Source organism: Tyto alba, unplaced genomic scaffold (assembly GCF_018691265.1).
Source record: "Tyto alba isolate M040663 unplaced genomic scaffold, T.alba_DEE_v4.0 Super-Scaffold_22, whole genome shotgun sequence".
NCBI classification, from domain to species: Eukaryota; Metazoa; Chordata; class Aves; order Strigiformes; family Tytonidae; genus Tyto; species Tyto alba.
The window spans coordinates 35,380,551-35,452,639 of NW_024881296.1; the positions used below are offsets into that span (position 1 = coordinate 35,380,551).

The window sequence follows — 72,089 nt, forward strand, 5'->3', positions numbered from 1 at the left end:
TGTATAATATGTGACCTGCATATTATAGATCAAAAATGGTCATCCTGCTTTTGAGTTGCATTTTAAATCTTTCTGATAGTCTTTACTTCTTACGCAGTTTTTCTAATTTTCTGTTAATCTTCTTTCTACGCAACATTTTCTCACTGACAGGTTCATACAGCTCAAGGACAAAGTAAGCACCAATTTTCCAGAGTGTTGAACACTCTGACTAGTTCTAAACTGTACTTAACTGTGAGCAGTTAACTTCACATATGTATATAGCTGTGGAATGCTTTTTATACAGAATTTAGCACATGAACAATTTGCTAAATTCAGCAGGTTCATAATTGGTGATTTAATAGTAAAAAACTTCAAAGCATCTTAGGCTAATAAAATACTTACTTTGTGTATCTATTCCTGTAACCCAAATTTCAGTGTCTGCGTTCTGTAAGAGAAGAATCTAAATATATCCGGTGCTGCAACTGTGAAAGAAGAGGATAATTCAATATAGGCCATGACCCAGAAGAGCACTTCAGCATGTGCTCTACTTAAAGCATATAAGGAATTCTGTTTCAGTAATACTCAGCTACTCGATTTCCATGGGATTTTAAGTTCTTAAAATTGAACAATTTAATGTACTGTGATGCTATAAAGGAGGCTGGTATATGAGAACAGGACTGCAACCCAGAACAACGGTGTGTACCACAAACAGTTAGCTCCAAGTCCCTCTCCACTGTAGTTTTCAACTCTGGTCCTCCAGTGTCAGCTAGTTCAGGCTCTCAGCCCTAAGCCACCTGTTTTGCTCCAGTGGAGTAAAGTATTTTACCCTTCCAAACCTGGAAGTAATTCTGCCATGTTGCACTTGTTAAATGAATACAGGTAAGTGAGGGGAATTAAGCGTCTGTTCAGTTGGATGAAACTGAACCCTTTACTGAATGGTCCCCAAGAGACAGTGCGTGAGTAAGTGCGCAATAGGAATGGTAGGTGTGCAGAGAGGCCTCTTACAAGCTCTCTGCCAGCTATAAAATACCCAAATACTTTATAGATGGAATACTGTTCAAATGTGGAACATAACCATTAGGTGCTTCCTCTGGCTACACCCCAGCAGAACGATTGTGTGAGCAAATAAAAGCATTTGATTGTCAGTGCTGGTTGGGTTTCAAGACGTACATCAATGTCTACTGCCTTAGGCCGCAGTAAAGGTGCATGTCTGTACCTGAATCTTAGGTCTCCTACAATAAGGGAATGAATGCAAAGTATTTTCAGGAGCATGACCTCCATAACAAAACAATTTCTTTCAGCAGAGAAAAACTTTTGCTTAAAAACCTTTGTAAAAATCACAATGATTGAAACGTCATTGTCAGCAAACAATAAAGCTAAACCCATATGAAATAAAAGAAATATGTATTATGGGGATTTAAGTCTTGCCATACAGGAGAAACATCAATGAATCAACAGAAGACAGAAAAGATGATAGCGATTTAATTTCCACAGTGAGATTAAACCAATCTAATCACTTACAAACATGGCTAATTTATTTTAGATACACATGAACAGCTATAATATTCAGCCTGAAAACAGAAATTACAGAAGTGGCAAGACTGCTAAGAGTGTGAGAACTGACATACTCAAACAGTTTAAAGAGAGTTTGAAAACAAACACTGCTGCTTAATTAGTTTACAAAACCTTCTGGAGACATGAGGAGGAGAGAAAAAAAAAATGTTTCTTTTTTTTTATTTCTCACACCCGTCTACATATGTCTAATGAGAAAAAAATCTCAGGAGATAAATTACAGATGTTTGTAATCTAATATATACTTAATATCATCCTAAAGTGGGGAGAGTGAATAGTGAATACACCTCTGTGTCTGCGAGAAAGAATCTATTTGGGGGGAAGTTAAGAAAGAGGGGTTTTATTCTGAAGCAATCATTAGTTGGTGGTACATCTGCTAGGTATAATAATTGAAACTGTCAAGGAAGATTACTTGGGATGAATGCTATAAGCATGAGAAAACCCAAAACAAGAGATACATTCTTTAGTTCTTTTCCTATTTGGATGTGTAGAACATTGGCTTTGAATGACGACGGTAGAAAAAAACAGCAGTTCCACGTTAATGCAATCTAGGTACAAGTGTGTTGCAAATCTTGTCTGTGCTGCTAAAGTTGCTATCACACTTCAGAAGGGGTGACACAGGGAAACTGGAAAGTCTGTCGATGGGTTTCATTAATCCACCAGTCCTTAGGTGTTAAGGATCATTGCTTTTTCCTTCCGCCTCTTGACTTTCCAGTAAGGTTTTGGATGATAGCACTTCTCCACCCTCTGCTCCCTCATCTAAAAAAAAGACAGAATTAAACATTTATACCACACACATTCTCACAGATTTTTTAATGCAGCCAAATATTTGGGTTCACTGATCCTCTCTGTTTGGATTGGCTCTTTACTACCACATTCGTGGGTGCTTTAGAAAGAGAGATTAACTCTGAAGATAAAGAACTTGCAGAGGCATCTTCCAAAAGTGATTGCCTATTGGTGGTGATGTGCCTGCTCCTTGCACATGCTCACCAGTGTGCATTTGGTTGTAAGAAACAGATTGGAGATAACTTTTTATTATTGTTATTCTTTTTTTTTTTTTTTTCCCTGGGTAATTTCCAAAGTCAAGTTAGAATATTGCATCCCTCTGAGCATTGTGTGGTTTCAGGTAGATAGCATTACAGTTTATGGACGTGCCAGTTATCTGGCTGATCTTCTTTGCCAAGAAATACCTAGGAGAAATCACCCTCTCTTCACAAGATGAGAGGATTTTTTGTTACTCTGATTTGGAAGTTCACACTTCCACAGGTTACAGTTGAATGCTTACATGACTAATATAAATAAAAGCTCCCCAGCATGCACGGTCACTAGATGAAGAGTTCCATGCTGTTGCTTTTGATGCTCACATTCTCTCACTGAGAAACAGGGACTCCTCCTGCCTCTATTTCCTTGCAAAGGGTAATAATTTTCACAGTACCTTCAAGTCCCACATGGCATTACCAGTGGTTACAGAACAGTTTGTGTACTCAAATTTAACACAGCCCATAGCTTCAGTGGGTAAGGAGAGGTCTCCTCAGCATATCTGGCCATATTGTCTTCCACTTTAATAGTCATGATCTAAGGGGTACATTTTCAGCTATTTGCCCTGGAGACTTGCTGTAAAATATCACAAACAGCCAAAAGAGTTATATATCTTGGTCTTTACATATCACAGCAAATATATAATACTGTACACAATTAATCAGCTAAAGCTCTTGGCACAAACTGCTTGATGTTCTGAGTCTGCTCAGAGGTTTGGAGGCTTCGGAGTTTCACACTGGTAAATTAGGAACTGAGTTATTTGACATCCTTCAGCATTATGGAGCACAGCACTGTTGAGGAAAGGGTGACAGAGGAATCTCATGCTTTTGGGTGGGGTTGGATGTCTAATATTAGCGGAGTCTTGCAGGCAGGGTAGAGGAAACAGTTTGTTAGAGGCAATCTAATCTCATAGTTGGTAGGACTTAGGTGTGCAACAGGTGCTAAGCTGCCGAGTGTATCAAGATAGTTATACAAAGTCACCTAGAAAAAAATTAGCAAATAATAAAGGCTATTAGCAGAATGGTGCCCTAATGCAGATTAGTGAATATGGGAGACCAGCATAGCCTCTTTGCTCTCAAACTTCTTGCAGACTCCTCTTCAGCCTCTGGATCACCAGTGACACCAATCAACTGTTTAACACGGTTCCAGTGTGGCCTCCCACCACACCACCTGTGGAAAGTCTCAGCCCTCCAAAACTTACCATCAGAGGATGATCAGACAGGATACAGGTGGTCTTTATTTCAGAGTTAGGCTTTGAGATAAACAGCTGGTGCCAAAATCTCTCCTGTCCATCTCATGAGAACATGAATTCAGTGCAGCTTGCAGAGTCCATGGAAATTTATACCACACAGCTATGATCCTTGTATGTTCATAAAGAATAAAGAAAGTCTCTTTTCTCTTCTAAGCCAGACAAAAGGTACTAGCACATCCTGTTCCTGACCTTTCACTATGACAGCAGCTGACAGCATTTCAGAAAGAAAGAAAATGTATGATCCAATGAGCCTTAGCTAAATTTGAAGCAAGATGGAGAGAGTTCTCCTCACCATTTTCCAGTCTTCACTGAATCTTTCAGAGTGGAAAAAAATAGGGCATACTTTATATAGCCACATGTTCCATCTTCTCCATTTCTCTCATTTATCCAACTACTTTGTTCCGAGATGGAAATGGCTTTCATTTTTTTTTTAACAACTTATTATTAGAGCTAGAAACGGGCAAAAAGAGATGCCTGTTAGAACCCAAACATTTCACAAACTGTTTCACTGTCACAGCATTTGAACTTTCAAACTTACTTTCCATTTTGATGAATTCTCCTCTTTTTGCTTGCTGTCTCATCAGAAATTTAACTTACAACACAGTGGGGCTGTAATTCCCCTCAGATACTTGTGGAATTCCCAACCCCAAAAAGCATCCAAGCAGTCAGAGTGGACCTAACTGCACCCTGTATTCATTTCCTATTATCATTACTGCAAACTGCTGATAACAGAATCCGCTCCTTCCAGACAGCTCTGGCATAGCTGCATATCAATGACAAAAACAAAGGATAATCCCATGCTCTTAATTGTTCTTCAAATCCTGGCAGTGCCGGTCCTTGTATTTGTGAGAAAGCACCAGTACATTTTGCTAAAACTAATGCAGCTGTGTTTCATTTCTTCTTCTTAATGTACTGGATGGGCACCAGAAGAAGATTATTCTGTCTGGAGGGCTAAGTACTTATTTTATGCTGTGCTGTAACATTTCTTTTAACAAGACTTTCACTCTTTCATGCTTATTTTTATCCAGGGGGGAAAAAAAAAGAAAATTGAAGAGAGAAATTTTGCATGCTTTATAAAGTATATTCTTTCTAACTACTAAACTTTCCAGAGGCCAAAATGAAAAAAACACAAGGAGCTTATCTACAGCTGTTGCATTCTTTTGTGCTTTGCTTAACATGGTTAACACGGTGCATCTCCCTCAAAGGTCACTGCTCTAAACAATACAAAGGTTAGTTACACATAATGCAGCAATGCATATTCCAGTGGGTTGGACTGGTCACTTCATAATAACAATATAAATTCCCATCTACCTCCCCTTTGATAAGGGAAACAGTTCTCTCCTGCCAGAGCCTGACTGTGCCAGGCAGAAGAGCTATTTGGAATAAAACCCCCCATAATATTTGAAAACCAAAGCATAAAGTCTTAATTGACTGTACTTTGGAATGGATTTCCAGTGCTCGAGTTGCACACACCAGAAGGAGAAAACCTCTAGGGACACACTTTTCGTATTTCTAGGGAAAAATCTCTCCTTGAAACAAAGGAGTTTTAACTGGACTCACAGGGCTCCCAGCTTTACTTTGAATGTACGCTGACACAGTGCCTGCTGTCCTTCCCACCTGCTCTTCCAGACTCTCCCCGTTCCCCTCACTAATGCCCCGCAGCCTGAGGGTATCTGACCTTGTCTTATTCTTTTCTTCTTTATGTCCACCCTCTCTCCTTCATAAATCTTTGCACTTTCCTTTTGCAAAAGTAATGCTTCTTTCCAGCACCCGTTCAGTTTCTCATTTTCCTCTCTTTCGCAGGGTCAAGCCAGGATGTGGTCATTTGGTCCATTCTCACCCCTCCTGGAAATGTTCTTTCTGCCTGCCCAACAGTCCTCCAGTGGGCTGATGCTGAGTTTAGATTTTGGAACCCCAAATACATGAATATAAATTAAATCACCAAAGCGAGAACAACTTGTAATCAAAGGACACCCCCCCTCCCAGCCTTCATGGTGCTTTAGGAGGCTGTAAACTCAACATGCTGTAATTGCTTCAGGCAACATAGAAGCAGGACATGCATCCTCGGAGCCTGGGAATCCTTCCTGTAATCTACTCCAGTTCAGATTCGTGGACTCTCCACTCCCCAGCACAGGTGTGCCTCCCGCTGTGCTGCACCCACACCATCGCTGCTCCAGGATGTGGAACCACCAGTTTCAGTGGCATTTTTTACAGCAGCAACAGTGATTGGCATGAGAAGAAAAGTTACTTCCAAATCAGAACCTAAAAAAGTAGGGCCAACCTACAATTCTCACTTCATAGGCATTAGAAAACAGATTTTCCTGAATCTGAAAATCCCCCTGAAAGTAAAAAGAATTCAAAGGTAAAGCTGGTCTTGATTAGACCTGTGCTAAATCAACATAGCACCTTATCAAATGAAAGGACATGGCAAAATAGGACACTGGTCTCAGATAGCAAAGCTGAAAGCCTACTAGCAGGAGTAAATCACTGTAAACCCTATTCTTAATGTATATGCCCAAATTAGGATAGCTGTAACTGGATTAACAGCACAGCTTGCTGTCTTGTGCTAAATTACCTCACTGCAGGAGTATACCCTAATTCATAGCTGGAGTGATGGTTTTCCAAGCTGCCCAGCAATGCACTAGTGTTTGTTCTCCCTCAGGGAAACTGGAATTCAGTTCCCAGCACCTTTCCTCCGGCTGCTGAACACTGAATCTGTGGGTGGATATGGCAGACTTAGTCTGGGTTAAAATTAACTTGTCTCATCAGGAGGTACAAGAGGTAACTGCTTTGGAAGGTTGAATTTAATCCTAAATGAAGAAAGAAATATTAGCATTGACAGTAAAACTGCACGGTGGCAGAAGTCTTATGGAGAAAGCAAAGGATGACTGCGTAAAAATGTCTGTTTCTTGAATGTGCAGCTATTACCTTCTGAAACGGAGAGCTCAGCCAGTTTGTGTGGCAGGTCTGAAGTCCCAGCACCAGCAGGAGAGCCCAGAATATCTGGTAAAGCGTTCCGGCGGCCTGCTCGTCCTGACGCTGCAAAATCTGTGACCACAGGCTCCACATCAGTCATTGCTGACCCCTTTCCTCATAGCAACATCTGCATATGGAACAAACATAAGAAGAAAACAGCTGTAGCCCAGGATGGATGTTAATCACCTGCTCAGCAATACAATAGCCATAGGCTTTGCCCAGTGGGTCTTTTGTTATTAAAAGCCATAGATTTCAATACCGAGTGCTTAAGCTTTATTTGTGCCCCAGAAGAACAGAATCTCTGTGCATTTCCTTACCTTGTCATTTGCACATCAGACTAGCACAAGGAACAGCTCTGTACCTACATGAAACCTCTGACAGGGCCAGCAACAGCCCTTTCTGCCATCTACGTGTATGTCTTCTTACAACCCGATCCCTTTTGTTAAATGGTTTTGCCATACAACCACTCGGAAGGGAACTGAAACTGTACTTTGTCACACTGTCTCTATGAAGCAAAGCATGTTTTCTTTATTATGAATCTTGTTTAGATTCTTATTTAGATTATTGTTAGAACAAACTCCTTTCACAGAGGATCAAATTGTACTAAAAAGACCTCTCAAAAAACAAACTAAAACTCTTCATAGAAATTGTTTATCCTGCAGATATCAAACCATTTGTTTTCCTCTGCGCCTTGTTACCTTGGTTTAACCTCAGCTTGTGCATGTGACTTTTATCTAATAAATAACTGAACCCTGGAAATAGTAGAACCAACAGTGCTCTGTCCCTATCACAAAGCCCACTGAATTGAATGGGAAAACTCCTGCTGACTACGGTGGGCTTTCAACCAGGCATAGAGGGGTTTGCAGGATCCCGGCCTGGGGCACCAGTTTAAGTGAGAATACCTGGAACAGGGGGAGGTGATACTTAGCTGCGAGTGGCACACACTGGATAATCTGTAAAAACTGCCATTAGCAACTGTATTATTAAGAATCAGAGAAGACTATCATACCAGCATTGTACACAATCATTTCTGATAATTAACAGAGTAATTTCTAATAATTAGACATGAATTGCTAACTTAAAAACACTACTTATTTGCTGTATATGAATGCAGTTCTGTGTGCAATGTGGGAACAGGAATGTTGTCTCTGTGTAAATACTCGGTGCTTTGTGTAGGAAGGGACACAGACGGGGCTGGAGACCAATCATATGGAAGGCTGTCAGGTTTTGATTGACAATTGGCTGTATTTAGAATAAGAATTGGATAAGGAAAGTCTCATCCTTTTAGTGTTGTTCATATAGGAAGCAAAGCACCACAGTCCCTTCTCTAAAATTCTGCTAAGGTTGGGAAATATTGGTACTCTCATTTCATGGATAGAAAAACAGAGGCAGATAAAGATCAAACCTGATTTGCTCTGATGTGCAGGAAGGGAGGGGCAGAAATTTGATTACTGATGCTGACTGCATGTTTCCACCAGAAAGAACATTTTCCTTTTCTCCCTCAAAGTGCCTTTCACCTGTGTCACTCCAGCAAAAAGAATAAATATTCTTAATCTTTATATCTCTAAATACTTTGTAATAAAAGAAATGAATACTTCTGAGCAAGAAATGAAGGCATGAGTAAAATCTGCAAGTCTGAAAGATGACTTGAGCATGCAAATAAACCACTTTCTTTAACCAAAGTCAGTAACTGCAAGTTCTGACCTGGAGATTTAGCAGAAAGTTCCCATCTTGCGTGAAAACAGTCAGGTCAAGTCCAAATGAATCTTTTCCATAAGTAGCAAAAATATAAAAACTATACATGGACATTCAAGGATGCAACTTTGAGAAAATATACAAAGTATGTGTATCAACATTCTCGGTTAGATATAGCATTATAGTATGTATTCACTAAAATGGGTGAGGGCTGCACTTGACAGGAAATATCAAAATAAGGAGAATGAATCCATATTTACAGACACAGTCTCATGGCTTTTTGTGGGTGTTTGTATTTTCTTAACTATAGGTGTCCTAAATATATTTCTCCACATGCTCACCAGAGCAAGTAGAGACAGTAAAATATATTTCAGAACAGAAAATACTCAGGATCTCCTTTTGCATAGTAAAGCTGTTAAAATTTGTTCCCAGTGCCAAAATACCAGTGTTGCTACAGTTCCTGCCCATTTAATTTCAGCCATTTAGTTGGTGAGACAGTACTACTGTTGTGAGCTGACTGCTGTTCACATAAAGATCTATAGAATGACATTAACAACAAAACACACCAAAAACCTTCTCAAACCTGTCTTGCAGACTTGTTTTTTTCTTTCTTCTCTCCTGCATGGATGTTTTGGTCCCTAAATGGTTACTTTTTTAATGGAGAAAATCTGCTCTACAACTCATGCTATATGAAGCTACTCTCTTCTGCACCACAGTTTCATCTTGCCCACCTTGTGCACTTGTTTCAAATCCCTCCTTTTCCTCTCCAGCTCAACTCTCTATCCTCTGATGTAATCTCCCTTCATTGCACTACACTAGACAACCCAGGAAGATGATGAAGAACGCTATCCCACGCACTTTCATGTATGTGAATTTTCATTTATAAATTTGATTTAAAAAGCATGCAGAGACAAATACATAACATCTGTCAGATAGAAAATCAGCTGATCATTATCCATCAGTCCAGTGGCCATAACTCAAATGCTACTATCTAAAAATAAAAAAAGTATACCATCCTTCATATATGTAGCAGTTACCATTATGTTTTCACATTTGTTTTTTTTATACTACACTTAAGGTATTGGAGGATGAGGAGAAGACTGAAGTTAAGGGCTACCCACTGCACTAGCACAGAATGTTCTCCAAGTATATTTGAAAGACAAGGGACTACCCCAGCAGGCATAGAATTGACATTACAAATCAAAACTTAAGTTCACCTCCAAACATATGACAGACTGTATTCAAAATAGCTTGCTTGCTTCTGTACATTATAAATGGCATTTCATTCTTTAACGTTCTAAGGAATTCCTTCAATTTAATTCTGATGCTCTCTTACAATAGTATTTTCTAGGGCCTACATCCAACTAAGAATATAGAGTTTCTCCACTCTGCATCTGTTTCTACCTTTAATTTTTTTAACACATCCATCAGGAAATAACAATCTTTTTGGCATCTTCTTGCATCTGTTATGCGTAGTATTTTTCATGGTGCCTCACAGAGAATATAATAATCCCAATGTGCACAGCACCTATTTTCCCAGTTCCACTCCTCCTCCCACTGGCAGTATCTCCTTCAGCTTCACTGAACTCATTTTGCTGTAGCCTTATCCAAGTTAAAGATACTTACATCTTGCCAATGCCTGCATGCAGTTGCTTCTCTCAGCTTCCAAATTACTGTTGTCATTTTTCTCCCATGTCACTGCTCACCAGACTAATGGTGCACAGCTCTAAAAGAATGGCAACAGATTTCCAGAGCAGAAGGTTCCATACTTCCCTGACTCTCTTTTTTTCCATAGCAAAAAACAGGCCACCCAAAAGCAGAAGGGGACTGGGTGGAAAAAAACAGTTGAGCAGGAATGCAGGCTGTTTGCAGAGGGTCAACAGCAGGAAGGCAGAAAAACCCACCTACTAAAATTAGAGACTGAAGGCTTTGACAGGCATCCCAACTGGTACTCCATCAGTATTCCAGGTACCAGACTAACTTTGCAGCTCATTACTGGGCCATGACATAGTGCTAAGGGGTTTTGGGGAGTACTAGGTTAATTTTCTCATATACATCTCTGAAATCCCTGCAGGACCACTCAGAATGCTCAAAAGACCACTCAGGTGCCCAAGGAGGAAGGAAATACTCTGCTGGTGAAAATGGGCTACAACCAAAAGTAAAACTCACTTACTGTATCTATCAGACATTCAAGTGTCTTCAGACAAAGCAATGGCAGGTAAAGTACCTGCGGGATTTTCTCTGACTGAGATAGCTAGTTTGTTAATCTTTCAATCTTTTGTTGGCAGCATAGCCAGCCCCTTGGGGGGTAAATGAGTCGCAGAAGCTGGTGAGAATTTATTTAAATAAATGACAGAGGAAAAGAACAAATAAGTCTCCTGAAACAACTTGTGTGAAGGATCAAGGGGAAAAAATGCTTTATGGTGCTCAGTTGTAGCAGGTGCCATGGTCCACATTAAATGTCAGTGCTGTCTCCTCCTCACCCTATCTGTTAGGAAGCAGATAAATCACCACCATACGTATTTGTGAAAGCTCTTTTTTTTCTTCTGATCTTTTCACTGTCTTACACAGAGACAAAATACGGGTTTTGTTCTGCTTGTGCGGACAAACTATTCCTCAGGGAATGTCAAAAGGTTCCCGACATTGGTATTGTTGCAACTCCACACAGGAGACTGAAAGAACAAATGCATCACTCCTTGTCACTCAGGCACTTCTCCCAAAAACTTTTCTCTTAAGCCTTACAAATAGTCTCTGTCTGCACTATCAGAGAAAGCTACACTTTCCAAACACTGTTCCTTTTGAATGCCCCTGAGTAAGAACAAACCTCTCACAAACACCTGAAAAGTACAATAGCCAAGCAGGACTTTTAGAACCAGATTGACTGATTTTGTGTCTTGATGGTCTCTTACTATAAGATGCATTTCAGCATCTTACTTCATTCAGAAAGAACTTCTGTTCCTTTTAGTTGTGTATAGGAGGTTTTTATTTACTTGTCAGCAACAAGCATTCTCCAAGCACCTTTATCCCAAAAGGCTGTAGGTTCAAAAGTTTCTAAGGAGAACAGAAAACTTATTAAGTGCTTCCTACTGTGCAACTGAGATGAAAACCACATCTCCTTGCTATGCAGTTGTCATGCTTTCACATCCTCTTCTGCAGCAGCTGCATCCTGACAGCTTTGCCTACTCTTCCCAAAGATCTCGGAATAGGAACTTTCTCATTATGTGTACTCTTGCAATCCTTATGCTTTATCCTGAAGCATTACTGGACCACAGAAAAGCTAAAAAAAAAGCTAGGAACACTCATGCTTTTAACGAAGACAGTCCAGAGATTATGATGATGACTAACAGTGACCTGGGTACTCACATAACAATTTCTAAGAGAAAAATTTCAGTCATGTGTTTTTTCAAATCAATAACATTTGTAACACACTCATAAACCCAGTGCTGGGAAGCACACAGAAAAATAAGCAAGTAGTCTTCACTGTAACTATATCAAACACAGGAACCTCGATTCTGTTTGAGGCTTTGGACAAGAGACCATACATTTCTTAATACACAGAAGCAATGTAGCTAGCCACAGTTAGAAGGGAATCACTCAGGAAAAAAAAAAAAAAAAAAGTAAATTTCTTAGCTTTCTGTTTTTTTAATACATCACTAAAATCGAAACAAGAGTTCCTTTTATTATTTCATGTTAGAAAGATGAATTGGGTCTCCCGTACCAATGAAGATGGCCTCTCTAGTGCATGTTCTCTGAAAAATTAATGAGTTGTTTTCCCATACAGGGAAACTAAATTATATTCCTCCTCAGTAAATCTACAGTGCAGAAGCATGCCTGAGTCCTTCTACATCTTCTGTCTTGGTCTGGATGTTACAGCCCGTATAACACATGCTATTTTGGGGATGATATTTGAAAGTTTGGTATATCATATAACAGGTTTTCACTTTTGTTTTTTCGCAATGTACACAGCTAGACAGACATTTAACACAAATGTCTTATGTGTTTCTATGCTCTGGATATGTGACCTACACTCTTGCATCAGGGCAACATCCTTACTGATAATGTGCAAAAATGGCTTCCATACAAGATTTTCCTAGTCCCAAACTGGTCAGCCAGAGATACCATTACACCATTCCTTCACTTACTGCCTCGGTGCTCTCAGAAGCACCAACTGAAGGTCCAAAATCTTCATCATGTTGTTCAGGTGCTCATCACTTTGGGGCACAGAACCTGAAAACCTTGGCCAAAACTGTAGGATAAAGACAGGAGCTGACAATTTTTGCCTCTTGGTTGGTGAGTCCAATTTCTAGATAAATCTTGTTTGTGCTTTCGTGAGGAATGGTTGAAGATGGGGAATTCATTTTATTAAGGACCATCACAAACCTCACCAATCTTCAGCTCCAAGTGTAACATGTATCTTAACTTTTGCTGTCTCCTGTATACAGTACCCAAAAAGCATATGTGTGCACTTCAGTATAGACACTTCACCTGAAATGACTGCTGTAAGCCAGTATGCCATGCCAGCGTTACAAGGTATCTTATGGCATGAAACCACTTGCTATACAAATGAAATGAGATGGACTTCCTTCTTCCTCAGACTGGTACTTTGAAACTTTCAGCTGAATTTTCTGATCACTTCCATAAAGCAAATATTATACTCATGGAAAAGACGAGAAAAAAAGCCTTGCAACTTATTAGTCATGCTTCTTTTAGGCTGTGTTTGACCCTCAGTACACACAGTGCTCTGATGCAGGGAAGAACACATTACAAAACTAATAGCAGTTCTAAGTAATGGTACGATTTTGCCATTGTGAAAGAAAATAAGGGAGAGAGGAGAAGGGGTCATGATAGTGACAACTGAATCAGAAGTTATCTGCAGCAAATAATAAATGAAGTGACATTAGCTGAAGGCAGTCAATAGCAGGCAAGTGAGCAAGTCACTTTCCAAATGTCTCTGAGTGACCAAAAGCAATGACAGACATAAGCTTTACTCGACTTCACAGGAAACACAATTCAACAGAAAGAATCTAACGCATCAGCTATGCTGGAAAGAAATTAAATGCATCCCCTGCTGTGGAACAAGAAATGAAGCTCAATGGAAACAAACTAACCAGCCTAATCCTTCCTCTTATATTTTAGCCATTCATCCTCACCGAGTTTTCATTTCCTACTGCAAAATGTATAAACTTCACCTGTCCCACATACCCACACACCACTTTCTGATTTCAGCCACAGAACTCCACCATTCCAAATCCATTCTTAAGATTTGCATCTGGCCTGCAATCCAAGAGAAGCTTGCCCATCCACAGGAACATACCTGAGGCGTAATTTAGGACTGACTTAGAAATAATTTTTAAGGCTAATTTTGCAGAGGTCCTGCAACTACAACTCCGCAGTTAACTCATGATTTTTCACATTGCCAAAGGCACACAAGGAAATGAGTATCCTCCAACCTCTCTGATCTCCTTGTTCCTCAGCATTTGAGCTGGGAATTCTTCAGGGAAGAATCAAAGGACTTTTTTCCTACACTTTGATACCTGCTGCCCCAGCATCCCACAAACGCTTCCTGCAATACAGACAAGTCAACAGCTACATAAAGCCAGCATACGTGTGTGTCAGTGCTGTATTCTTTATTAGAAGCAGTGAGGGATTTGGTTCTCTGCTTTCCAGCTCTGTGGAAGAAACATACTCTGACAAAACCACTGGGAAAGGCTGAGGCAGCAAACAGCTCATGGCATGCTGGAGTCCACTGACACAATGCATTCCACTAAAGCAATTAGCATAGTGCAATATAAAATGCAATTGAGAAAATATGAATTTATCATTTTGCAGATACATGAGAATGGGACAATCCTGTGCACATAACTAACATATGTATGTACCCAAACTCTCTTACTGGAGAAGGCGTAAGTCTCCTTGAGACCTTACTGACATGCATGAGGAATGTCTGCACCTACGCGGTCACAAAGGGCTGAAAGTCAGAAGCACAAGGATGACAAAGAAGTAAGAGGCACAGGGAGCCTGTAGCTGTGCTTGTACATAGAGAAAAGGAGAGATTAACTGACTGAGGGTCTGCGTGAGATAAAGAAATGACATGGCAAGCTAAAGGGACAGAGGAAGAAAGGAGAGCTCTGGAACCTTACTGAGGAAGAGGAACAAAATCAGTAACGAGAAGCTTCTTCGGAGGGCACGCGGGATGGAGGCAGGGAGGAAGAGAGGCTTGGTAAAGTTTGGGGAGCATTTCAGGAGACCAGTTGTGCTGGAGGATGTGCACAGAAGACGGGCACGACAGAATCTATGGATTAGCAGCAAACTAGCTAGGTAGCAGTAAAACAGGCATTTATTTTTTTGCTTTAAAGAATTTGTGTGTAATTATACCAGTATGTCCTCAAAAGAACAAGCAGCTGCAGTGTGAGCTTCTGCACAGATGCCTCTTTTTTGTCCTGCCAGCAGCTCCCTTTTGGGGAGAAAAATCCCTGTTTATTTCATATGCAGACCTCTAGAGGGTCCCCTGAAGACAGAAGTGGGTTTGGAGAAAGGGTTATCTTGCCATTATGAAACTCAGAAAGGATCAAAGCCAGAGCTTCTCTCCACAAGGACAAGATCTCAAAAGCACTTTATTGTTTTAATTATGCAAATGAAATCTGACTTTTGATTTTATTAGCTTTGTCATGGCCAGATAACATTCCATAATTATATAAAAAAACAGATTAATCATATTTTACTTGTATAATTCTCCCCCCTTCAAATTTACAAGCTATATTTTTTATGGGCTGGATCAGGTCTGGAGAACATACCAACCTATCCATGGACTTCTTCCCTGGTCAGCTTCAGATGCACCTGACTGATGGGGAAATACTTGTGTTTAGCCAGTTTTGCAGTCACTTCCCTTAGCACTTCTTTGCCTGAAGATAGGAGAGGATACTCTCTGCCTTGTAATGATGTGGTTCAGGTCTGGTGAGCACTTTGGAAAAGCTGAAGTGCAACCAAGTCCATGCACATTTCTTCGCCTTAAGATGAAGTAAAACTTTCCTATTTAAATTTTTCATTTCTGCATTCTGGTTTCATAGTGCCAAACACACACAAGGAGAAGTCACTATTTCCTGACCAAGATTTACAGTCTGTTCTAATAAAAAACAAAAACAAAACAACAACAACAAAAAAACCATAAAAAAACAAACCAACCAACCAAAAAAAACAAACAAAAAACCCCACCCAAACCAACACAAACCAACCCAAAACAACAAAAACTTAAGTGAAACTTAGTAATTAATTGTTACTTATTTATAGAGGTCTTGATATAGCATTTAAAGCAAAGTCAGCTTACCCTCAACTCTTTATTGAACAAAGTACTAATGTACTACTGAAAGCTAATTTTATTTGCTTTAGGACAGCAAGCTGCAGCAAAGCCTGCTTGTCTTTGCCGTAATCTTTGCTGTAACTGAGTTAATAAATCTCACACTCCAAGTTTTTATTATTCGACTAGCTTCCTTAAGCACCAGCCTGAAAGGTAAAGCAACTGACAATTCAGCTATTTCACTAGTGTTTATTGTTGATGCGAGCATCTCTTCCAACATCTTCACAAAAGCAAATACCAGTCTGCGAGCCGCTAAGGTGTCTTGTAGACACCACCCCAACACTTCACTCAGACAGGACTCTTGGGGTCTCAGCATTCTTTGCTTTCAACATGAAGATCTGCATAACTCATTTCCCCCCCATAATTATTTATTCTGTCTATTGCTTCAGTTTCTGCTTCTGCTCCACACATAATCTGGGTTTCCCGAACTATTCTTCTGGCTCATCCATGAATGTTTCTAGAAATCCAATCCAAAATACTTCATTTGGCGTTCTTCACTGGATAGGATGTTGGAAAGAAAATTGTGTTTGCTCAACTCAATAAACGTTTAGTTAGTTAATAAAATATTATTTTATTACCTCAGTTCAAGGGTAGTAAAAGGTCTTTGTTTTTGCAAATATAAGTGAACTATTGCAGGATAATTCTATAAAGCCATCTCAGCTTGAAGGAGAGCTGGTCTACCCCAAAGTTTTTCCAATTACACTTTTGTAACTAATAAAATATATTTTCTCTCCCTAAAAACTTTGTCTTGACCATGTCCTTAGGCCACCACAGGTGCTGGAAAATTCTACAAAATCATTTTGGTTCAGTTTTTCCTAAGCCCCAGCAGAAAACAGCCATGTGGCATGTGAAGTCTAATACAAACAAAATTGAGTTAACTCTCAACTGCAAGTCACCCTGGTGCACTGAAGCACCCTTTAATGAGTTACTGAAGTTCCCGACTGCTGTGCTCAACATGTCAGTGGCTTTAACATTCATGGAGATTAAAAATCCATAGGATGTATGGCTACATTTTAAGAAGTTATGTTATGACTTTTCTGCACTGTCTTCTAAAATTGCATTTTAAATCTGGACCCTCTGTTCCCCGCTCTGGATGTTCCATTTATATTTCATTTATGCTTTAGCATATATTTTTACTTCAGATACAATATTTCTTCAATATTAAATGAGTAATTTTTCATTTTAATTTCATTCTCCAACATACATCATGCTTACTCTAATAGAATTCCACTCAGGTCAAATCCTCTAGACCATACCTGTTCTATCTTGGTAGTAGTCCTGTTTACTGATTTTAATGAAATTACAGGTAGAAAAATCTGCCCCATCCTGTGGTGACTCACCAAGAAAACAGATGGAGATTAGAGAAATGTGTCTTCCTTTAGGTTTATAATTTAAGTTAAATCATGACCTTGATTTAACTTAACAAGACTTCCCAATTATATTTATTACAATAGACTTTTAACTTACAAGTAAAAAAATAAATGCAGTCAATTACAATTCAGTAAAACATATGCAGATAGTATAGGTTTACAGTTTGATCCTCCAGTTATGCATGTACTTAACTTTATCTAATTGCAAGGCTTCTGTTGCTTTCATTTAAATTTGGTGGTATGGACAGACAGCAGTAGGAATGCGCTCTTTAACACTCAGGAGCAGACCACTGGGTCAGATTTGTCCCACTAAGATTTGAAGATAAGAGTTGACTCCAGTGGATCAGACACCTGCCAATACAGTCCCTGGTTATTTGTCTGCACCAGAAAGTCTGTGACTGCAACTTTATGGTCAGAGACAGCAGGGTATTTACATGCATGCACAGACACAAACAATCAAAACAAGGCAAGTCTCAGATTTACTCCTCTGCTAGAAAATTTTGCGACTGGGGGAAAAGCTTGCCAAAATTTTCCACAGAATAGGGAATATGGGGGCACAAGTATTTGAGAGCACCTTGTCCTTAAATTTTCTGGGAATGAGCCAGCTATACTCTGCTCCACTGAATAGCACCGATGAAATAGATTTTCAAATAAATGAAAAAAATAAGCCCAAACCCATAATCTCTTGAAGACTAATGATAGAAACAAATAGGCTATATGATTAGCCACAGTACACACCAAGACCTTTCTCCTTGCAACTTATTTTGGATTAATTTTATGCTTCAGGTCAAGGGTTTATCTTCAGTACTACACTTGCTCCTACCTTCCTATTTTTAGATGACTCCATTTGTTTCCTCCGTGTCTCTGCTGAAAGGATACCACGGTTCACAGCAATTTATAAACCTCCCTGATTTTCATGCTATTTCAGAGTGTCTCTTCTTCCTATGAGGATAAGCCTAATAAGTGAAATTCACACTAGTTATAAGCCTAAACTAGTCAGTAGAATTACACCTGGGATTCATTTGGTTTAATTTCTTTAGCCTTTCAATATACTTCTATTTTATGAAAGTATGAATCATCTCTATTACCCTCCAATGCCCTTAGCCTAGGACATAAAAACAGCCTTCCTGTCTTAGAGTTTCATGGTTACAGACTAGTATGGTAAAATAGACATATTTTGATCAAAATTCTAGTGAAATATACTAAGGAAATTATTTTATGGTCTCCCTGAGCTTACTTAGCAATTGAGGAAAATTATTATCTCTCAAAAAAGTAAGCCCTAGAAGCAAATCCCTACCTCTAAATATTATAGCCTATCTGTTGTTCAAGAACAAACACCAGTCATTTCCCAGGCATGTACTGGGCTGGCAGTCAGATCATTTCCACACAGCTGAATGAATGTATTTAAAATTTGTTCAATTAAAATGATCTCTAATTAAGGCAGATGGCTTTAAAAGAGCCTTTTCCATTTTGGTAAATGATCCTTCAGTAAACATGCTTTGCTATCTAAACACCTGGATAAAGTGCTTCAAGTAAGGACCAAAAAAAGTGTATTTATATCCCAAATGATAACGAGGCTGTGAAATCACAGTATATATAGGACCATTTAAAAGATGATGGAGTAGAAAGTGTGCTTTTTATAAATGACTTGAATGAAGTACAGCTGGAACCTTAAACTATTTTAGCTGGAATGCCACCAGGCATAGAACTTTTATATAACTTTCTTAATCTACATGGTCCATTGATGCTTAAGGAACAGTGGAAGGTTAGAAACCAAAACATAAGAAAGCCATCAAGTCTTGTTCCTATTTGTCATACAAACAACATTAGATGGGAGGTCCACATACTGAATCTTTTGGTTTTAGAAGTTTAACAATCACCCTTCCTTTTCCTTGTCTTTATTTATTTTTTTTTTTTTTAATTTAACATTTAGCCTGCTATATTCTGAGAGGTCAGTTTAATTTTGACATGTCAGACCAGAGCCATTCTTCCACAAGGAACAGCAAAAGCAACAGGCAAGATCTGCCTGAGCAAACATTTTTACTTTGTTTTCCTTTGGAACCGAATTGGGTAGGGTTTTCCTACTGAAAGCTGTTTTCCATTGTAAAGGAATCTGCACTTCCACTGCACAGGGGTCTGTTGGAACCACGCTGTTCCTGAATTAACATCAATTGTAACAAAACATTTTTACTAGGTCCAGGCAAGAGGGAGCACACCGCCTGCTGCCAAAGAGTTGCTCGCCTGTAGTCAGGGGCTGGCACGGGCCTGGAGGACAGTCAGCTCCAGTGACTTTGGATTAGTTGAGTGCTTTAATCCCTAGGTTCTTTGTAACCTCTGAAGTTCTCATTTTCCAGTTTCATCCCCGCAGGCACACAAAGAGGACCTCACCAGGTTTCCTCGCCCTGGAAAGAGCCTGTGTACAGCCCTGATGGTACAGGACATCTCCTAAAATGTGAAGAGGCCAGGAAAGCCTACACTTTGCTCAGCTTTATCAGAGGAAGGTGGTTCCTTTGCACCCTCGTCTGGCACCGAGACCAAGATGGTCAAACCCTGGCAGCCATGCAGGAGATGGGGCATCCCCCACCTCAACTCCTCCCTCCCTTCCCCTGGAAGATGCAGCACCAGCGCTGCCTCCCCTCTCCCTACCCTCCCAGGGCAGCAAACGCCTCCCCTCCTCTTTCTCTGCCCTCCTACAGCAGCAAATTCACACCCCCGACCCTTCCCAGGACACTCATTCCACCCAGAAGGTGCCAGTGCCCCCCTCCCCACCCAGCCTCTCCCACCCTGTCCCACAGGAGGACCACAGCAAGGGCCCACACCGTCCCCACAGAGGCTCCTCCCCAGGCAGCACCACGCGAGAACCTCCCCACGGAAACAGAGAAGAATGAGCAGCCAGGAGAAGGGGAGTTAATCCCATCTGCCATTTCACTCGCTGGCTGAAGGCACCCTGATGCCCAGGGGCAAGGCACCTGAGAGAACCCACTTCCAGCTGGTTGAAGATTACTCTTCGGCGCTGACATTTTATAGCCTTTGGATTTTATGCTTAATTGGAAATACCGCCCTTGCAAGCTCCTCGTAGGATTCTGCAGCCTCCACGGCGTTTGGCCAGTGTGGATACATACCTGTGTAACACGCTGTGCGAGTTCAGTAGCTGCTGAATGCTCAGAAACAAATTTTTCCCATCTGCTAAGCTAATGACCTCTTCTAAAATGTCTATGAGCTCTGAACATTTCCTTTTTTAGCTTTGCCAGCATAATCATATTACAGCCTGACACCCGGCACTGTAAATTAATCTTTTTTCTTTTTTTTTTTTTTTTTTCCATGCAAGTTGATCAGAAGTGGAATTTTTTTTCCCCCCCCATTTTGTCTTCTTAAGCACAGAAGGGGAGAGGAGAAAAACAGATAGGCATTATCACTGAGAGAATCTTTTTGCAAACTGATACTTATGTTTCTAGACAGATTGAAATCAACTCGAATACCATTTTGGATACTCTACAAAGATGCATCTTTCCCAGAAACACACAGACCTAATTGAATTGCTTAATGGAAACTCCACAGGAGTTTTGTTTGTGGAAATACAGAGTTGAGCTTTTCAAAACAAAAACCTGGAAATGATACTGACTGACAAGTACGGATCTTTGCGGGGTTATGCTGATGTTGTAGTACTCAAAACATTTACTCCTTGTTTTATGTACTGGCATTTACTCCTGCATCACGACCTGTATCTTCGAAAGGTCAAAAATAAGACAGATGATTGCCATGCTTTCCTGTTGAGTGCATATCCTCAGAGATGGTGGATTCCCTTTTTCTAAACTCCACGCAACACTGGAGATGAGTAGAACCTACACCTCCTCCCTAGAGTCTTGCATGAATCTTGGTGAAGTGCAGAGGGTGTGATTTCAGGGGACTCTTTTTCTGCAGATGACCTCCTGCTCTCGAAGAGCTACAGAAGACTACAGGGTACCATGGGAAACATTTTTCTCTGGTCTTCTCTGACATATTTTTATGGCTCACTAAAATGAGCAGTTGAAAGGTTTGGTTTATTTATATCTTGCATTTTTCTGAAAAAAAAAATGCAGAAATAATTCTGAATTTTCTTGATTGCAGATGAAGAGACATGACTTTTCACCAAACAGACACGTATGCTACGCTCATCTGGAAACTATGGGTGTCACATTCTGTTCCTTATAACATAAAGCAAACCACTGCAGATTTGTTCAATGGAACAGAGGCTTAGGAGAGAGATGACAGAAAATAAATACCTGCAGATATCCCTCCACAAAAGCCCTGCTCATCTATTCTGACGTGGCGGGGAGGGAGAAAGAGCAAGATTTGTTCCTGCCATAGAAGTTTTAGCACTCCTCCCTAAACTGTAGCCTCCCTCGATTTTATGAGGACTGTGTGACAGCCAGGTCCAAGCACGAGCAGCTCCTGGAGCTCGCTTCAGGGCTGTTCATGTCCAGTGCTCCATCTCAGACTCCTCCTGGTCAGAGAGAGCTCCGGAATCCTGGCTGTGGCCTGGATGTCTCTTCAGGGCTGACTCGACAATCTGCGTTTGAAGGGCCACATGAGCGGTTTTGCCTGATGACTCCCCTCTTCCTCTCTGAAGAGGGAAGAGATGAACCCACAGAGAAACTGAACCCTTTTCTGTACTTCTCAGCAGGGAACTCCCTAGAGAACCACCAGTCACAGCCAAAGAACAAAAACTGAACATACAATCTTTTTATTTTTCAATCTAACTACATTTATTATACCAAACAAGATGCTTACTCTAGTGTGTCAAATGAGAGCCTAGAAAGACAAAGACGACTTCCAATGTATAAAGCCCAGCATGCAGGAGAACATCGGCAAGGCTACAAACATTTAAATAAAGGGGAACTTCTCTGTTTGCTTAGCTTGTTCAAGGCAGTATGGAGACAAGCACAGCTCTTTAAGTTCATCAGGAGTAGTACATGCTTACGAAACTCTGTTGAAATATTTTAAAAACATCCTAAAAGAGGTGGAGAACTCAAATGGTAGAATAGAGCAAATGAGAGTATAAGAAAAAAGCTACTTACAGGACAGCAAAAAGGGGGTGATGAATACCAGAGACACCCAGAAACAACTAGAACGTCATCTCAATGTCTGGCTTTTGGCTGACTACAGCAAAACGCCAAGGGAAAGCTGAACTGGTGCCAAGAGGGAAACAAAGCTTGAATACATTTAAAATAAATAAACAGACTACAAGGTCACATACAGGAGTACATACATTACAGGCAGACTTCTGGACTTCAGCCTTTGCATTCAGGGTATTTCTGGTACAAAAACAAGTCCTTAACAACCACGTCACAAAAGAAATTCTCCCATAAAGGAGGGCGAATCTGTCTGCACCAGCAGCACTGCTATGTTCACCCCAAAGGTGACAACTGCTGCCACTGTGCAAGAAAGCAAGCTGTGTCTGTTCAATGGCATTCTGCTATCTGAAGTGATAACATGGAATAATGGCATAAAAACTGCTGTAAGAGAAATAATACTTTCCCACCTCATTTTCAGCAAATGTCTACAACAGAGTTAATATTTCACCATCTACACACAGAGTTTCACAGTGGACAAGAAAGCTACCTAGAAATAACCACGCTGCTTAATTTTGCATTAGCTGTTTTGCTGTCAGCTGTTTTGCATGGAGAACCAACCAGCCTGCAGAGAAAAGGGTCATCTAGTATGGTTTCTTGGCAATCTGCCCAATTCTGCCCCCCAAAATGCAGAGTACCTTGAAGTTCATGGTTCAGGTATGTCTTCAGCCCCACAGCATGATCCTTCTTGAAGAGGGGCTGTGTGTGAGCTGCAGAAGAAAGCCACCGCTGGAGCTGTGGTCAATCACAGGGAGGAACACCCAGGAAGGAGCCAGAGATCTGGGTTCCACTGTCTCCTCAAAAATAACCTGCAGTCACACAACTACCAGAGACGCAAACTGCCACTGGAAAAGCCTCCCTGCTTTTAAAAATCAGAAAGGCTGAAACAATTTGAAGCTATACAAATAAAAAAGGCTCCTTGTGTGCCAAGTACGTCAGCACAGGGAAAAAAGGAGAGGAACACTGAAGAAAAATTAACTTCTCAGTTGAGGAAATGACTCAACATTTTGTACAAAGTCAAGATAGTCTCCACTTGACATTTTTCAAGGGTCAGTCATCCACAGGTGGGGGACTGAGGGGAAGGTGGAGTTTTATTTACCACTGGACAGGTTTCTTCCAACATAGAGGACCCAGGCTGAATAAAACTCAACTGCTGTAAAAATAGAGCAATCCCACAGGAGTTACATTCCTCTGGATGTACGCTGGGGCAATTGAGATAGGGGTCTTAGCACAAACTGTTCACATGACTGATTTCTTAGCTACTAGCTAAAGTGAAAATGGGACATTTCAGTGGATGTCAGTGGGATCATCAAGTCTAGTAGCATAAATAGAAATTAATTTGCCTATATACATATTCCTTTTTTGTACAGTATCATCTCTATTTTAAATGTTTAACCTAGACATAAAAAGAAGAGAAAAAATGAAACAACTTTTTTAAATGCTTATATTAAGTTAGCCTTCAAATCACTTATGTATTTATTTGGGTACAGTATGAAACCACACTAAAGTCTGCATCGATCTTTTCAACAGTTCAGCGCTTGCCAAGTATAGCCTTTTCTTCCCCATGTTCTCTCTGGGATGAACATTCTTCCCTCTGCACTTTCGTAGTAAGTGATAATACTTCATGAAACTCAGTACAAACTTTGTGAAGGGCTCAGAGAACACCTGCATGTTCCACAGGTACCAGTCATAAGAAATGCCACTCCAGAAAGTTATTAGAATAATAATACAAAGATCAGTGTTTTGAAGTAAATAAGGGCTTGTCATAGAGAGATTACTGAATTTCAGAATACTGCAAAATAAATTGCACCACTTCTCAACCTCCACCTCAACATTCCTGCAACAGTAGCTGATATAATAAAGAGCATAAATTTACAGGAAAAACTGCAATCTTCCCTGAAGCTTTTAGAACTCTGTAAAATTAGTTTTCTTCTCGTGCTTGTCGATTATGCCTATTTTATTGGGTTTGCTTAATTAACACTATCCAGAAGAAATTTCAGTGGCATAACTGTCCTTGGCTGTTGGGTATGAGATATGCTTCATTTATTTTACAAGTATAGTTGACAAGGCAAAGTAAGAATGGGTTTCTAATTAGGAACCGGGATCTGAAGAGACCAGCATGAATAACAAGACGGAAAATTTTAGCAGAGGGTCACACCCACCTGTGCTGCAGTAGTAGAAAGGAAGTATGTGGTTGCCACCACCATGCTGATGCACACACACAACCTGGCTAGAGCAATGCAATGGCTACAGCCCCGTTAGGCCCCTTTCCAACCTATTTTCTTTCCTTCTATTCCCCTTCCCTTCAATGAATTATGCCTGGTATCAGCAAGGAAGGACAAAATTGTGAATGTTATCTCAAGTTTAAATGCTCTCTTGTTCCAAATCTATTGCCCACCTGAAGACCAAAACCCATGATTTTATTTCAGCTTATATATTACTGGACAAACTGTTGGTACAGTCAGTGCTCTGAACCACATCCGTAGCCAGAAATGCTCTCTTTGCACACATGCCCTTTCAAACCTGACATTTTACGTGTTGATTTTAGCTGCTTTATAGTTACCCAAGTGCTGAGGAGAAGAAAATAACATGCACATACAAAAGGTCTGTTGATGGGCTCCCTCTTTTCTATTTTAAAGTTCAAAAGCATATATATTATACATCTTTGCAGCTCTCCAGGGTTTCTACCAGCTAAAGGATAGATTTTTCTGAACTGTTACTGCAGCCTCAAAAACTGTGACTCAGCAACCACACTTTCACACTTAGAAGTTTGGCAAGTAGCTTGGTGCCAGATAAACTAATGATCTAAGAGCTTCCTAATATGCAGCAGGATGCTTTAATGAAAGTTTGCCCATTACATATGTAAGGACAGATTATTTGCTGTAAACGCAGATAAACTTTGTTGGTCCCGCAGCTCTGAGAGCATTCAGAATCTCACAAACAACATAATGTTTGGGTTGTGGTAATATTTTCTGGCATGTCAGCATTTATTAAGAAACCACTTCTGCACTTCTCATTTCAAGAAATTTATTTTCCAAATAATACTGTGGAGACCTTGATGACTTTTTCTACAGTAAGTTCTATTTATTCATATTTTAGCAGATGAAGAAAGTCTTCTCAACTTGAGTTTAGTGCATTTGAGAAGCTCAGTTAAGTCCTTTTATAGACCAAGTCATCTTGTACAAAGTTTTTAAAAAAATTAAAATTAGACCATGAGATATATTATTGATGTCCAGAATGCTCACAGGTTTAGAAGATGCATATAAAGGTATTTCATGTTATTTGTAATTTGCATTTATTTTGTATTAGGTATGGATACCTCCACATCTCCTACACTCATGTCTGAGAACACGTCACCCAAATTCCTTTCTCGCTAAATGTTCTTGCCATATCTATTAAGGTGAGATGACTAGGGATGAAAAGAAACTTTTCTAAATTTCACTGGATAGGGAACTGTTCAGGGTCATACCACAGGTGATAAAACCTCACTTTTCTCTTAAGCGAATAAAGGTGGAATCAAGCCTACTGCAAGCAGCCATACTCAAAATCAAGCTTTTTGTGGACTGCCATGATGAAGGCCCACTACTGTCCCTGCACCCCACCTTGCCTCTTTTCATGTTCCACACACCACAATTCTTCACAGCATCTGGGAGTGGGTTTTTCTTCATTTTTCAGCTAAGACCATGTGTATGCATAGGACAGGTACCATGACACCTTTGTTTGAGGTACCAGACCTGCAAAGGAGAAAGAAGCCGAACTTTCCTCTACCAAGATGGATGCTTCAGGAAACAGCTTCAAACCTACAAATTTCACACTTGAAAGGGGAGACGCCTGCAACTATCCAACACCTAATACCTGGGAGAAGGGCATTCCTAGGGATCCTACCCATCACAGACTTTGTCTTGCCCTGGGTAGACAGGAAGCATCTGCATCTACTCACCGCTCACTTCAGCTGACAAAGAATTCATCACCTCTGCCACAACTCCTTCAAATCACCAGGGAAGGTTCATTCCTCCTTTTGAAAATATGCCCAGAAAAGAATACCCAGTGATTTGAAGAAAAACTGCCTTGAGCTTCTGTCTCCTACGTGAATGCTTTGAACCCTAGGGAAGAGATTAAGCTGAGCAATAGCACTTTCCACTGTGCAGAAGTATTGTAACTGAAATTCTGCTCTTTTTGATGTTTTGCCCTAGTCTTTACACTTCAACCTCTAATACACTTCTTTCTTTGAGGGCGAAAAAAGTATGTCACAGAAGTTGGGGGTCAGGCCTGGCATTAGTCAGGCCACCACTTGAAACACAGAGGAAAATTATGCTTGAAACCTAAAGACTGCTTCTGTAATTTACGCAGTGACTATTTCTTATACAAGAAGGAGGAGGCCTTCGAGTCAGTCCAACATTCACAACTTCCATGTTTCCAGCTGAGTACTGTAATGACTGTGCTCATTTTGTCCTCACAGACCATGAATTCTTACCGGCCCTCTTCTCTAATTAGCTTCCAATTGGCTGGATAAAAAATGCCCGCAGCACTGAGCTGTTAAAAAGGGGTTAAACCGAACACGAGCAAAACCAAAACACAATGGAAGCAAAACGCTGTATGTTCATTTAAGATGACACTAAAAACATTGACCATGCTGCAAAGGAACTGCCGAGTACTTCTCTGAAAGGCGATTTTCCTTGCATTGCCAATGTTACATTAGTGAAATACTGATACAGAAAGCAATACAGAGGACCCCAAGAAGATGCTGTTCTTTTGGAGGCAACAGCTGCAAATCATCTTAGGACATTTACATGCTTCTGGTAACTAAAAGTAAATGGGATCAATCACAGCACAGACCTGCTAATCTAATGATAGGACCGTTGTAATTGCCTCTGTTGCTACATGCTATGTTGACTCACCGCAACTAATAGTTTGACTTCTCTTAATTCCCTAGGGGAATGGTTATTAGAATTTGTCCCTGCCAGTGAGGAGTTACCACATCTACAAAGAAAGGAACAGGATTAAAAGAAAGTTGAAGAGTTAGTTTTCAATTATATGTATTATTTGCATGTACCAAACTCAAACAGTGATTAATTACTCTGGAGAGAGTTTTTAGACAGTTTTAATGCAACTACAGTCAGGAAAAAAAATATGCCTTTTGGTGAAGTTTAAATGCACGACATACATTAGATGTTCAAGACTACTGGAGTTAGAGTCCTGAAAAAAGTAAAGGAGGTCAGCATAAGCTGTTAGACACACAGTACTTCAGAAAAACGGACCACTAATGTCCAAAATAAATAGAAGATAATTACGTAATTATTTTGGAAACTCGAGCATCAGTTTCTGTGTTTATCATTTCTACATCACCTGTGTGTCTCCTACTACCACCTCAATCCCCGAACACTGACGAGCCGCACTGAGTTCAAGAGCTGGATCATCACACAGTGAAGTCTGAACTGAGGCCAACGCATACTTCATCATTCATCAGAAACGGCCCCTTGTTTTGTTCCTCTCACCAAACAGAAAGCCTATTCACTCAGATCCTGTGAAGGCTTTTTCGCATCGCTTTTTTGAAGAGAAGTTCTCAGGCACATCCCAAGTTAATCACTGAATCTGATGTTGGTGAACCCTTAGCAACTGCTATGAAAACAGTGATGGCCAGTTGTCAGGGCAGCATAACTGGATGAAATTAAGTGACTTTTGACAGACAAACTGATGATCCTACCTCACTGTCAACCTGAGGCTCTGTGTGTTCTTGGAAAGACTCTTTGCTCTCTTTATGGTCAGCCAATCTAGCAAATTTCAGCTCCAAAAGTAACAATTTTGGGGAAAAGATGCAATACCAAACATTCAGCAATGGCCTGAAAAGCAAGTGTCCTTGCTATATACTTTACTTTATCACAACTTTAGAAGCTCTACATGTCACTAATACACATTAGAAATCTGACCTTTGAGTTCCTTTAATTTTAGGAAAGAAAATAAACTCTGAAATTTTCCTAAATTTATTTCATATTTATTACTGAGTCATTATTTCAGACTAATCATGGGCACATTTTAGATGATGTCTTTGTATCTGCTCATTCTGTATGGATTCTGATGCTGAAGAAAAGCATGAGTTTTCAAAGTTTTTCTCAAAGTCAGCTGAGGAGGGAAGGAAACAAGTAACATAATTAGAAAGAGTACAAACTAGTTCAACTTTATTCTGTTTAGTCTTTTTAAAAAGAGTTCTGTGTGTGAAAATGAATTAGGGATGCTGCTTCTGAGACAACTACAAAACCTAATTAAAAAAAAAGCAAGGAATCCTACTTGACTTTGCTGAATACTTTACAAACAGATGGGGTGCATGAGACGTGAAGAAAGGTCTTGGGGGGAAGCAGACTGGTGGCTTCTCAGAGGCCACAGTCCGCTGATGTTTGCTTCAGAATATCAAAATTAGGGATAGTCTAAAATGTTTATCTGCTGAAAAAAGGAGCAATCACCTCTTTCACAGTGAAAACAAGTTAACAAAACAAAGTTCTTCTGTTCTGATGGGAGTAAATGGATGAGGCAGTGAGGTGGAAATCAGTAACTTACACTGCCAGCATTGGTCAGAACCGTCTTGCTCACCAAGCAGATTTACAAGGCCACGGGGATAGACTGGCATAGGTTTGAACTCTGGTATAGAGTCAGTCAAGGTGTCGACTGGGTGCGAAACATGTTTTACACTTCCCTGACACAGGAAATCACTCAGTCTCTTGCCAATGACTACTGTCATGCTGTATGGAGCTTATTTTTTTTTTTTTCCATCTGTCTTTTTGCCTGAATGAACATGTATCCACTGTCTTTAGCTCATTTCCTGCTCCTGCTCCCAGAAATTACTTTACTTTATTTTGGATCCTGAATACAAGTTCTTTGAACTTATTTGAGGCTAGAACACTGGACAGTATTATTTCTTCATTTGCTGAAGCAGAAATAAAACTTCATTTTTTGTTATATGGAACTACCTCAGATAAGTGTTTGTTGGAATGTAGTTCTGCCTTCCTGCTAATTATTGCTACGGCTTCCTGCCAGCCATCATTTTGAGAAGTTAAATACTGGCTTCCAGATCAGCAGCAATGCTAAAGACAACAGAACATCATTCTAAATAAAATAGATGGCAGCATGAAAGGAAAGCAAACATTTTCCTGCTGGGACAGTTGCCCAGAAGTCCTGGCTATGCAACTCCCTTATGAAGACAGTGTAGGGTTTTGTTAACATAGGAGTTCGTCAACATCTCAAAACCAGCACGCTTTTCATCATGTCAAGGCTCGCTTGGTGGAGGACAGCAGTGATATCTTGCAGTAGTTCTAGGCCTCTGAGAGTGGGACAGGCTACGCAGCCAGGAGGAGGTGTCTGGAACAGAGCCCAAAGTAGAGGATAAAGCAAGGCTGAAAACTTGGTGATACAAAATCATAGAATAAAATTCAGGTTGAAAGTGACCTCAGGAGGTCATCTACTCCAACCTCCTGCTCAAAATAGGGTCAATAATTAATTCAGACCACACTACTCAGAGATTTGTCTAGTCAGCTTCTGTATATCTTCATCTAGACTCCACAACCTCTCTCAGCTATCTGTGCCAAGACTTGACTGTCCTCATGAAGAAAAGGTTTTTCCTTACCTCAGGTCCAAATCTGCCCTGTTCTAGTTCATGATCACAGTCTCTTGTTCTCCTGCTGTACAACTCTGTAAAGAGCCATAATCCATCTTCTCAGTAACACCTTATAGGTATGAGAAGGCTGCTCTTAGGTTCCCCCCAAAGTCTTCTCCAAGCTGAACAAGCCCCAAGTCCCTCAGCCTCTCCTCACAGGGCAAGCGTTCCTACCCTGTCCAACTTGGTGGTCTCCTGCTCTAGATTATGAACATCCTTTTGGTAAGGCAGGAACAAAACTGAAGTCTCCCACACATGGTCTAACGAGTGCAGCCCAGTATGTCGTTACACTGGTGAGTAATGTTTAGCTTGTTGCAGGTAATGCACAAAGCAGGGTAAGATGGTCATAGTTACCAAGAGTTTTCAGGTTGACTGGCTCACCCCAACAAGCGTGCAAAAGATAGGGAACTATCAACTGATGCAGCAGGACTTTGTATTCCGAGAGCCTCCATCTTTTGGAAACCGGGCATGGTGACAGATTTCCAGTTCGGCTGTGAGACATGGAGAGCAAAGCATGTGGTACTCCAAATCAGGCATCAAAAATCAGCTTTTTTATTCTGAATAAGGCTGGCACTGAGTCTGTTTTCCAGATGGTTTTCTGTTGTGTGTTTCTGTTGCTTAGAGGAACACAGCAAAACCAGAAGGGAAAGCCCTTCCCCACAGAGAAGCAAGGAATCAGGAAAACAGAAGTAAAAATGCAACGAATAAGGCAATAATTAGTAAGTTAAGTCACTTCCGTGTCACAGTTTTCTCAAGTAAGGAACCAGCTGTGGAATCTCTCACTTTTATGCCAAACAATTCAGTGTTTGACTCTCCTGTCTGTAGTAGCTTTGGCTGGCATTTTCCAGTCTTATTTATACAGTTAGATGCAAAACAGCCAATTAACATGCTTGTTATTTCTTTATTAACAAACATGGTCTTTGAAAGGACAGATGCTCTTGTTTACCATTCCCTCAGATTTCAGTCAGTCTCCACACCAGTGCTTGTGCTCTATGCTATACAAAGTCTGACTTCTTTCACTCTTTATCTGCTTTTGATACTTATTTTTTCAAACTGCTCAATGTCTGTAATAGGGTCTGTTTTAGTTGCTTCCATATTTGGAAATGTTCTTTACAGCTCATTGATCTCACATTCATTCATGACTATCATTACAAGTCAATGGGAAAATTCAGTTTAAGAATTTGACCCCTGGAGTCACTCTGACTTCTAAAAGACTCCCTACACAGCTGAAGGGCACATACTCAGTATAGTGGGGACATGACAAAGCTGACTTAAAGAACTACTAACGACACTCACCTTCTACTATTTGACTGTGTTCCATTTATTTATTGTATTAGAGCCCACTTATTACCTAGTAAAACACAACTCCAATACAATAGGGGATAATGACAAATCAATAAACTGAAGTGCAATATACAATCAAATGCCACTTTAACTCCAAGCTGTGGCACTATACACCCTTGTACTGCATAGCTCCGGTACACAGGTGCACTCAATCAAGGGTTTAATTTTTGTAGCTACATGCTTAAAAACACATACTGAAGCACTGTCCTACAGGGGCCATAATTGCTGATTTTACCTTATTTTCTAATTTTGTCTTTCAATATAGCAGGCTTAAGAGAGACCACCAGGACACAGCAGGTCCAAATATTCAACTTTCTACTCTGAAGAGTTCTCAGTATTGTTGACTTCTACAGATATTGGGGACAGCTGAAGTTATTTAGCAATTTAAAGGATCGAGCCCTATTAAAATTGCAGGAACGTGCAAGACTTCATCAGAAAGGTTTCTTACATCAGGAAAATTTTCTTTTCTAACAGTAGACCTCTCTCTGCCATCTGATCTCCTGTAACATCCTGACTGACACACATTCCTGTTGTGCTGCTGTGGCCTTGAGCCCAGGCCCTCTGAGGAGACCAACAGAGCAAAGATACAGCAAGTCATCAAAACCAGGACTCTCTTTCCTGCTCATACCATCCTGTCTAAGGGCAACCACAGAAGGCTGAGCCTGGAGCTCCTTGCTCATGCTGAGAAGCGGTAGCTGGGATAGAGGAATTGGGGCAGGAAGGCACGTTATCCTCTAACTCTACTGCTCCTTCACGTCTCACCTCTTGACCTTAAACCCATGTTATAGTTCGCCCACTCTTTGCCAACTTTTCTCTTTTTCTTCCATCTTACTGATGCAGAATTCAAGCTAACAAACTTTGTGAGCTTATTACTCTTCATGTCAACTACAACTTAACTTGGCTTGAAACAGAAAGCCAGGAATCTACAGGCTGTGGTACCCAAAAGGTCCAACTACTTCTGCACGGGCATAAGCAGCCTATGGACAGAGGGGCCAATTAACCTGTGCCCCTAACTCTGCAGAAGTTAATGAACAAGTGTAACACTGCCAGCTTCACTGTAGAGAGGCAAGTGTGTGGTTGCAGTGTTAGGACCCAGGAAAATACAAAGGGTGATCAAGCAGCATTCTGAAAGGTAATTTAATTTTAATCACTGGTCAGAGATTTGCCAAACTCAGCGAAGGCGTTTTTGGGGTTGCGACTGTCCACAGTACAACCAAGCAGATACCAGTACGGCAGTAAAACACCTATTTTCACATGTCCTAGCACAAGATGGACACAAATAGAGATACATGGACATCAGCAGAGAACTGACTGGGCCTATCTGCTAGGCTGAGACACAGAAAGATCCTTAAACTCAGAAGGGGGTGGGGAGGGATGGTGGTCAAAAGGATTTAGTCTTTCCTCTTATAAAGCCAATCCTCCTGTTTGGCACACAGAAAGGGAGAGGGGAGAGAAATCTCCCTCAAACCTCAGTATGCAATTTTCGGTGGCTTGCAGTCACAAATCAGCAAATTCACACAGATAGACCTAGGTCTGAGTGAGGCTACAGCTTATTTCCTTGAAGGTTATCATACTGTGCATGGGATTTTTTAAGCGCAATTATAGTCTCTGACATCCTATCTAAAAGAGTGGTCACCATAGCAACGCCTGAATCACATGGCACTGTACACCTGATACCAATCAATCTTGAAAACATCATTTTAAAGAAACAGGCTTCCAGAAAACTGCAGATGAATGTTTCTTGTGGAGACTAAGATCCTCCCTTATAACAAAAATGGAAATTTTACCTTATAATCTTCTCATTTGACTCTCCCTCCATAAAATCCCATTCTCCATCAGTTTATAAAAGTGATAGAAAATAAAAAAGGGCAATGGTTCTGTGCTGAAAAGTGACAAGCAACAAAGTACAGCTGGCACGTAAATGATACGTTGAATTTCTCCCCCAGAACATTAACTGTGACTTCTGAGAATACAGCCATGCTCTGGCTGCTGAAACAAAACATAAACATGCCCACCATAGTGTCTCTCCACCTTCCAAGAACACCAGATTTCTCCTCAAGTGTTAAAAAAGGCAAAAATTTCATCAGCTTCTTTCTCCCTTTTTGCTTTCTCAGTCTGCAATTTAATTTAGTTGATTAGAGTCATGTTCCTCTGTGTGAGTAGAAGAGGAGCATGTTTAAGGAAATGATGTTTGCGTTTACCCTGGCACCACGGCTTTCTGAAGTGCATTCTGCCACCAGCCCTCCAGACACATCCAGCAGCCAAAGAGCTGATGAAGTTGCTGATAGTTCTGGGGGTTTTGGTGGTTTGTTTTTGTTTTTTTGTTTTTTTTACAGCTCAGATCCACCCTAGCAGCCTTTGGGCTCTCTGTGCTGTGCCTGCTCCTCTACCTGTTTCAACAGCTTTGGGACACTGCTATGGGTTGATGAAAATAATCCCAGCAAGTAACTCATGCACAAAGTTCAACCAGCCTCAGCAGTATTGCCAAGATAGTCTGGATATTTCCTAGTTGATTCTATCCCAAATTATCACTACTTTCATTATCTGAAATTCTACCACTTCTTAATTTTCCTTTGAAAAAGACTGCTTCTGTTCAGATGGCTCCCATCCCTGCCATATTCCATTCCACCTATATTTTATTTTTCAAAAAAGTCACAGCTATAATAATTTATTCTGACAGTGACTCTCCTTTACTTGATGTGATTTCAGAACAGGAGGGCCACTGAATTTGTAAATGCCATTGACTGACAGAAGTTGGATATCCAACTGCCATAATGCCAGTAACAAATTTGCTTAGAAATTCTTTCAGCATTCTGGAGATAGGTGTAAAAACAACAGGAGTAGAAATTGTATGAGTCTACGGAGGTAATGAGACATTCTTTACTAAGCTTATTGAAGTCACTAGAACCTGCTCCCCCTTTGCCATGCCCTCATTGCTGACCCACCAGAACAGATTACATGCATGTGAACTGCTACCACAGGTTGTTTGAGCTCCTCTGCGTGACTATATGATAAAACTGATGAGAAAAATGCTCCCACAACTCATTCCCAGAGAGACGGTCATATCCAGGACTGACTAACTGCTTAAATCAAAAGATACTCACTTAGAAAAAATGCTATAACTATTGCTGTTCAAGGAGAGTGCTATCAAGATTTCTGTAGCAAAGAAAGTGCAGCAATTGGGTGGTGATGATATATATGCATCACTTTGCATGTATCACAACTGAAATGTCAAATTGTACTTGTTTTGCTTAGGTAGGAAAAAAAAATGCTGCCTCTAATTTTAGTATAACATTGGCCCCTATCCTACAGGTGTGTTCCATAAGCAAAGTGAGGAGCAAAGACAGAACTAAGATGCATGTTGTTTTGAAGCTAGAAAAATAAAGGGAACTGATGATACGTAAACATTTGTGGCAGTTGTTTTCTGCTCTCAGTATGTTGTCATGCAATACAGATACCTCCTACCAGCTGTACGAGGTATTTGTACTGTCTAATGCTTTAGAAGACAGTGCCAGTGGTCGTGGAGTCCTACTAGCTTTAAGCCTGCTTTCGTAGTGTGGAACTGTCTTGCAGTAAATGGCATTATTGTTCAACAGGGCAACAGACCCAAACGGTAGAAATGTAATATTTTGAAATCAAAATGAAGTCAGTTTATTGAGCTTTAAGTTATGTCAGGGCCCAGTTACGGTTTTCAAACTGCACAGGAATCAGTAGCAGAAGAGATCCATTGATTTTGGTAGGGATCAGAGACTATGTCCAGTATCTTCAGCAATGGTAAGTGTCACCAGAAGATCAGGAAAGCACAAGTGAGTTGTTACAGCAATTGAGAAAGCTGCCTGTGGCTTCCTGTGGGGAAGAACTCAAAACCTGACTTTCCCAAATCCTTCGTTTAAAGACAACAATGTAACACATGCAGTGAGACACACAAACCCAGCCTACCCTCACCCTGAAAGAGCTTTGTTGTAAATAACTAATTGACCACACAGTTCAACGTGGAAGGCATTTGGACACAGGTACCCAGGAAAAACTCAGTTAAGGAAGAGAGTATCACATTATGCTTGCCACCAGAAAATTATGATTCATTTGTCTTCCACATCCATTTATAAGTTAAGGGTCATTATTTAAAAAAAAAGCAGTGAGGGTCAAAAACTTCATGAATATTTTCATTACCTTCTCTAACAGGTCTTCATATGCTTTTGCTGACAGGAAGATCACAAATCTCTCACCCTGATGCAGCTAACTCAGCAATGCTGTAGAAGCTGTCAGCACTGCAAGTTTTGAAATGTATGCTAAACTGATACTTTCTGCTAAGGTGCCTTCTTTTACTACTGTCCTTATGTGTAGCTGTCATGGTTTGAACCTGGTTGGCAGCCAAACACCACGCAGCCGCTCACTCACCTCCCCCCACCTGGGAATGGGGGGAGGGAATCAGAGGGGCAAAGGGAGACTTGTAGGTTGAGTTAAAAACAGTTTAATCCAAAAGCACAGCACTATTCTAGCTACTAAGGAGAAATATTAACTCTATTCCAACCCAAACCAGGACAGTAGTAAAATACCAAGTACTGGACTGCAGACATGGCATGTGCCTTTTAGGCTGTTTTTTTTTTTTTTAGTGCTCCCTTAGGTATAGTTTTTATGTAAGCACAAGTTCACTGTGACTCTTTTATATCCGCTGAAGCTGTACAGTAAAAATAATTAATAAATAGCTTGCTAACGTTATTTATACAAGTGCAAACACAAATCCACCAGATTTGATAATATATTTTCCTTTTGTACTAGTGTAAAATGGTGAAATAAAACCAGCATGATAAAAAATTGGTCCATAAAAAGCAAACATCAGAATAGCAGAACTAGCAAGCACAACAAGTCAGAAAATCTGCCTTCTGAGTTCCCCTCGCAGATTCAGAATTCCATCCCTGGCACCTATGGTAAAGATTTTTTTGCCCTAGTCCAGTTTTAATTTCTGAGCCTCAGTACTATCACCTAGAAGCATTAACAGGTTTTTTCCCCTCCTCTTTCTGTGTCTTAGAGAAGAGCAAAAAGCGAAGATAAAGCCTGGATTCTCTGATAGGATTTGTCTTCATACTGTGATTAATGAGGCTGATGCTGTACTGGATTTAAACTTGAAAATGCCAAAAACAACAGCATCCCTCTGAAGCAGTGAGGGGCACCAATTCAGCCCATTGCTGTAGGTAGCACAGCCTGAAGTAGCTTGAACACCCTCAAAAACATCTGAAGACAGAGGCCTGTCCCCTAACTGAACGACCACTAGTTTTCAGTTGTGAAATGTAAAAGGAGCTGCTACCTGCTGCAGATCAATGCTCCTCTCCTCCAGCTGCATCAGGGAAGGATTTCAGCCACACGTCCCCGGCGAGAGCCGCCTCCCTCGGTGAACAGGAGAGGGGCAAGTCACGGGAGAGGACGCTCCCTGCCAACCTGCACACAAAGCTCTCTTTGTTGCCCGAGACAGCTACGAGGCCCTTCCCTCACCCGTGGTTGCTTCCCACCTGTGAAACACACACAGGAGCGTTGTGCAGGAGCCTCTAGCTAGCTGGCCGGTGAACCAAGGGGGATGTCGGGCGCACCCTGGGGTGGGGGCATCTCTTCTTAGAGGGCCCGAGACTTTCTTTAGGTCTTTGGTGTACACAGTTTAGGAGTTCACCTCCCCACCCCACCCTCACTTCTGTTTGTGCTCAAATAATTTGACCTATCCTAAGTAAAATGAAACTTCTTGGGGATCTGAACGTGATTTTTACTGAGAGCTGTTAAATGACAAACACTTTTGAGCACAGCCTTAAGGTCCGCAGTGTCTGATTTATGCATCATAGAAAGTCATGGCAAAAACCAGTGCACTCTCCAGATGCTCACCTGCCACCGTTTGCCTTTCCCAGTCATTCTCAAGATAAAAATGTAAAAGGCAACTAGCATATCAACAGAGAAGAAATGGCATCTTACAGCTGCCCTTTTGATTTTTTGTTCACATCCTGTTTCCAGTGAAGGCATAAGCACTCCTAATTCCTCCCTTGTTTTGGAATGAAAGGTTGAAGGCACCTCCAAACACTTATCACCAAAGTGCATCTGCTCCTTGCCCGTACCATGGACTGGAGAAAGGTAACGCAGAGGAGGCAGCTTGTCCCATCACACAAAGAGGTAGCCAATAGACACTGCTAAATAAATGCTTTTTATAAGTGGAGGCCCTCACAATTAGGCTCTTGATGTACTCACCAGTTGCCACATTCTGTCTTCAGGTGAGTTTACACCTTTGTTAGGAGCAGCCTCCAAAGTGTTGACCTCTCCTGAAAGGCATTTTATGCCAACTATTGAAATGCACAGGCTTACTGGCTGAGCACAGCTCTACTGCAGGGGAGGGGCCAGAACTTTGGCCTATGGACAAACCATTCCCCTCAGGGTTCCCATCTGTTCCCATGACTGCAATTACAGCACCACTTTGGCCATCAGAGGCCAACTTGCTTTCTTCAGAAATATAGAAATATGGCACCAGTTTAGACCGTGCAGTGCTTTTGTAAGACACCTCTAACGTGCAAGCAGAGCAGCCTGAGAGATTCCCACATCCTTTGTTGTGAGAGATTTACACATGGTCTCTCCATTGAAAAAATCCTTTATCACAATTCCTCCCAGGTCCAGTATAATTATATTGAGCTTGGTCACTATTCCCCACTTTCAGTGTAGTGTCTATACAGTCCTTGGAGGCTTTGAGGCAAAAAAATGCGTCTATATTAAAGAAATAAAGATGTGAAGTTAACACGGATTGAATACTTGATCTGATTCATGCTGAAGTCAGGGGAAGAAGTTCCAGGTTTTTAGATGCAGGACAGGGCTCAAAGAAGGGCGGATTGTATAGGTTTGGACTAGCAGCACGGAATTCTGCCTTCTGGAAGCATCTTTGAACCCTGAGAGGATGCACAATGACTTAATCCTCCTCATACAGCCTATGCTGAACATGAAGGATATTGGCAGGCATAATTTCTACATTGTAAATTCATATTTGAGGAGTTTATCTTTCAAAAACGGATGGAGCTTATCAATTTGCACAATTTTACCATTCGAGGCACAGAGATACATGGACTTCACATCTGAGCAGATAAAGGAGGTCACTTTAATTTCTGATCCCATGATGTAAACTATTAAGCTACACAACTTGTGCTGCGAGCAGTATCTGCAGTGAAATATGTAGAAAAATGACACTTCATGAGTTCTCTTATCAAGTTTTAAAAATGTGTATAGCTGATCAGTAAATTAATCTTATGCTTAAATCACATCTACTTATAGCTGTAGCTCTTTCCTTTACCAAGAACTTGCATAAGCAAGGGCATTCTACTACTTTCAAAAGAAATGTCACAGATGCAGAGAGAGAAAAAAATTTCCATACCCAGTGTTATTAATACTTATTGGTAAGTATTTCAAACTCAAAGTCTGTTCTAAACATTCATAAATGAGCACCCCAAAGAAGCTTGTTTTCAGCAACAGAAAAAGTTTTTCAAAAACAACTCTGTCTATATTAATGAGACCTAATTAAGCATCCTCTCCCTTAAGAGTCCTGGCTGTAAGTACCTACTGAATTACTGATTTGCAGAACGGCTGAATGCACTTCTCACGTAGGATCTCTAAGAACTTAAGTTAAATGATGCAGTATAAAAATCATTTACTGTAATTAGGCTTTAGTTTTAATTACACAAGTTCAGATGTTTTGTTAACATATATTTTCTTCAGATCTTCAAATACAATATTAAGGAGCTCTTCTCTCCTCAGTAAGATCTTAAAAATCACCAGGACTGTTTCTGTTTCTTCCACAGCTGTGACTAGTTCCTGTTTCGTTCTCTTCTTCTGGGACATCTCGGTGTATACCTTCTGAAAGTGAAAGAGCAGGTAAATGATCTGCAGGGTGTTCACTGCACGTAACACCCTTTCTCACCCCAGTATTACTTTGTGTGCTGAGAGGCACATGAGCAATGCTTCTGCCTTCAAAACTGCTCACCCTGCAGAGCACTGGCAACATCCCCATATACCTGAAAGGGACAAGAAAGCAATGGCTACAGCTGGGGTGGGACAAGGAGACAATTAACACCCACTGGCAGAGGGTGATGAGGAGGTAGCAGTGACATCCAAAAGATGAACTATGGCAGCAGTGAGGCTTGGCTTTCAGAATACTGTGGCTGTCATTCTAGATGTCCTGTCGCTTGGCCAGGACCTCTGTCAGAAACCAACATTCTGCAAATGCCCACACCTCCACAGATTTATGGTTTGCTTTCCATTACATATGATCTTAGCATTTCAAGTGTCCACAGAACCAACAGGCAACAAATCTCAATTGTTTCCAAGACAGAACTTGCTTTATGTCATGCAGGTAGCTTCAGGGAGCAATTTCTGGATGTCTGTGGCAAACCTATCCTGGATCTGAAAACCAGGTTCAATCTAAAGAGATGATTGAGAGGTCCACAAGGTAATTAGTAATGTTGAGAAGGTGATTAAAAAAACTGAAGAAAGCAAAATCTATCAACAGCTGTTAAACACAAAGATACTGTGCCTGGCTCAAGTAACCTGAGAGCTGCTGAGCACTGGACATATGGAAAATAGGCAGGGAACTCCTTTCATGTGTTCATAGTTCATTTTTCCTAGGCACTTGTTTTTGACCTCTTTCCGCAGCAAGACACTATGCACTAGACAGCCTTTTGATCTGAACCAGTTCAACTGTTCTTATGCTCTGGAGGAAAATATAAAAATAAAAATATAAACCCCCACAAATGAAATCTCCATTATGTCAGTTCAAAGAAAATGGAAAACTTCCCTTCCATGCCAAAGCAGTCTAAATCATTTAGTCAACACTGATTTGAGAAAACCCATTCCTTTCTGGACACCCAAGTAGTGGAACAGCACAGCACACCAAGGTTCTAGTCCAGTGTTTGCTGCCCGGTGCTGTGTCAAGGCAGAACTTCCAAGTTTCTAGTGAAGAAAAGACCACAAAAAACATTTTCAGTTTTGATTTCTGTCCCCAGAAGCTGGTGTGTGAGACAACCACCTCCAGCTATGCTCACAGCAATCCCCTCTAGAGGGGGAGGACTAGCCCCTCCTATGGCCCAGAGAAGTCAAAAGTGGCTGCTGATTTTGGAGAGGTAGAAAGCAGAATCTGAAAGTGGAAAATTACAGGGGTATTTTGGGCTAATAAGACATTACAGCTTTCCGCTGAAAATGGGAAAGGATCCTATTAACTGCTCATTGTTTGTTTTGGGTTTGGTTTTTTTTTTTTTTTTTTTTTTATTTCAAAGAAGCATTAGACAATGGAAAAGCGCTCTAAAGACTGAAAGAGCTCAATCAGAAAAGAACATAAGATTATCAATTTTGTCTTCCCATTGAAACTGCGTGACCCCTCCACTTGCGTTGAACTCTGCCTGAATGGTAAAACACGAAGTTTCACAGTGCACAGAGATGAACACACAGGTTTTTCCATACCAATCATCCCTGAAGCCTGGCAACTCCCCACTGGTAGCTGCAGAGGTAGTGCTGCCAGTTGCCCTTCTGAAAGGGCAGCAACAGGAGCAATGCAATCAATCCCTGAAGCGCTGATCTTTAAAGCAAGGTGGTACAGAGGAAATTTAAAAGTCAAATGCCCCAAAGAATCAACACCTGCTCTCCTGTCTACAGAGACATCCCTGACATTGGGCAGTCAGGAGATGACAATCTATGTGCTGCATCTGCCGTAAATAAAGCCATCAGCATAGATGTGAGAGCTGAAGTCAGCAGTTCCAAAGCCAAATCCCTCTTTAAAACCTGTGATTAGAAGGAAATGGATGTCAGAAGCCCAGACACACCCCAGCTGCAGCTTGTGGTCACCTGCCAATGTTCAGCTGAAGCAATCTGCTGGCACAACAGGGCCTGCCGAAGGTTGAATGGTATTTGGAGGTGAGGAGAAGGCAGTCCCAGGGAAGACAGTAAATCATATCTGATCCCTAAAGAGGTGGAGAGGGACAGCAGAAGTGGAAGAGGGTTTTCTTCAGTCTTTGCTCTTGCACTGTGCAGACCAGACACAGCTACAGCCCAAGGGGTTCCCTGAGGGCTATGATTGCACCCCTTAGCCCTTCCTGGGACAACAGCACCTCTGCAAAGAGCAGGAGAGGGAAAGCAGGAATCATTAAACCCCAGCCCTAACCTCTCCATTATAGCTTCATCCATTAAATGGGATTTTTACAAGTGCTTTAAAATCCCCCCCTGCAAGACTCCATGGTACCATCAGTAGGGGAACGCACTTTTACACATCATGAAAACACAGTATTTATATCTGCATATGGCAAATAACACACACACAAAAAAGATGCATAACTGATGTCAATGGCAGAAGGATAATAAGCTTGAAGCCTTGATGATAAGCCCGAAGGGAAGCATGTGTGTTTGAAAACTACTCTCCTATGTCCAGATTCACTGCTGAATACACCACTCATTTTCCCCTCCTCAATTTCATGCCACTGTTACGGGAGAAACTGCTGCTCGAGCATTCACACACTCATCGAGGAGTCACACACACACACCACACAAGACTTAAACTGTGAGGACCAGGGTCCCTTCGCAGCGGGCGACTCCAGGGAGCTGACGGGTGTCCCTTTCGACCCCTCACACACACACTTACCCTCGGGTGCATCTTCCTCCCACAAGCTCAACCCTAGGCTCCCCAAAGCAGAATCTCCAATCAAGGCCTTCAAAATAAAAAGTGTAATTTATTCTATCTATGGTGCACAAATTTAGACAGCTTGAGCTGGATGCCTCTGGAAAGGGACCCCACACACTAAAATCCCTGGGCAATTACATCCTTTACAATCTAAGTTTCTGCCTCTCACTATAGTATGGTCCAATAGTAATACTCAGGTCCAAGGTCTTTTCTCTCAGTCTTTTGTCTTGTCTCTAGGCACCTTCTCTTTCCTGTTTTGTAGGCTAGTGATTACCATGTCTCCTTTCCGTGGCTCAAACTGGTTCTGGGGCCTTCCAAATCTTCTTTTTCCTCCAATCAGAGAATAGGTCAACATTAAGCAAAAGCATTAAGCAGGCTATGAGTTCTGCTTTATCATTAACAACTTTTAAGCAGCTAAACAAAGTCCTTAAGGCCCTCCAAAACATATTAACAGCCTCTATAATTTATATACATGCCTGTGCTCTTATAGCCTCACAGTCTTACCCCATTATTGCCACACGCTGTTGACATCTGGTTCGGATGTGAGCTGCACACTCACGTAGCGCCACTTTGCCACCTTCCACAACACACTTTGTCATTGTGCTTTGTCCTTCCTTCCCCCCACCCAAATCATTCTGCATAACAACTACTGCCTTTGCTGGCACAAGGGTCTCCATCATGCAGGCTCCTTAATCCCATTTGCCACCATTTCTTTTAACCTAGCAGGCTGAGACTAACCATACGTTATTCCACGCCTGGTATCACTGAGATCAAACCTGAAATAAAACGACGGAAGGAAGCCTTGGCACGCTGTGTACCCAAGGGTATCACATTGATGATAACTGAAGGTCACCTCCCAATTCAGTGGTGCTGTGAAACCAAACCTCAGGCAATCTGGTGCTGTTCTTGCTCTTCTCTCTGCTATGTATACCACTTAAATGATGGGAGACTACTTACACAGCTTGTCGCAGCCTGTGAGCAAACATAATTCTGATGATAATTCACTGGGTTTTACTCCTGGTCCATCTCTCTCTCAGGTATGCACAGTAACAGCATTCCCTCTGTTCATTCCAGGAATTAAATCTTCCTTTTACCCATACCGAGGAAAAGGATGAATGTGCTTGCTTATTCTGACCACAGTTCACATGTCAATGCTCTACCCAAGGATATGTTCAGGCCACACATCAATCAACCATGCAGCTTTACTTACAGCGACAAGAAGGCAGATCTACAGATTTTTTAATTGCCCTTGGTATGGAGGACACCACCAAAGAAAAAGCAGAGCCAGTGTAGCACTGTGCTGCAGAGAGCCATCTGAGAGGCTAATGTAGCCGGGCACAATTTATAACAGATATTCTGAATTATGTCAGAAGCCAAATTCGCCCTCATTTACCCTCAAGCTCAACAAGGCAGACAGGCACCAATACAAGACTCTACCCTTCGAGTTCTGGATGGTCCATTCCTTAGGCATTGGTGATCTCTGGGTCTAAGCTGGCTAAAAGTACCTCTTGAGGCAGGAAACTGTTCTTGAATGAGCTGCTAAAAAGTTCTTCTAAGGATGCACTGCTTCCAAATAAATGCATAAAGCCCCAACAGAAATAGAAATAGGGTAGGATATATCTCACAGAAATAAAGAGACACATGGCATAGGCCTCAAGATTTTGTGTATTCAGCCAAATTCCTTTCAGGTTTTTATTCAACATCAGAAAAATATTCATGCATAGCAATTCAAGCATGCCCATTCACACTAAAGGACGTCCAAGCTCTACAGTCAACTCACACAACGCTCTGAGTTTTCTCTCACTATGTGTCCTTAGCAATTTTTTGCTTCTCCAGGGAATCCTCAGGGCAGCATGAAGGAGAGGAGACAGCAGGTATTTAGCAGTAGTGTCATATCTGTTAAAAGCACAAAAGCTACCCTGCCACAAATACCATTAGTCAGGGATTTCTGCCTAATGCCCAGGCTCTTCCTAACACATGTTCTTCTTAGGATGCATTGGTCAGCCAGTCCTACACTGTCCTCTCAAGTCTTCATGCTCACCAAATTTCATGAGCTAATATTTGATTCTTCAGAGATGTGCATTTTGAATGTATCTGGGAGCTGACCATCAAAATACTCAATATATATATGAAAATTACATCTGGATGAAGAAAAAGGGAGGAACATCTACAAACAAACTACTCTCCTGGAACTGTGGTCTTTTAACTACAGAATTGGAGGTTGAAAAATAGGTACCAGATAGCAAAAATTGGCACAGACAAAATAACTTAGAATGAGCTGCAAGTTCACACTAAGTCCTTTATCAACGCAAGTGGAAATTTTATTTGAAACTCTGTATTACTATAGAAAAAAAAAAAAAAAACAAGTCAGGATATACCAATAGCCCCTCTAAGATTTCATGCAGCAAGAAAATATGCTGAATGTACATAGCCAGGAAAACTGTAGAGTGTTGTTTCAGGTTGCTTACTAAGTGACCCGAAACAGTACAATGGAACTGGAGTAGTTCAGTGGCTGTAGAGAAAAACAAATCAAGTTAAACAACGGTCCCCAGTCGGTGTGAAAGCAGAACACTTGTGTTGTGCAGCACGTTTTAAATACGTGCCTGTAAATGTTTGTGGGAACATAAACTTTTTCACAGTTAATTTTCACTATCGCCCGCTTGGCACAACTGAATCGGGGGTACGTCACTCATTTGCCTCATTAGAAGAACAGAAACTCCTCAGTCTTTCAGGAAACTTCCTTGATGACACCACTGTCTGTTCCGCATTCTGAAGGCTTCATCTCACACCTCGGAAGGTAACGTTTTCCCATTTTAATGAGGACAAGCTGGAGAGCCATGAGAAAACCCACCCCCATGCCATAGATCCTCAGCTGAAGGACGGCCCCCCAGCCACAGGATGCCCCATAACCAACGGGGGGGGAGACTCGCCACCAAACCACGGCACGGAGGGATCTGTGGGGTGTCACAACCTAGACCCTGGCACAGATCAGCTCTGACAGCCCGATCAGCACGCTGGGGAAAACGCTGCAGCCGCTGGGGCCACGAATGGGGCCACAAAACCACCAAGCTGAGGTGAGGGCGTGAGGCTGAAGCCAACGGTGTGAAATGCTCGATAGATACGGTACGACAAGCAGCAAATAGCTGCAGAGATTTCTCCCCCTCCCCGCGTCCCGCACTCTTGAATGTGGAGAAGGAGGTGCTTGCTACGCTGCTGGGAAGTACTGCCGTGCTGCACATCAGCATCTGGGATTTGCTGAAGCCCATTCTGGGTTAACCGAATAGCTGTCCTCACTGCTCTATCCCAGAGAAACAAACACAAATAAAGTATCGGGGTTACATGATAAAAATGCCTTTCCAAAAATCAAGTTGTGAAAGGCAAGAAAGGTTTAACGAAATTTCTGAATTAGAAGTAATCAATTTGGTGGTGTAATAGAAAAACTTGTTTGATCTGTTTGGTTTGCTGTTTTTTGGTTTTGCCTTTTTTTTGTTTTGTTTTGGGTTTTGTTTGTTTGTTTGTTTGGTTTTTTTCCTTATCTGAACCATCCATCAATCTAAAGTTCTGTACATTTCCTACATTTTCTGAGTAGGCAGCTGTCCTGGGTTGGGTGAGTGGTGGAGTTTTTGGTGGCAGGGGAGGGGGGTATAAGGGTGGCCCCCTGATTCAAAGCAAGGATTAGTAACAAATCTGTGCCACCCTAGAGCTGTTAAAACAGCAAGTTAGTGGATGGGAAATGGGCAGATGCATTTGATAAGTAAAATGACCCGTCCTGCAGATTTCCGTGTTTGATTACCAGTATCTTTCCTGGTTATACAGATCTACTGGTACACTGTAACATCAGAGCTCTTCCTGAGTCGTGGAGATGAGAATAAGATAGTCTTTACCACCAAAACATAAGAAGCCTCACACAGTGCAACTTAGCACTGCATATATAGTGCAAAACTGCAAAACCACTGGCAAAACTTTATTCTTCTGAATAGTGAAGATACTTTAACAAACACTGTTAAACCCAAGCATCAGTACCAGTCCCAGTATTAAATTGCTGAATACAGAGCACTCTTTCTGTGGGAAATTTATGACCAGAGGAAATGTTCTAGCCTTGGTATTTTTATACCATCCATTTGTTTTTTAACGAATGGAGGGGGAGGATCCAAGATTTCAAAGGCTCACATTCAAAGCTTCCTCCACCTTGAAGAAGGACAGTAACCTGCACCGGGACACCTGCCGCTGCTCCCCAAATGTGCGATGGCAAATGGGTACAACTGCTGTCACGAAGGCACGTTCATTTAGCCAGCCACCCTTCTCCTCGACAGGCGGGCAGGTAGCCGCAAGGTCTCGCTGGAGCCATCCCGCCCATTTTGGTTATACAACCGAAACCGTTCTGACCTTTTATCTCGCTCCTCTGCCCGGTATCAACGACACGGGTTGGCACAGCGCCGGGGCACAGCCCCGAGGCCTCCTTGCCCCCCGAGCCGCTCGCCGGCCCCTCACCCCTGCCCTGCCCACCGCGCTCCGGCAAACATCCCGCAAACTCCACATCCCCCGTGAGAAGTACAGACAGCTCATGAGCTGTTTGCTGGCAAGTTATTACCAAATGCAGCATGATCCGAGAAAAAAAAAAAAAAAATTAAAAAAAAAAAAAATATATATAAATAATTAACTGTTATTTTTGCTCCTCTAATTTAGAAAATGAGGGTGTAATTTCCTCCAGAAAGCAGATGCCACAGAATTAGCGGTGGGTTTTTCCTGGTATTTTGTTCACAGTTTAAACATTCAAATTGGAGTCTCAATAAGTGTTTGTCGAATGTTTAGCACAGTTAAACTCTATTTTTATCTAGAGAAGTATCATTTCAGATGTCACAGTTCACCAGCAAACGCTGAGCACCACATTCATGCAGGGTGGCATTTCTCCTAGGGTCTACAACTCCGGAGCTGTTACTGGAAATGCCTTTTTCTCCTGAGCGGCAGCTTTTCCACAGAAACATAATTAACAGTATAACACATCACTGCAGCTCCTCTGCAGCTTCCACTTGCAAACAAACTGGTGCTAAGCTCTGTCAGATCCCAGCATCGCTCTCTCCTCAAGATGCCTTCCTCCTCACCCTCCCTCCCTAAATTCAGAGACACAAATCTACATGAAAACGTGTGAAGACACTTTCTGAAGGGATGTAAAATGGAGAACAGAGTGTCTGCTATGTTCCTCACTCAAAATAAGCCTATGTGCCTTTTATACAGTCCATATGCTTATTTTCTTAACAATTTTTTAAACTCCCATGCTGATACCAGACACGACCATGTCGTAATATTCCTCCCTCAGCTTCAGGTTTTTTCCCCCACCGAGGACTCGCTCCTCAGAACAAACCCAGAGCAGCTCCAGCCGCTCCCCAAGTTAGGTACTGGCTGTGCTGGCGCCGTGCAAGCGCAGCTCCAATACCACTGAGCTGTTTTTAGCTCCCACGCTGCCTGAGGCTGAGCATCTTCCCCCTCATCGCATCCCATTTAGTGATGAGCCACCTATCCCCATCCTTCTGAACCCTACACTCCCTCTTACGAGATCCAGCCTGAAAGAGGTCTCCACCAAAAGAATACGCCCCTACGTACGCTCCTATCGAGGCCTTTGCCTCAAAACAAAGGAGAGGTCAACACAGACACTAGAAAATCAGAACTCGGTGTTACCCCGCACATACTTTGTTCAGCTGTCTAGACTGGCTCGTTGTCTGCTGGAGCAGTTCAGACTGGCACGGGAGGAGTGGAGCCAGATCTCCCCGCCAGCTCCTGGTAAAATATCTGAACAAACATCCCCGTTTTGGGAAAAAGCTTAATTTCAAATGGTAATTATGTCTCGCCTTCAGTGGGCTCCTGCTTTTCTAAGCCTAAACCGCCTCACTTGTCACAGACATAACTAAATGATCTGCTAACCATCTATACATCAAATGTGACTCCGGTCAGGTGGCAGCTCAGGCTGTCAGCCTCGCTTTTCTTCCTCTATGAAACACTGACGTTGGAAAGTCTTAACAAGGAAACTGAGATTACAGGAACGTCCTTCGCTCCCGAGATGGCAGTGCCGGCTGTTATCTCTGTTCTCCAGTTCTCAACCAGGGGTAGAGCAGGAACAAATGCATGCATTCCTACCCTGAATGGTAGCTCTACAGAAAGGTCTGGACTGGAAATCCCAGCTTTTTGGTGGCTTTAATCAAATGGAACAGCATCGGGAGGAGGGGCAGAGTGGTGGTGGGGAGGGGCTGTGCCATCCAAAATTTAAATTGACCTTTGTTTAATCTGCTTTGATTCACCTCTAATCTCACACACTTTTTCCTAAATTCTTAAAAACTACAGAAATGAGGTCAAGATACAGATTCAAATAAATAAATTACCCCTTTCTTTCAAAATACATGCTTTGAAAACTTACGTAGTTAAAATATTTATAGTAAGAGCTGATCAAGCAATTAAGTATACTTAAAAAGTTCCCTTTTTCTGAAACAAGTACATCTCAATCTCATCTTTCAGTTCTTCTGGAGTATAAATCTTTATTTAACTTTAAGCAATAGCACTTCACTTTCTAGGTTTTACAGAAAACTAAAAAACAAGCAACTTTTAAGATGATTATAGTGTGAATTTTTAATTGATTTTTTTGGTAGTCTGAATCAAGAGGCAGATATCACTCCACGTGGACTTGCAAAATAGGTCAGCTGGCTGAATTTGTTCAGCTTTCTCCTACGCTCTTTAGATGCTTCACCAGCTACTACTTCTTTCTAAAGCGGCTTCCAAATGTGTTTGTTCTCTCTTTATATGACATAATTTAAGTCTCTACAAAGGGTGGCTTGTTAGCCAGACACTTAATTAACACAGTGAATATATAGCTGAATGTCTGATTATATCCATTCAAGATAGCCAAGTTTCTGTGTCATGGTTTAACCCCAGCCAGCAACTAAGCACCAGGCAGACCCTCGCTCACTCCTCCTCCCGCCTCGCCCCAGTGGGATGGGGAGGAGAACTGAAAACCAGTAAAACTCATGGGTTGAGATAACAGTTTTATAATTGAAATAAATAATAACAGTAGTAATAATAATAGTAATGAAAAAGAAGAAAACAAAGACAATGAAATAAAACCCAGGAAAGACAAGTGATGCACAATGCAGCTGCTCACCACCCGCTGACCGATGCTCAGCCAGTCCCCGAGCAGCGATCTGCCCCTCCCAGCCAACTCCCCCCAGTTTATATACTGGAGATGATGTCATATGCTATGGAATATCCCTTTGGCTGGTTTGGGTCAGCTGTCCTGGCTGTGTCCCCTCCCAGCTTCTTGTGCCCCTCCAGCCTTCTTGCTGGCAGAGCATGAGAAGCTGAAAAACCCTTGACTTAGTCTAAACACTACTTAGCAACAACTAAAATCATCAGTGTGTTATCAACATTATTCTGATACTAAATCCAAAACACAGCACTATACAGGCTACCAGAAATAATATTAACTCTATCCCAGCTGAAACCAGGGCATTCTGTAAGAACATTCAATTTCCATGGTAAGATGCATGAGTTGTTATCGTTCACTCAAAAGACGAAATTGTCTCTACATAAATGTGATCACAGCAAGTAGGTTTCCATTTGGAATTATTTTACTAATCACTACAGGTAAATGAATTCGTATCATGAATTAATATTTATTTCTTTTACTTTCCGAACTTGCTAGAACACAAACAATATACGGACTCTATTGGGAAATCTGTTTGAGAAACACATCGTCCCATTTATTCTGTTTTACCTTAAAGCGTTACTTTCAACTACCTGCAAGTAATGAGAATTTGGAAGGAGAGAAGGAACATAAAGTGTGTTAGCCCATTAATAAAAGGAGCTGTGTGGACAGTGTGTACACTCCCTTCAAGCTGTAAGCAATAAAACTACAAATTCAGAACAGAAAAAGCTAGCATTGCCTTTTCAGTAAACCTTCCTCCTAAAGGCATGGTGCTCTGGCTCTGTGCTATATGCCTTCCACGTCCAAGCGGAGAGCTTCCAACCACATCAATAACAGGATGCATCCATTAGTAATCGCCTGAGATTGATTTTTATTCAGTTTAGGTCCTTCCTCAATTCTAGTTTTTCCAGCAAACAAATGCAAGTTCAAGAGAAAAGAAAACAAATATTTCTCCAACCCTCACATGCTCATCTTAAGCTTTTTTTTAATCTCTCCGAGGTAAACAGCAAGCCCTTTTAGAGACAGTTTCTGACTAATGATGGGGAAGTGAGGAGATGGTTGGAAGCACCACTGGCTTCTTAATACAAACTCTTTTAGACTACTCAGGGAACACGTGTTCAATCACTGCTTATGAAACAGCTTCAACAACATGGAGAGGAGCTTTTTGCTTGATGTTTGTTTAAGTGAGACTATATCTATTTTAGAAGCGATTGCTTTTATTTTACTACTTTTTTAAAAAAAAAAAACCAACATTTTTTTGTTAAACAGAAGCAACCCACAGTCTTAATAACAGATTACTGAGTGCCTGTCTTCTCTGGAGACTTCATTATCATGATGTTTCACTGCACTCGAGCTCTTCTGAGAAGACATTTAGAGGAAACATAAGAAGGGTAGTACAGATTTTCTAATATCTGAGCTTCCCAAGAAGAAAATCAAGAGAGACATATTAGAACGACCCCATCCCCACTGAGGGACCTTTCTTTAAGACATCAAAATCACACCATGATTGCACATGATTCCTACTTCCAAGAAAGCAATAGGATCGTTGTTTCGTTTCTGAACACTGAACATAAATACCACATTAACACTTCAGCAAAATGTGTTTACAGAAATCCCTGCGCATTTATGATACTGTATTGTGCCTTGGAGAAAGCTTTACTTAGATGAACAAAAGCAGCAGCAAACTGAATTAGTCTTGGAGCCTGAAACAGAGCACGTGCAGCACACTTAGAAATTATTTTACAACACTGAATTTAACCATATTTAAGACAGATTATATTGGCAAGATATTGAAGGCAGGGACTGCAAACCACCATGCTGTTTTAAGCATCTATTTCTTAATTCTTATTAAAGGTACTGTCATTGGCCTTCTTTCAGTCTGGGAGTAAGTGTCCCTCTTCCCTGTTACATTTTTCATGCATAGGTGGTAACAAGGACTTCGCAGCGACCTTCCGGAGGCTCAGCTTTGAACATGAGTGACAGGATTGCAGGACAGCCCGGGCTGGACGGGAGCTCGGGGGGTCCCTGGCCCGGCCCTGCCGCAGTCAGGGGGGGCTCAGCGCCGCGGTCAGGGGGGGCTGCTCAGGGCTGTGCCCCCTCGGGGCTGGAGACCCCCCCGGACGGAGCCTCCCTGGGCAGCCTGCGCCTCTGCCCCCCCGGGCCCAGGGGGGAAAGCCTTTTCCTTTCCTACCACCTAAACCTTTCTCGCCTGGTCCGGCCGATGCCCCTTGTCCCTGGCTCCTTCTTCCCCACCACCTCCTCGCGGGTACAGGGGACCGCTGTCAGACACCCCCCCCCGGAGCCATCTCCCCCCAGGCTGAGGCACTCAGCCTCTCCTCACAGGGCAACTGCTCCAGACATGACCATCGCCCTCTTGATACTCTAGAAAACAGCTCCTTCCCCGGAGCAAAGTGCATCCTAATTTACAGGGAAACAGGTAAGGTGAATCGCGCTGAGAGCCCTTGTCAACCCCACATCACCCTCTGACTCCTCACATCAGGGCTGGAGCCACGTTCCTGTGTCCCAGCGTCCCAGCCCAGCTCTGCTACAGGCAGGATTACAGCTAAACCAGTGTCTCGACCTCCAGTTACAAGTTGTCTCCATAAGAGCATCCCTTTCATGCTCTGGAAGAAGTGGCAACAGAAACGTAGAGCTCTGCTCCGTTCCTCACTCCCAGGGTGGCTTCCCTTCTCTGCAGAACAGTTTATAAAGCCAAACCTCAAAATTTTTCTTCATACAGCAACAGAAAAGCCCCAGCACTCCCACTATATCATGGCTTTAAATTAAGATGAAGTGCCGTCTTCTGCTTGGTACCACGGGAGAAATTCTGGTTACATTTCAAGTACTGTTTTCAGAACTGCTTGTCCACTCAGAGACAGAATTTCTAGACATTGTCTTCCTGTCTTCTGCTTCCTTTAGCTCTCCTATCTAACCAAATCCCATCCACGACAGACAGAAGAGGCCTTCCAAGGTGTCCGTATAAATACTTACAGGACAAATCTTACCAACACTATTTAATGGAAACTCTCTTAATTAAGGACTGTAAAATCCACCATTGTAAATACGAATTGCTAATGAACAAGCATACCACATATTTCCCAAGAATTAAAGCTATTTCTGATGAGGCAGAGGGAGGGTATAGACTCCCCTTAATGATAATCTTTTTGGCATCGCAGAGTGATATGTCACAGAACACTTTCATTTGTTAGTATGAAATATGTAACAGCTGCCAACGCTTCTGCTTCTGTCTGAGCAAAAGCAAGATACCTTGTAATGAAGAAATTATAAATATCAATGGGTGAAGCGCTCAGCTAGAGGATACAAACGACACAAGATTCAAAACTAGGCAAAACAAAACTTAAAGGAGGTGTCAAGCCTGAACTAGAGGGAATACTTTATCCAGACCGAACACATAGTTGCATGGATTTTATTAATGCCTGTCTGGTGTCTCAGCCTCAGTCACTAGATATCATACAAAGATCATGAAATACCACACTTCAGGTGTCTTCTGTAGCGTACATGAATACACAAAGAGCCACAGAGCTTTCTCTCCCTAGGATATAGGGTAACTCCAAGATGTTTCTTAGTCAGAATATGGTATGTCATGGGGAAAATGTACACGCTTTAATGCAATACTGTCCTGCAAGTATGAAGAAGTAGCACTATTAAAAGTTCTGGGGACGTAAACTGAAACTTCCTCCCTGGTTCTCGTTTTCATTTCTGTTTGTTCCTTTTCTTTTAAGGCCTATCACACAGGTACTGCTAACCATTCCGGATTTGCAGCTAACTCAAAAAACTGTGAGGACTATCCTAGTGACATTACATTGTTGAAACAAGTAGGCCTGCTCCATCAGGAATAATAATCACAAAGACCAAACCCAGAGATCTGAAGGCATTTGGGTTTGTCTTGTAAAAATGGCTTGCATACTCGAGTGATGCTCGCTTTAATACTTGTTTTTATTGACCTGTTGGCTTCTCCTTACACTAACTGAGTTGCGGGATGTGGATCTGATCCAAGGCTGTCTCTGAAAGAGTGATTTTGATTGCAGAGGAGTAAGCTGTACCTACCCAAGAGGTATTGAACGCAGCACATCTTCCAAGGGCATTTCAACAACTCTGCAGCTGCATTACTAAACAGTTACAGGTTACTCAGGCGCCTATGGACAAACATTTGAGTTTCCCACAGAATTTTGTAAACTGGTTTCAGAGGTATTTGAAAAAGGCTAAAATAAAAGGCTGCTCGTTTGCCCATGAAGGCTGAAAAGCAGCATAAATTATTCCCGTTCTGCATCTGCAGGTGTTTAGATCTGCAAACATAAACAGTACTGTGTACTACAAACCCACTTCACCTTCCTCTGTCAGATGGAATACGTGGACAGGATGGGGAAAGCCAACAGAGAGGAAAATAATGCGCTACCATCATTACCTATGCAGCAAATACTGCTTAATCGGGACTAAAGAAGCAAAAAGCAAGACGTACTCCCTGATCTGCCATCGCTTCTCTGGGACCTTCCTAGGGACGCCCCAGGAAATGGGAAGTTTTTAACGAGGAGCTGCGTCCTTTCAGCAGAACCTCGCACGGACCTGCCCCCACCTCTGGGGGCACAGAGAGCTGCGTGCCACCTACCAAAGCAAGCACAGGCAGAAAGGCTTCTGCCACCTTTATCCAGCGTTTACCGCGCTCTGGCCAGCCAGGCAAACACCTCCTCCCCCAGAGCCTCAGCCAGGGTGCGCCGGGCACAGCTCGAAAGCCGCTCCAGGTACCCGTCCTCCCACGGGCGGCACAAACCTGACCCAGCTGGCAACGGCGTCATCCCCCTTCGCCCACCCCACTGTTCCGGGCTGTGGTCAGACATGCTGCCTCGGCCGCAGCTGAACCACGCAAAGGGCTCCTGCCCTCGGCCCCGCTGCCGGCTTGCCCACCCCAGCCCACCCCGCAGGATGCCCCTGCCCTTCTCCCACCCGCCAGGGTGAGGGCACACGGGCTTTGCACACCCCACCCGACCCCTCACAGCGGTTTGCGTTGAACACGCTAGAACCACTGGCAGGGTTCTGAGATCCCTTGGATGCACCTTAACCGAAACGGACTGGGCAGCACCTCCGCACGCTGCTACATCCCACATTTGTGGGGGCGACTGCCGGGGAGGGGAGGGTGGGTGAGAAAACCCCTGTGGGAGTTGCCTCTTAAACCAACTGGGAGGCACCCAGCCCAGCGGGGTGCCTGGTGGTGTCCCCCCGGGGTGGGGGCGCGGGGGGGAGCCCGTAGGGGCTGCCCTGAGGGACCAGGTCCTCGCCGAGGGGGAAGGAAGGATGCTCAGCTCCGTCGAAGTGCGAGGAGATGAGGCAAGGCGAGGTGTTAGAGGAGCATACGGGCTTGTTCCCAGAGAAAAAGATGTTGCTGTGCGTCTCGATCCTCCTCTTGATAATATAAACCAGGAGGAGAAAGTAAAATGTAATTGCTATACAAGCACCGTGCTCTGTCTTTAGCGCGGCAAGTAGGCATTAACAATATCTAAACGATTTCCGAAAGATGTAAAGGGGAGCTTAGTGCAACCTGAATGAAGATGAGTACTTTAAAAGAAATTAACATTATTCAGTAAGCACTTCACTAAATTGGTTTCATTTATATATGTACGTTCATGCCCAGACAGCAAGTCCAGTTGGTATGATTTCTACAGTAGGAAAAAAAATAGCAAATCAATGTACTATACTATTAAAGCTTTCTTAAAAAAAAAAAAAAAAAAAAAAAAAAAAACAAAACAAACAAAAAAAAAAAAAAAAACAACCTACCTAAAGCAAATTTTTAGGGAGGCAATGAAAGAGGGAAGACAGACAAGTATTGTGACGGTATTAATACTGGTAAGACAAGGAAGGAGAAAATGGGTAATTGCCCATAAACACTGCTCTTAACTTCAGCTATGTAACAGAACAAATAATTAGAACAGTAACCACCACTTAAAACTCAATAAAAGCATAATGTTTTTATAAAAGTCTTGTGAGATAATCTCACTTTCCACATTTCTCCTCCATTATCTTTCTCCTGTCATGACACGGGGAGAGTGCTACAGCACCCTGCTGTGCAGAAAAAGCAAAAGAGGACGTTTGGATGCAGCCGTAAGCAGAAGAAACAGCATCAGCAGTAAGATGCAAATTAAAATCTAATCAAAAACCTGTTAGCAATACAGAGAAACTGACTGTGGGAGAAAGAAGGTTTTATTGTGACCACAGTAACTGAGTGAGTGAACTGAGTCACGGTAACAAAAGAAAATTGCTGCACTGTCAGCTATCAACCCTGTATCTAGATGTATTAAATCACGGACTAGGAAAGCAACAGGTCAGTTCATGAAGTTGAGGAACAACAGCATTTCTATCTCACTACCAGAAACATCTCAGACAAATGGAGCTTATTTTGAGGGGACTATGGAGGAGAAAAGACATGATCAAAAGTTCCAAGACTCTGCACTCCCAAGGAGCAGAGAAATTGAAAAATGTATCATCAACCCTGTAAGCAGCAGCAACTATGAAGCTCAGCATCCTATGGAGCACCCACACAAATCTTCTCATGTCTGATAAGCTGAATGCTTGCTACAGCTCTCCTCTCAGCGGGGGCATCAACCTCATCTCTCTAGCCACCAGCAGTCTTGAGGTTTCTAAGAATTTTATCACATTGAAATCTCTACTCTTCTACTTATATTGGTTGAAACTGATCTCCAGGGGTAAAGAATTACTCTGGGGCAATGAGGGGGGCTATCAGTCAAGATGGTGTTATTATTTTAGTTTTCTCTTGTTAGGAAACTGGGTTGGAAAGAATATAGTCAGGACAGAGGGGAGGAAATAACAAACAGAAATCTCAAATAGGAAAAACTTTTAAAACCAGAATTATTAAGTCAAATACAGAAGACATTATTTCCCAGGAGGAAAGACAGATTTTGGAGCTTTTCACAAACTGATCACCATTCCTAACTTTCTAGGATTTCTGCTAAGCCATACTCTTAGGCTGCAGTGAAAATCTGGATGATCCCCTTGTAAAAATGTAAACACCAGAACCTTAATCCATTCTAACACAGATGTTTGACTGTCCAAATACTTCTACCAGACAAGATCACTTGGACTTACTTTTGTAATTCTTCCCTCTCAGTGCTGGTGGCGACCCCATGGGTCTGAGTGGCCAGTCTGGATGTCACAGAGCAGAACAAATCAAGCCATCAATCCGAAATCCTGCATTGTTTCACTGCTTGCAAAACTCTTTGAGAAAACAAGGAGCATGCTAGGGAGGCACTGCAGTGAACAGAGGCTCTCTGGCCATCGAGATATGGAGAGCACACAGAAATTTCCCTTGCTTTGCCCCCAGTGACAGTCAAGAGGGACCCATGCCCAGAGAAGTGAGCAAGGTCCTGGAGCATCTTCACCCGAAAGAGAAATCAGTGAAGTCCAGCAGAAGGCCTGGGAGGAGTTCGGGGAACATACAATCTCCCACAAGAGTGATCTTTAGTTGATGGAGAAAACTACACATACAATTCCTCACAGATTTTCATCCCAGGTTTTAGAAATCAAAGGAAGTAGGTACATTCTGAATGATTCATTAAAAATGCTCATCGTTATACTAAACAGAAAATATTATTTGGACAGGATAAATAGATAGATAAAGAGACACAAGGGAACAATTTTGCACTTCCAGACAGATTAACAACATGACCTGACTGAGTTTATCTCTCTCTGCATCTTATTATTTGCATTAACATTTTTTAAATTTGTCATGATTTTGAAGTTTTATAGCATACTGATGTGAGCTATTCTGTTTTGATTAAGTTTGTTACTGTCATGACACATCTAAGGCAAAATAGACTGTACTCTATTCCAACAGGGTGTATTTCAAAACTAAACTACAGAACTAGACCTTCACTTCAATGGTACAGTGAAGTGATTGATTTTAGAAGTTATTTGGGTGTTCCTAGTGAATTTTCAATTTATCTTACTTCCATGTAAGTATTTTTCATCAACCGCAATGTAACATTTCATAAACGTCATAGCACAAGCATTCAAGTTCATAATTTCAAAGCAAATATTAGCAGCTGAAGGAAAAAAAAAAAAAAACAAAAACAAAACCAGAAACAAACGATTCTCATCCCCATGACTTCTTCAGTGAGGAAAGGTAAAAAAAGTGTCATGGTCTTTCCTTCAGCTGTTTTCAAGGTCTCTGTTCTGATCAAATATTTCATCCGAACTGTTTTTTCTAGCTATAAAAAGGTCATGAAGTTATACTGGGTAAGTCAACGTGCCCTATATATTTTTACATTCATCAATCCTATCTGCAATGCCCCCCAAAGCTGGCAAAGATTTTCTCAGAATGACCAAAGCCTCATTACTTTTCAAAATTCAAATCTAAGAATTGGGTGTATCTGTGTCAATCAGACAAACAGCATGCTGTAGATCGTTTTATCTTTCATTTCAGGAATATTTTTAATATTCTCTTTCTTCTTCGCTAAAAGCACTTGCTTGTTCTTCAAAGTCCACAAATAACTTTTAACAAATGCAGAGGAGCATCATTCATAACTGAATTAAGAAAAAATTCTCTTATTGCCAACATTGCAATCAGAAAGAAAAATTCCTGCCTTGCGAGTGATCAAAGTACAAGGACACTCCCTGCCATCACGGAAAGATGAAAGTCAATGATGTATTTTACCCGATTTTCTAGGAACATCTTTTGCATCAACAAACTGCATGTTAGTTGTGCACTATGTTCTCCGTGCAACTTCAACTATGGACTTTGTGCACAGCGGTTGTTTTTCAGAAATGTATTTTAATAGAACTAAGCGGTGTCATTATGTAAATAAAGCTGGTATTTTTACTCTCTACTCTTCACGTTCTTTCCACTGATTAATCTGACCCTACAAACATAATTACAGAAAGGAGCCGCAGGTGAAATTCGCACCTGAAGCACTTTGATTGCTTTTCTGCTGGAGAAAAAAAAAAAAAGTCATTTTAGTTTTCTTCCTGGTGAGAGGCGGTCTGTTTATAACACCTAACGCTAATAAACGTTAAACCCGCTCGGTCAGCCGTACGGAAGCATCCAGGACGGGGAGGCGCGGGCAGATTATCCGCGACTTACCCACGGTCACGCCGAACACCACGTCCCGCGGGGGCACCCTCAGCCGCCGCTTCACCCCGCTCCTCTCCCACCGCGCCCGGGCTGCCGTGACCCCCCACCACACGCACACACCCCACACACCCCCCCCCCAAGCGCCGGGGGTGCCGCTCAAGGGGTGCCCCCAAACCAGACGGCGGCCGCAGGGGCCCGGCTCGCCGAGGGGCCGCGACGCACACGGTACCTGCCCCCCCCCCCCCCCCCCGCCTTCCCTCAGGGGCTGCCCCCCCCGCCCGACATCCAACTCGCCCCTTCGCTCCCCCCCCCCCCCCCCCACGCCGCAACTCACGCGGGGCCGGAGGTGCCGCTCCCGCGGGTCTCTGCCCTCGGCCCGCGCTGCGCCGGGAGGCGGCGGGGCTGCCGCGCCCGCCCTGCGGCCGCACCGCCCCCCCCCCCGCCCTCCGCTGCCGCCCGTCCCGGCGGGGGGGGGGGGGCCGGTGCCTCCCCCGGAGCGCACGGGAGTGGCCGCCGGGCCCGGGGGGAGCGCACCCTCGGCGCTGGGACGCGGCACCGCTCCCCAAAATACCGAGCGTCAAGCGGTCCAGCTTTGCATGCCCCCCCCCCCCCCCCCCCCCATTCTTGCCTCCGGAGCCGAGAGAGGGGGGACCCGGCCGGGACACCCCCCTCTGCAACCTCCAACACGCGTGGAGAGCCGTGTCCCTCCCGAGGGTCCCTGGGCCCCCGTGGCCCTCCCAGAGGCACGGAGCTGTCCCTCGGCAAACCGGTGGCGGGGAGGGGCGCAGCTCCCGGTGCCCAGTCACCCCAAAACGGCCGGGAGGGAGAATACAGCTCTTACCTGGAGCCTTGCTCATTTCAGCCTCCGTTCTTCACGTTACACATTTTTTTTTTTTTTTTTTTTTTGGCTGCGGTCCCTCGAACCGCATCAGCAAAACGACACAGGACATCCCCCCGCAGCTGCCCGACGCAAGGCTAGTGTCCGGCAAATTCTGGTGTGAAAACAACGCAGAAAGTTGGCACCTGGTTGTAGCCCTATGTGACCCCCTTTTGGCTACAAGCTTTATCCTCCGGCGCAGGAGAGGTCGAGGAGCAGCTGCAAAGAATCTGCCCTGAGGCTTCTGGCCTCTGGGACCGGCACAGGAGCTTGAAAAAAAATCCAACCTGGGCCTGAAATCAGCAGTCTTTGCATTTTTCCTCTTAAAGTGTTGCCTTGTGAAGAATACGGCAAGTTCTCTGTCTTAATTAGCGCGTTTCAGTGGAAACACAAAAGTTAACCTCTGGCATCTTAGAGTATATACCGGGGCACCAGCCCATTCCCTACAGCTGGGTGCGTAAAACCACATTATACCAAACTGTCTTTGAAAGCTTTTTAAAAGATCTAGAAACTCTAAGCATTGATTTTTAACATAGGTTTGTTTGTTTGTTTGTTTTTTAACATTGTACCAAAAGGACTCTGGATTATTTATTTTGAAATCCCTTTAAACGGCCATGAAAATCTCACTACAGTCAATCTATATATATATGAGCCTTTATCCAGCTACTTCCCTAGATCCATACATAGCCACATGACAAGGGAACCTGCACAGAATTTTTCCATTTATACCTGGTATTCAGAAAAACTGGACAGATTCAGCTAAAGTGGGTAACATGTCCAGGTTTTTCAGTGCTTACACGACAAACTGTGTCAAGCTTTTCATCGTCTTTATTTAAGATAACAAATAAAGGGAGTCTGAGGATCAGAATCTTATTTCATTTTGAAACTGAAGTTGGCGTCCCTGAACCTAAAATCCCTTGGGTTTCCTTTTTACATTTTTTTTTTTTGTGTGTGACCTAGAATACTTAGGATCTATTTTTAAGACTGTTTAAGCCTTGTCATTACAGTAATCCAATTTACAATGGGAACTTTAAGCACCTAATAACTCAGGTGATGGCTTAGAATTGGTTGATTATCTTGCCTTTTTATTAGATCTTTCCAAATGTCCTCTTAAAGTATAAGAGCTGTAGTTTGGAGTCATGCCAATACTTCCTCTAAAATATTTTTCCTAGAATGTAATTTATTATATCTCCTTTAATGATTAGTCTCTCTGTCATTTATTTTATTATTTGGACAGATGGTTTGATTTCTCAAATAACCTTTATGACTACCATTTTTAGCTTAATAACGAAAATAATTGGCAGATGTCTTTCGTTTTCTGGGTTATAAGAAAGGTTTATTCAGAAGAATGAACCTGCAGTTACTCTCCTATGAGGCTAGTCTTTATACTATAAATTTACATTCAGCATCTCATTTTTCCAGCAGAAACTGGAATTCAGTGGGCTGATCACTTACGGTGCTTTGCTTGTGTGAGGACACGCGAGGAAAGAAGAATATACCCAACCACCATATAGGTCACCATTACAGAAGTTAGTGCCAAGATACAGTCCTGGACTTAGCTTGGTGAAGGCCCTGACATCTTTCTAGCACATCTGGATGTCTTCTGAAGGAAAAGCCAACGTGCGTCTCCCTCCAGACTTATGTGGTATTATTTCTTCTGAGGTAGTACCAGATGCTCCTTGACTTTCCTCATGCAGCCCGTGTCTGCCGTGTACAGGTGGGATTTCACGTGTGGGCATGGAGCACTTCAGACACCGGTTCTGAACTAGACCCAGCAGGAATGTCTGGAAGAACTGCAGATGCCAATAAGTGAGACGGTTACTATAGGGCAAAAAGTTCTTCAGGGATGTGCATGTTCCCACCGCGGCGCTGAGAGAAAAGCCCTGTCTGCCAAGAAGCAGGTCACTTACCTTACTGATATTCAGAAGTGGAAAGTGGTTTCGAAGCAGCCAGGACCAACTTATTTTCTGCTGTGGACATGCCTTGACAGAAACACGGAGCATCCCACTTAGAGCCACAACAGGGTTTCTCTTCCCTTTCTTTATCATAAACTGCCGTTTCTTTGATTTATTTTAATTTTTCCCTCCTTATAGCAATATCAATGTCACTCGAAAAACAGATTTTATATCTGTAAGGCGTGCTGAGAAACTTTTCATGTTGTAGCTCTATGCAGTTTCTATATTTTTAGACTTCTGGAGGATTAGGAAAAAATCCTAGTGTACCTCAGTAATATTCATGCCAAAAATTTTCTTTCTTTCTTTATGTTATATTGTACACATAGTTGGATGTTTCAGATAGAAAACAATATAAGATTAAATCCCAAAGAAGCTTCTAATTAAATCGATTGCTATCACAAGAAACAAGCCACTGAGGAAAATACTGTAGCTGAGTATTTTTGAATTCCAGTTGAAAAATCTACAAAGATTATGTTTTACTGTGGTGCCTAGAAGATGGGGAATGAATTCAGTAGCTCAAATCATTGCTAGTCCTGTGACCATGTTCCTTCCACCCGTCATCTAAAATTTTTAAGATAAACAGGATATAAATAAAGTAAAAATGAAGCAAAAGCAGAATGCAGACTTCTACTATTACTTTGCTCCCTGTGCGGCGCCCCCGCTGCAGTGGGCACTGGCGATGCCACCCAGGAGAGGAAGGGGACCGCACCTGGGGAGGGGCGGGGATGCTGCAGGACCACCGTCCTTCTTCGCTGGCCACCTCAGTGGATGGGTCACATAGCAAACCTCCTGCCAACGCCCTTCCCTGAGCTGGGGATAGAGCTGGCCTGAGCTGGGTTTTCATACGATCTGAGCAGCCACCACGGTGGACGTAGCAATGTACCAGAGGCCCCGGCTGCCTTTTAAGCTGTAGGTAGAGTCTTGCCTCAGTAAAGGCTTCTGAACTCTCTCCTTTCTTCTAGAGAGCTGGCTTCAGAAAGCTGACATTTTGCCCTCCTTAAAAGCATCGTCTTAAGAGACGTAGAATAAATGAATATTCCTTGTTTAAAAAAAAAAAAAAAAATTCTTAGAGTGTTATAAATAAGATGACAGAGCTAAACAGAACAAGCAGTGTTATCTGAAGGTAAAAGGCATTTTTCAAGAAGTGGAAGTTGTGCGCAAACAAGGGAGTTTACAGGGATCATAAACCCAAACAATTTAGGCTTAAAACTACAAAGATTTCAAAGAACACCTTGATAAAGGCAAATATAAAAGTTACTAATAAAATCTTACACCAAAAGAACTAGGAAGCTTTGCAGAGCTGAGAGAGGACCAAGAAGTAGAAGGATCACAAAGAAGGCCACTGAAGGGGTGCTAACTCAACTCTTTGTTGCAGTGTTCACTACCAAAGAGCTTGGAGACATTTATATCCGTACTCTTTCTTTACAAAAATCAGGTCTGAAGAGTTATCTCACATTGAATGGTTGGAAGAAAAAAAATAGCTCAGATAAGTAAACTGGATAATAAAATCAGATGGCCTAAGTCCTGTTCACCCAGAAGTTCCTAGAGAGGTCAGACACTGAATAGCCATTCCACTAACTGAAGTGTAAACATATCTTTCAAATAGTTTTTGAAGTCAAATGAATAGAAAGTACCTAATCTTGAACACGGCTCCAGAGGGTATTTGTATTTGAGGCAATCCACTTAAAAATTTCCTAAAGAGTAGTATCAGTTGACACATGAATAACTCTGAAGCATCAACCTCCCTTTTGTGGAATGAAGCCATGCCTCCCTGCTATCTGCTGAAGGCTTCATCAAGTTCCTTTGTCTATAAATGATCCAGTCTATACAGGACTTTTAAATACCATTAATGCTTCTGTCAAGGTCTTGAAGGCCTTTATAAAGAAACTCGACTATTTTGAGATTAAAAGGATTAATAACTATTTAAAGGCCCATCACAGGATATTAAAGAAAATGGTCCAGGCGCAATTTCTGTCTCACAACACAAGAAAATAGACACAGAATGAAATCCTCAGACAGTGGGTCTGAGACAAATAAAAGAAAGTACTTGTTCCACATTGCCCACATAATCAGAGAACTATATATATAAAAAAAAAAAAATCATAAATGGGTAAAAAACTGCAAATTATGGAAGAAATATCCATCAGGTGCAATTAAACACAAAAATTCAGATTTCCAGTTCTTTATGTGTGTGAGGCCTCTAATAAATGACCCAAAAGCAATGAGGCTTATAATAGGCTACAGAAACAGAAAAGCCAGTGCATCATCTGTGTCTCAGCTCCCTGCAGCTTTAACACCTGCAGTCGTTGTGCTTACTTGGGGAAAGCTCAGACTCTTGAGACATTCAGAAATCTTCTTGGGGAGAATGTTAGTTGGAAAAGTGTTTTAGTAAGGATGCTAGATTTTTTTTTACTTACTTATTTACCAGTATTTTCATTACAAAACTGAAGCATGAGCACTGCATAGAGCCCTTCCTAGTTTGCAAAGCACAATTACTCTAAGTGGCAACATCTTTTTCTTGTTACCATCTTCCCCTCATGTTGGATCAAAACCAGGAGTGGACCTCCAACATACTGGCCTCTAAATTAGTACGAAGCAAGAGTTAACTCCACAGAAGTTGAAAGCAAGTATGATGCAAAAATCAAGCTTCCGATTCAAGAGATTACATGTGTGAATCCAAAATACTTCCACATGCAACCTTCCTGTCGTCTGTGATAGAGCATCAGGCTTCAAGCCTTGCTGTGACCTAGAGCAAAACTGACAGCCATATATGCGCTTTGAATTAAAGCGGTCTGAGGAGAAGGGAGGAGATTACATTGCCTAGATTCAGCAATGTCTACCCAGAGGATCTGCAGCTGAAATGTGTTCTTATCAGAATGACAAAGCCAGGGTTTGAACAGAGATGCTGATTTTTCAGCCCGGAATTGGCCTTGACAGGTTGCATGTGAGATGTGCCCTGCAGATATCCAGCTCTTGCCTCCTACCCTTCTTCATTTCCAGGCTCCCACACACATTCATAAAAGGATTAGAGCATTTAAATAACCCGGTTACAAAATTGTATTGAAACTTAGATACTGATGCAAATTGTACAGCCCGTTGGCGCTGTATGAATCATGCCAGGCCTAGAATGAGTCTACATTAATTCCAAGTGTGCTGTATTTCCATTTCCAAACTAGTTCTCTTTTGATATTCATATTGCAACTTGCCTTCATTTAGATTATTTTCTTTCTTTTTGTGATTTTCCTTTGCATCTATTAATGCTCTTGCCAAGTCTCTGTATACATAACTGATTTCCGAAGCTTCCCTCAGCCTGTTCTGTGTTTGATCTCCATTTCTTCCAAAGGAACGTAAACAATGGAAATCAGAAATTGAGATAAAGGAAGAGGCATCTTTTGAGCTAGCCATTACAGACAAATCTTTAACAGAACCAAAAGAATCAGGAAAGGGGCCATTCCCACTGTAAAGTTCATTTTTACGTCCCAGATATACATACAGTTGACTCGTGTCCTATCATTTTGGTCATCCTCACTTCTTTCATGTGAAGAGCATGCACTACCCTTTGAAGCCTGCTCCTGCAGGCTCTTCCTAAGGGAAAGGGAGCTGTTCCCATGTCACCTTGATGGAGAGCACAGGCACACGTGTACCCTCACCAACAGCACATACACCATGCCATCAACAGCAGTCTTGTCTCCCAAGAAAGGAGAAGGAGGACAAGTCAAGCTGGTGGTGCTGCCACTGGGGAGGCTGCTGGCTGTGATGGCTGGTGTGATGAATGGCCATATTCAGGTGATACATCCGAGAGTGGCTGTAAAGCACCTGTCATTTGGAGTTTGCATTGATCAAGTCAGATGTAACTTTGGTGAATCTGATACCTGTAGGGATTAGCAGGCAAAATACGTGCAATCCTGCCCGCTGCAGCAGCTATCGCAAAGTCTCCACATTCTTGTTTCCTTGCTACCAAAAATTACAAAACCACTTGTAACAAATGGGGTTGTTCATAAATCCCTGGCATAGCCTGCTGGGTGAAAAGTTCGTTAAAAGTCACATTCAATTAACAAATGACTGTCATTGCCAGATGTGTATATCCCGAGGTACGGTTTAATATATGTCAGACACAGCCAACATGACAGGATAAATGATGATTAATGCTTAGCTCAGTATTTCACAAAGCATCACACTAAGTAATACCTCTGAAATAAACTCCCTCACTCTCACAACTTAAGCTAGCCGAGGTGAAAATATGGAATAAGGCAAAAAAGGTGAGGTCCAGAAAATACAGAGAATTGGAATGCGTTCACAGTCATTCCCCAGGCTATGTTTCCATGTTTCACCCAGCTGGGGAGAAAACATCTCCTTTTCAGATCAATGAATAGACAAACTTTTTGTTCAGAAGTGATAAACCTCAGCAACAGAGCTCCAAACCCATTCCCAAAAAGACAACGAAGGCAAGGTAGAGTCTTGAACACGACTTGCTGGGCTTCTGAAGAGAAGCAGCACCATATAAATGCTCAGAAAACCCTCTGTGGTGGTGCCCACGAGCCTTTCCAGAGCTTTGTGGAATGTCTTCCAGGACTAACACATATTACTGCCACGTTACAACAGAAATACAGTCAGCTGAGACTGTGTTTTCATTATATGAGTGTGCTGGCAGCAACATCGAGCTAAGAAGTTCTTCTGCCCCCCAACACCTACTTCACAGATGGTCAATTTTAGCTCTGTGAAACGGTGCAGCATCTCCTCAGCTGTTCTGTACAACTGGCTGTGGGGTCATGCTGTAAACTGGAGCAGCACATGGTGGGGCAGGGTGGGCCAGAGGCACTACTGAACACTGCCAGAGTGGCACCATGAAAGCACGGTCTCCACTCAAGCTCTGCTACACTGCGACCATCTACATGTGCTTAACTTCATTGTCAAGTGGGTCCTTGAGAACTGGGGTTGACCATGTAGAGCTATGCATTAGCCGATGGACCGCGCTCAAACATTGCCTTCTGCTGGGGTGAAATATCCAGTTTATGCATTAGCACGTATAGGGAAGACACTGATTCCTTTCATCATACAGCTCTAAGTTCCTAGTGCAACAGAATCAGGGCAGAAAAGTTGCCAGGCCGTTACCTGTCTCCTAATAGTTGAGCTTTGCAGCATGAGGCACAGGAGAGGTACAATGCAGGCACTGGAAAATTGCCACCTGCTTGCTTTAGAACCACGAGAAAAACAGTGCAAATTGCTTTTGTGTTGTGAAATAGTTTCTTAACACTCTTCGGTGTGCTTGATTTCATCCTGTCTACTTGGTGCCCCCAGGCCCTCTGTTGATAGAAATTATTTAGTAAGCTAGCTCAGTTGGAAGATTTACACTGCTCCTGATTTCTGGGGAATCAGATCTTGGTCCTAATACACCTTCAATGCACCAGCTCATTTTAAATTTATCTTTTTATTAATTTTTCCTCATTCTGTTGAAAAGATACAAGGAGGTTGGATGATATTTACTTGTATGGCTGGCTGCAAGGTGTTTACGGCTGAAGTCAGTTCAACCTTCCGGAGTTGCTAACACTGGCTGCTACAGTAATGTCACGTCCTGCATGAATTCCTGGGCTGAACATTTTGACTTTTTCTGAGCTAGCTGTCCTCTGCACACCATAGCAATTAGACAAAACGATCATATGGGATGAGGATACCAACCAGTCCCAGCTGGAAATGTTGGGAAATTCTCCTAACAGGAGCAATCTTGTCAGATGTCCAGAATAAGCTGCAATTACTGAGGAAAGGTGCTAAAAAGGCAGAGAACTGAGGGGGAAAAAAAAAAAAAAAAAAAAAAAAGTTGAATACAAAGAATAATCTCCAGTTTTCTCACTCCAAAAGGGACAGGCTCACAGCCTCCCTCCTGTCCCCTTCCATGTTTTGCTCTTCCAGGGGTGTTTGACCCATCCCTCAAACCTGGCCACGTAAAGCACGTGCCTGTCACACACATTGCTCAAACCACGGAAAGGCAAGTAGCAGCGGGACATCCCTTCTGCCCGCACGGGAAGCACAAACGTGGCACAGCACAAGACACAGCATCTGCAGTCTAACAGCAACCACAGCCAGCCAGCACTCCTGGCATCAGATTAACTCCACCAGCAGCAAGGACCACTTGAATAGCATCACGGGGAGAGTCAGTTGCAAGAAGTAAGGCTAGAAGAGTTACGGCGCCTGATTCTCTCCTATAATCACACAATAACACATTTCTTCATTTCCTCACCAAATGACTGGACACTGTGTGTTGCTGTTTGTTTATGTTATGAGTACACAGGCTACAGCAACATCTCTGTCAGGTCTTACTTCTCATGCAATTTATAATGTATCTGATACTTCTGCAACTACTTTACAACATTCTTTTTTCCTTTTATTATTAGGTTGTTTGTTTGTTTTTTTTTTTTTAAAGCAAAGCAAGTAAAATTTTCTCTTTCATCTGTAAATTCCCAGGGCTTTGGAGCACTGCTCTTTTCAGACTGCCAGTTCCAGCTAAATCAATGCCACATTAAGGTATCCAGCTTACCTTAGTTATAGCCAAAAAAATAGGTTCTTCCTCCAACTTTTGTTAACTAGAGAGCACTCTTCAGTAAGTGCTGCATAAAGAAGCTGGAGCTTATAAAAGAATATAAAACACCTGCAACAGCTAGAAGAGCAAACAAGCCCTGAGACACGTTAATGGAGAATGAAGCACAAATCAGTAGAGAGACAAAAGACAAGAGAAACATCATTGTGGAGAATTATCTACATGTCATCACAAGGTGATCAGAGAACTAAAATTATTACAGACATCCAAGCATTTGCCTATCTATTAATTTAGCATTAGTTGTCATTTTAATTTAATATCTGAGTAATCTGGACTAAAAAATTCCAAATAAAGAAGACACTTAATGCATGTAATTTGGAATAAAAACAAAAACAAAACCAAACAGAGAATAGAATGGACTTGAATCTGAGTTCCCACTTCAGATGTAGAGATGGTTAAGTCAGGAATGATGTAAGCAGTAATAAACTTGCACTGTGACTTTCTGGGGGGTATTCATTTCATGGCCAGCTCAGAGAAGTCTCCAGGGAGAGTGCACATGGATACTGAAAAGCAGCAAAAACCAGTTCTGAAGAGGGGTGAAAGGACATTTTGTCTTAAAAAAAAAAAAAAAAAAAAAAAAAGCCGAGAGAAGATGTTTCATGAAAGAACCTCTCAGAATGAATCAGCTCTTTGGAGTGCATCAAGTTAGCTTTACAAAACAGACTGTTTCTATGTATTCATCATTCAGAAACCTTCAGTGAATCAGTCAATTAATTTCTTTCAAGAAGTTTCTCAAAAGTGTCTTGCCAACATTACTAAAGAATTAATCTTTATAATTCTACTGTCAAGCAGTGTGACTGATCACCGATAGTCTTGTTCTTGCTCCCTCATTAAATGGTTTCTGCTTTAAAAATACTTTTTCCCCTAAAAAAAAAATCCTCACCTAGTCATAAAATTAATCTCAAATTTATGCAGCCTTGAAGATCAAAGTTCTTAATTTTATTCTATTTATTAGTCTCAGCCAGAATTATAATTATCTGAAAATACTTGGAAAGCAAAAGTTTTGTTCCTTAAAAAGCTTTGGGGGGAGAACATAAATAGGGCATAGATGATGGATTTGAAGATACAGGCTGACCCTCTTAAATAACCTTGTACAAGATTCTCCAGACTCCTGTAAAATAGGAATATTAATAAATCATAAAATCATTAAGAGAACGATCACTGTGGATTTGGAGGTCCTAAACATTATACAAGGTAATGAGACCATGGGGGAAGAGACTACGGATGGACATATCTGAGACTGGATCAATTCTGAGGCAGGCACTTTGAGCAAGAATCTCTCTGACAGAAAGACTGTCAGTGAAGGGTTGGGAAGAGAGATGGGCTTTTAGGAAGCAGAACTGAAATATTTCTCCCTCAATGGTAATTAAAATGTGGAATGTCCAGCTGAAACTACCAAAACAGTTGCAACAAAAATCATATTCAGGTATGTATGTAGATCATAAGTGTAGTCAGATGGTACCAATTAGAAATCGTATCCTTCATACAGAACCAATGAATGGGTGTATCTCCCATTTATTCGTATGTTATTAGGATGCCACAGCAGCACCTCAGTTTGCAGACTTTCCATGATTGTGAAAACAGGTGTAGTGATTCACACAAAAGTTTGATGGCTACGGAAATGGTGCACGTGGCTTGTCTTTCCATAATTCAAACTTACTATGAAGTTACTGCCACAAGAATTTAGCAACAGTAAAGAGCTTGGTTATTGTAGAATGCAAAATTTTCAAATCATCACTATTCAGACAACACACAGGATGATCTTTTTTCCACTCTCATAATCCCTGAAAGATATGTTTCTTCTAACAGTCCACTAGAAAACATTATTTTCTCTTCAGAGTTCCAGACATACCATGGGACAGTTCATAATAGGCAGCGATGGCTGGTTTTCTAAATTCATAACCAAATGATTTGGGGGTTGTCACTGGAAGGTTTGTTGGATATGTTATTTAGAGTTAATGGAATGGTTACTCACTTGAATCTGTTTCTAAATTTAATAGAGCTACTCCTATAAGCCTTCACCTATAAGACAGACAAAGTGGTCCTTGGTGTATGGGAAGTGCCAAATATTGACTTACACTGCTCCTGTTTTGGTTTTGTGCAACACAACAGAATGTGAGGTTACTACACTGCAGATATGAAATATAGAAATATATAGCAAAAAGATGTTTGCCAGTCAGAAAATCTGATTTTTTAAATTATTATTATTTTAGTTTGTTAAGTCAATTCAACTTGATTATGAGGGAATAATATTTGGAATCAGAAAGTGACAAGAGCTAAAAACCATGAGCCTGGTACTGTAATGTTGAAATATGGTTTTGGGCATAAGCTAATGCTAGTGCATCATTTGTAGAACTGCAGAACAGCCCAGATTAGAAGGGACCTCAAAAGTTGATCTGGTCCAACCTTTCATGTGAAAATAATTCATCAGTTACAACCAGTTACATGATGATTCCTTTTCTAATTTTCAAAGGATGTAAATATAGTGAGTCCCATGGAGTATAAATATTAATGCTGGCAATAAGAAATACATAGACAAAGCATGCAAAAGCAGAGATTTCAACCACCATATTTTATGATTTTGTCTTTTCAGCTTTCATAAGCTAAAAAGATGATATCCTTAGGCCATACCTTTACTTTCACTGAATATTTTCTATTTTTGTTGAAAAATATTAAATTATGCAAAAAGATAAGTTTTGGGATATTCTGGGTTTTGGGGGTTTTCTTAATAGTAGCCTAAAAGCAAAAAAATAAGTCTGTTATAAAGAAAAAAAAAATACTTTTCTTTGAAACTCTAAAACATAGGGAAAAAAATATTTACCAAACTTTTTAGTTTTAGTTAGCACTCATTACAGTACAGCCCCATAACCAAAGCAGAAGTATGACAATATCTTATTCAGCAAAATTTTTTTTTAAAAAAATGCAGATGGCAAGATATAAGTTCCACAGGGTTTTCCTTTATTTTAAGGAACTTCTAAGGATGCTTAGGTGTGTATGAACACTTCTAATTATTTTTCTCTTTAGAATTAACTTGATAACCAGGTAATGCTACAAATATCAGAAACTGAAAATAGAATATATGGTACCAAACATAAACACTAAAAACTAGGTGAAGCTAGCTTAGGCTGGGTTGTTCCGATACGCATTTTTGTTGTAGGTAGTTCTCCTCCATATTCACTATGTATTCTTATTTCATCTACATTTTCTTTCCCTCCTAGATCGCACAGTACTAATTAAGGAGGCACTGCTGCCCGAAGACTCCCTTCAACAAAATCTCCATGAGATGGTCACTGACATGCCAGGTAGGAGTACAAAGGATGTATAGTTTGCTCCCTTCTTTTCATTCACCAGGGCATAAAAGTTTCTGGGACTGACCTTTTTCCTTTCCTGAAGTCAGCTTTAAAAGCACTGTTTCTGCTTATGGTATATTGAGTCTTGACATGAGGATGCCAGAGTGATTTATAAAATGGTTCCCAGTCTCCTAAACTGGATCACCCGTGGCCCTTTCTTTAGGAAGATGTCTGTGAACACTTGTATAAACATAAGTTTCAGAAAGAATCAGCATTTATAGTGTTTGGATATGAAAATACCTGCCACCAAACAGACCGCTAGGGATGTTACATGGGGTCCAGAATGGCATCTGTCACTAGCTAAGCTGATAAGGATAAAAACACTGTAAATTCGATTTGTAAGCATGGTATAAAAATATTAATTAACATATTTCTTTTTCAGTAATGTCTATGTTTGATATATAACGTTATGCTGCATATTTATACACCTAAACCATGTTACACACGCTGGGGCACCAGAATGCGCCTGCTTGGATGTGCAAGTCTGGATTCACCCCAGCTGATCGTGCTCTTGCAGGCTGCGCTCCACTTTCATTCTCCGTCCTCTGGGTTAGGATATGCACGCGGGAAGGAGCTTGCCCACCTCCTGAAACATGTCTCCAGCCCTGAGGCTTGGAGTCCTGTCACCAAGATGCCCGAGTCCAAAGCCTTACTCCTCCCAGACTCCATGTTTAAATCAACGAGGAAAATAGCAGTGGGTTAACTATCATCTGCTTGCTGACTACGTAGGGGAGCTTGAGGGGAATCAGTTGTTTATCTAGGGCACATCGTTTAAGAAAGCATTAAGAAAGTTTTAGAGTGGCCTTCAGTCTGGCATGTTGCAATAGATAGATGAAGGCATTTTTGGACCTCTAATTTACCCAGTATGATGGACACTGGATAGTGACATTTAATCCACCCCCAGCACCTCTTGGACCAGCACCATTTGGACCTTTCTCTTTCACCATGCACATCGCCCTGAAACAGCTACTGACTTCCCTCAGACCTGTTACATCATCTGCCTCACTTGGCA

At 41.8% G+C, this 72,089-nt stretch overlaps 1 protein-coding gene across 4 annotated transcripts; it reads right to left on the reverse strand.

Moving 5' to 3' along the window:
- Positions 1–1,443: 1,443 nt before the first annotated feature.
- Positions 1,444–59,419, reverse strand: PKIB (cAMP-dependent protein kinase inhibitor beta). Of its 4 annotated transcripts, none has more exons than XM_032998085.2 (3): positions 59,145–59,419; positions 6,770–6,944; positions 1,444–2,310 (listed from the first exon to the last, which is right to left on the reverse strand). In XM_032998085.2, exons 2-3 carry the CDS (start codon positions 6,915–6,917, stop codon positions 2,225–2,227), a joined length of 234 nt encoding a protein of 77 aa, XP_032853976.1. In that variant the 5' UTR covers positions 6,918–6,944; positions 59,145–59,419; the 3' UTR covers positions 1,444–2,224. The 4 variants fall into 4 exon arrangements, with proteins under 4 accessions (XP_032853976.1, XP_032853977.1, XP_032853979.1 ...); XM_032998086.2 differs by lacking the exon at positions 59,145–59,419 and adding an exon at positions 58,638–58,760; XM_032998088.2 differs by lacking the exon at positions 59,145–59,419 and adding an exon at positions 58,313–58,334.
- Positions 59,420–72,089: the final 12,670 nt, after the last annotated feature.

Coding starts and splice junctions, on each gene's coding strand:
- PKIB (XM_032998085.2), bottom strand. CDS start 6,917: ATGACTGATGTGGAGCCTGTGGTCACAGATTTTGCAGCGTCAGGACGA. Junction 2,311..6,769: donor TGAGCTCTCCGTTTCAGAAG/GTAATAGCTGCA, acceptor TCTTTTTTTTAG/ATGAGGGAGCAGAGGGTGGA.